The sequence below is a fragment of the Thalia democratica genome, chromosome 1 (genome assembly GCF_965202585.1).
Source record: "Thalia democratica chromosome 1, ktThaDemo2.hap1.1, whole genome shotgun sequence".
Lineage (NCBI taxonomy): Eukaryota > Metazoa > Chordata > Thaliacea > Salpida > Salpidae > Thalia > Thalia democratica.
The window spans coordinates 77,844,030-77,901,596 of NC_139165.1; the positions used below are offsets into that span (position 1 = coordinate 77,844,030).

Below are 57,567 nucleotides of genomic sequence, written 5' to 3' on the forward strand. Positions count from 1 at the left end.
TGAAATTATTTTAATTTTAATTATCTGAGTTTCAACTGTTGTGTACCCGTTATAATTTAACTGTTATAAAGTAAAGTTTCATAAAATGAGTCACGAATATCAAACACTAATAGAAATAAACTCCTAATCGATACCATCATAAAATTTTAACCGGAGTTTTTTAAACACTTTTGTAAATAATTGAAACTTTTAGTTTTAAGTTTATTTATTTATTAAAAAAGAAAAGAAATACAATAGTAAGTTCAGAACTTTTTATATAAAGATTGTGTTTACATAAAGTAGTTTTTTATATATTTTTTATCTTGAATATCAAAAAAAAATGTAAAGAACTGAAAAATATTATAAAGGAAAGCTTTTTAAGAAATACATAACTGTATAAAAGTTAACTATGCTGTAAATTTTTATAAAATTTAATAAATAAAGTTCATAGTTAAGAAAAAAAAAATTGTATGCAACTGTACATAATATATATTTTTTACAAATATGCACTGATATTTTTAGAAATTTTTTAAATTATTTCCAACAATATTTTACTAACTTTCTATAGACCAGTTACAGTTTAAAATTGTTAACTAACATATTGTTTTATTTTATTTTTGATAAATAATACAACTGTCATTTTATACAACCTTGTTTATGAATCTAGTAAAAAAAAAAATTTAGTAACTAATTACGAAAAAAAAGGTGTAAATAACTAAGATTGTGCAATGCGGATAGAATGTTAAAGCAACTTGTGAACAACAATCAAGTAAACAAAAACAGAGTTTGCAGCTAACAGGAGAAGAACACAAGCAATGCCAATACACATTTTTTTACTGACACAACCACTTTTCTTTTCAGGTTCAGAAACACCGGAAGTATCTTGGTCTATTTTCTGAGATACTTTCTTACTTATCACCTCCTCATTTTCCTGAACCGTATTCTGACTTATCGGTTCTTCATTGTTCTGATTCATTTCTTCGTGGTTGGATATTTTGACAACAAAATCTTGATCACGGCCATAGTTCTTCAATGTAAAATGTTGGTAAACACTTTTGAAAGCAAATATTTAGGAATAATAGTTTTTAGTTTTTTGAATTTTCTTTTATTATTTTTTTATTGAAATAATTTTGCAAACTAGTTTAAATAAAAAACAGTTCTTAATTAATTGACATTAAAAATTGACATATAAAAGTTGACATTTTACAAAAATCAAAACATAAGTGTTTTTTTATAGAAACTAAAAATCTTAAACAAAGTTTTTTAAGATCATGGTAGACTATTAAACATAATTTTATTTGTTAGTTTTTCTTAACGCATTTCAATACAAAAAAAGCAAACTAATTACCATGTGAGTATTGTACGAATGGTTCCTGGTTTCCGGGTAGCTCATTTCATTTAAACTGGTGTTATACTGACGATGATCAACAGTATTTAGATCTCTTCCATGAGAAGGAAAACTGTAGCTCTGTTTGGAACAGTAAAGTGATTATTTAAAGAGCAAAAAAGCTTATATGTAATTTTCTATTTGAACTAGTAATATACATAAAAATTAGATCCTAGATTTAGAATAACAAAAACTTTTAGATTGTATGTTTTTTACACATCTGATTTTTAGTTTAAATTTAATTTAGATAACAACAACCTTCGTTCAAATTTTGGTTTACCATATTGTATTTATTTTTTGTTTTCTTATTTACAACCAACTTTTTTTACCAGACTTTTTACAATTTTGAGTAGGTAAAAAAAAATTTGAAAAAATTTACCATCAGCTAAAAAACGAAGTTTAGATGGTATGCTATATTTTTACTTTTTATGATCTACAGTTTTACTTATTTTAAAGAAAAGTTTCGTAACAATAAGTAGTTTATTTATAAGATTATTGTTGTAAATACAATAAATTACACTCATTTAAAGGTAAAACTACAACAACTTAAAAAAAGGCAGATTTTAAATTTCAGAAAAGTTAGAAAAAAGTCGCATAAAAAGACTTAACAAAATTATTAATTGCTTGATAAGTATATGTTTTAAATCTCTGCTTTTTTAACATAAAAAGAAAACTTAGATAATACTTACTAGATCAACATTGCTCGACTTTTGAATTTTCTCATTTTCAATTTTTGATGAACCAATTAAATACTCCTGTTTAAATTTTAAGTTGTTAAGTAATTAAATAAAAATGAAATAAAATTTTGATATCATCTTACCTCCAAGGTAGTCTTCATTCTTGTGCATAATTTTTTGTCATTTTCAATTTTCTGTCCAGCATTAATATAAATTATTGATAACACTTATCATTACTTACAATTTAAGCTCAAAGAATTGATCAGATAAACAAGTTTTTGTACAAAATAAGTTTAGATTTTCTAAAAACTTTACAAAGGATAAAAAGGAAAAAAAATATTTAAAGCAAAGATTAAATAAAACTAGCAGTTCGTTTTGTTCATAAAAAATCTGAGCAATTAACTTATGGATTTATTCATACTAATGAAATTTGTTCATAAACAAAAGCTAGTATGAGTTAAAAAATGCTCATATTTTTCGTATCAAAAATTTAATAGTTTTAAAAATTTATAAAGATAGTAACTTAATACTTTACTAACTGACTGATTCAAGCTAGATGTGTTCTCAAAAGCTTGTTTATTTCCATAGCCACCTTGCGGGTTTCCAAATAAAAAATCCTAAAATGCTTAGCTGTTAACAAAAGTTTGTTCATATTATGAAAAAAAGTGTCTTACATCCAATGAAGTTTTCATTCTTTGCAGCGTATGCGAAGGTTGTTCTTGTCGATTAGAATCTTTCTAAAAACAAATGTTGAGATATTTAACGATGAGTACTACTTAATAATTTTAATACTACAAATAAAATTTTACTTACTGCAAAACAGTCGATATTTTCCGCGTCCGAAAAGTTTTTGCTGAAAATTTTTATAATTAGTTTAATTTTTCGTTAGTTATTGTATTCCGTTTGTATAGAAGTAAATTGAAAAAGTAATGATTACCTCAAGTGTACCTGAATGAGAGCTAGCTATTTGTTTTAAAATTGAAGCATAAAAACTTGTTAAGATACACAAACAAATTAAAAATTATAAAAAGAAATAGAAATAATTACATACTAGTAACAGTTTTCTTTTTGAGAATATTGGTTCGTAAACCGATTTTCATATGAACTAATTTCTGACATCACTTTTTTCATTTCCTTTTCAATAGAGTCTAGTTGCATTGCCTGTTTTATTTTGTTAAGATAAAACAAAGTTATTAATGTTTGAAAAACTGCAATTGCGTTAGTTTTTATTAAAATAGTAATATCTTACCACGGTTAATTAAATATTAAACAATATTTTGTTTACCTATTTTTAAAATACTTGAAAACTTTGTTATAAAAACATTTAAAAAATCTTTTGTAAACATTCTAGCTTAATTATTGTCAACAAAATATTAAATTACATACCACTGATATGCCGTCTTCTTGATTGTTAGAATGTTTAGATTTTTCATAAAGATCCTATAAAAGTAAATATTAAAAATAAGGCAAAATATTTAAGTATTTAAAACATCTAAATAACACTTTTTAAATGATAAAATTATATATTTAGTCTAGCCATTAAAACAGTAAGATTTATAATTGTAGTTTTAACAACATTCTTAATTTAGATTAAACATAAAAAACTAAGTGCTCTTTTTATAAATAAATAATAAAAACACGTTTTTTACTATTTGATATAAAACTAAATAATTTCTAAGCCTAATTTTTTTTTTTGTTTTAACATAAATTTTGTTTAAATAATATCTTTTTATAAAAAACTATCTTGGAAGTTTATCTTTTACTTGTGTTAAACAAAAACTTTAAAGTCTTACTTGAACCATTTTTTGAATCACTTCGAGTCGCTTCAAAGCTTTTTGGTGTTTTTCTGCATCGTCATACTATAATAAGAACATAAAAATAAATAAAATAGATAAATAAAAAATTATTAATAGTTCATCTTAAACAAAATAAAATTTAACCTTATGTTCAAAAAATACTTCTTAGTGTTCTATTGTAGTTCCCAAATTTTTTAGTTTTAAAAACGGGCGACTTGAAAACAAACTTACAAGCTGATCATCAAACTTTTGAGAAATATCATTGTTGAAGGTGAAATCATTACTCATGGAAATTCCCTGATGAGTGTTTCCATCGCAATAAACAAAAACGAACTTCTGACCAGTCGAACAATGCTTGACTTGTTGGCTCACTGAAAGTAAGTATTTTTTTGTTTATAAGGCTTTCATTGGTATACCATACAAAGTTTAAAGATTTACAACAAAATATAATCTTCAGAAAATTAAAATCAAAATCAAGTGATACTGTGTTTACGTTATCATAGTATGTTTCTTACTGAAATTTTAAAGTTTTTCATCATTCCAATAAGTATATATTATTAGTTTTGCATATCAGGTCTTAGTAAATGAATGAAGGTCCAAGTTAAACTAAGATTGTTATTTATACTTTTGAAAATTTTTAAAACTGTTTGTAATTATGAAGCAAAATTCTAAAAGTATATATAGAACTCAGCAAAAGTTATAATTTAAGAAGTTTAAGTAAGTCTTTAAAAATTTCAAACAATAAAACGTTTTAAACTTTGCATTATTAAAACATAATAAGCTTTATTTACATAATGAACTAAAACAGATTGAAAAAATTTCATAAAATGCTTACCTTTGAAATCGTACTCCAAAACACAACCGTCAAAGTTTTTGAGACTAGCAAAAGCCTTGTTGTAATAATCATCCAATCTGTTGAAGCCAAACGGCAGTAGCAACACGTAGTCATCCATTTTGGGCGAGTTCAGTTTGCACTTGATGGTGAAGTCTTCATTGTAAGGCAGCGACTCGCCTATTCCCAGGAAGTACACCTGAACGTGTGGTTTTGTATAAACAATTTTAAAGTTGTTTATTAAAAAGAATTTGTTTTTACTTTTAAAGTTTTCTTTTCTAAAACCATTCTAATAATACTCAATTATTTTAATACTTTTTTTCTCATGAAAAACTGTTACCTGTTCATACCGGCTCCTTCTGTTGTGCGTTCTATCATCTCTACCGTTGACGCGTGTTCTCATACTTTTATTCTATGATACTAAATAGTTTTTAGTGGAAAAAAAATGCTCATGTTATGTGACTTTAAGTTTATCAATATTTATTATAATTTGTTAAATACCTTTTTAGGTAATAGTATGTATAAATAATACATTGTACTGATTGTGCATTCTGAATACCAAAGGAATACTTTAAAATAATTTATTTTTAATTCAAAAACTAAAATTTAACTTAATGTGAAATTCAACTAACTTGTTTCAAAATAAAACAAATTAATAGGTGATCATTTTTTCTGTTCTATTAAATTAAAAATATTAAACAATAACAAAATAAATTGCTCTTTTGATATCATTTACAGATGTAACTTTGTATAATATTATTAATTTAATTTGTTATAAACATGAACAAAAAAATTATAACAAAATACATAAACTTAAAACAGGACTTATCATTTAGGACTGATTTAAGTTATTCAAAACACTTATTTCTTTAAGTTTTCACAAGTTTTGATAATATCTTTTAATAAATAACTAAAAAAAAGTAAGCTATTTCGTATAAGTCTTAAACATTAAGATAAATAACAAAACAACAAAAATTTAAAAAGTTATAAACAAAAGTATTTCGTTTTAGTTTTTTATTAGTACCAATTTAAAGCGTTTTTTAGAAAATTTTTGCTCTGAAGCTTTTTTACCTATAGTTTTTATTACTAGTTAACATAGTTAATACACACTTTTGAAATTTTTTTTTTTTACTTGCTTTAAATTATACTATCTGCTTAAATTCAAGTTAATTTTTTTCATTAAAAATTCAGTGCTTTTAATATCTAAAAGTAAGTCAATAAATACTTTTTCAAGTTAAACTTTCAAAAATTTATCAACATGTATCACATATACATCAAACAAAATAACAAAAATCATTCTTGTAAATCACTAAACTCGATAAACATTTAAGAAGTTTAACAATGTAAAATTAATCAAAACAAAGTAAAAATTAACTAAAAGTAATTGCTTTTAATATGAATTTTGAAACAATGAGCAAAGTTATTTAATTTTGAGATATTACAAATTTTAAGTGTTTAATCCAAATTAACTGATTCTATTTTATAGCTAAACTAAGTAACTACTTAATTAAATATTTTTAATCTATTTCAAATTAGTTTTTAGTGTTTAATCTCCCTATAAGTTTTCTAAGCCTTTTTACTACCTTATAGACTTTGAATTAACAAGCTCATTCTTTTGCAATAAAAATAAAACGTATATTTATACTAATTTAAAAACAAATTTTAAATACATATTTAAACTGCATAATACACAATTGGGCCCGCAACTGGAAAAAGCAAAAAAAAAAAACGATTTATTTTATAAAATTTGTTTGTAAAAAGCCAAGATTCTAGCGCATTTAGTGCTTCAAACTAAACTAAAAAATTCCATTTATAACAAAAAATATGCTAGTTTGAAGACTGCGATTTGAAGGATATTTGATTAGTTCAAACTTTGATGTCTATAAAAATCGAAAACCCACAGTTAAATAAAAAACACTATTAAAAAAATACTTTACCTTCAAAATTTATTAACTTTTTAGAGCTTAGAAAATATATTTAAGTAATTGTCTAATAAAGTAAAAAATGTTAAACTAAAAATTTTGCTTTTTATATTTATTGATATACGACTAAACTTTTTAAGATAACAGATTTCTGGCACGCATGGAATCTATAAATGTATATTCTAAAACTTATTAGATTAATTTAAAACTAACAAAACTTATTCCGAGTACCCAACTTTCAATAAGAAGGAAGCATTTTAGAAAAAAATAGCTGACGTATTTTTCAAAAAAACCATATACAATCTGTTCATAAAACTTTTATCAAGTATTTTTAGTAAAAACAATTCCTTTTACTGTTTAAACTTTATATTTAGTATCTACTTCATATATACAAGCTGTTCGAAACCAAATAAAATAAAATATAAGTTTGAATTGCCTTATTTATATAAATAAAACAAAGATTTTTCAATATAAAACAGCATAGAACAAAGACATTTTATATGGGCTAGTACTTAAAGTACGATAACTTTTGTTTTACTATAAATTTTTCATTTAGTTTGGAAAATTAAATAGATAAAACCTTAGTCTACATTAGAAATAAATACTTTTAAAGATTTAAGAATACTGACTTTATAAGAAAGTTTATTCCCTATTTCAAGTTAAACGCGATTTGGCCCATTGTGTGGTAGTTGAAAAGTAATAATGTTTTATCATTATAATTTTGTCTGAAGTTTTATATCTAAAGCAAAAGTTTAGCTTTATCGGTCAGGGCCTTTAGATTTTATTTCAGAATAGTGCGTATTGCTATAGCTACAACGTACTGAGTCATTTTAGTTCATTATTAATAATACATACTCACCAATTGATTTTAAAGTTAAATTTTTACAAAAGTATGACATCAGACGAAATTGGTTATTCTTGTTGTGCTTAAAAAATAGTTATGTAAAGAAAACACAGCAATGTAAAAATTACAAACACAGTAATGTAGTAAAATGTTAATTAAAATAAATAATAATTAATTAATTAGAATAGATATTTTCCCATTTCTTCGCCTGCTTCGGTTTCTCAAAATGTTGTTTTCTCTCTCGTTCAGTCTTTTGTAAAAAAAACATCGCCATTTGTCGCGGTGATAGAAGAAAAAAAAAACTAGCCGGTTTGAATAAAAGCGTTTACTAAATTTGAAATCATAGTTAAATAAAAATTATCTAGATATAAAAATAGATAAAATCAATGAAAAAGAAAAAAAATTGTAATATATTGTTTTCAAGATCGTATAGTTATCTAATTAATTGTAAAGTCTTGTTTTTTATCAACATCTTAACGACCTTATAGTTAATTTTAATAACTTTGAAATTAGTAAAAACCTTGAATTTAATAGAAATTTCAAAGTTTTGTTAGCTAAAAGATAAGGTCAAACTATTATTTGAAAAGTCTGAATAAGTGGACAACTAGCTTCAAGAATAACAAACTGCTACAAAATTCTAACACATAAAAACCGTATGTGTTGCTTAAACTACATATACTCCTTATTCGAAAACTTTTTAAATAGAAGAAAATTCTTTAATAGTTTTTTGTTCAATTTTTAGTTATTTATTTGTAATTTAGTGATAAAAAGCAAACTTGTACAGTTTTGGTTTTTTAACGAAGATTACTGTATATATTTTATAAAGTCAGTTGCTTAAAAATTTAATTTGTCGGCTAGCTATTCACATAAAAACAAAAGTTTTGCTAGTTATCTAAAAGTTTTAGTTAAACACATAACAACAAATAAGTAATTTAGAGTCAATCTTATACGAAATACATAAGTTTTACTCTATGTAAAGTTAACTATATAAAAAGAATATTTTACGTTTATATATTATTTACAATAGATTAAATGTTGAATTTGTAGCTAAATTTAATTCGTTTTTCGAACATACTCCAACGTATTAATGAAATTAATTAGTAATAGTATATAAAAAAATATCAATGCAATGCAATCTCTTGTGATTTATATAATAAAGTTTAACTTAGTTCATGTTGAACTTACATATAGATCATTTGGGAACGGGTCAAAATTTCACGAGAGCACAAAATTGCACGAAGACCAATTTGCACTAGAGGACAAAATTAGTTGAAGACAATTTTGTACCATGGGTCAGTTTTGCACAAGCTACAATTTTGCACGGAGGGTCATTTTTACACAAAAGTAAAAAAAAGAAAGAAAATATATTTTTGCATATATAAATATTAAAAAAATGATAAAATATTAATTATTAAAAAAACAAAATAAAAAAATAAAGTTACTGACCTAGGGTAAGGGTTAGGAATAACAGTGGTAGTAAAAATAAAAATAATTAACAAAAGTTATTAGATAAAAAAAGTTATCATAAAAACAAACTATTTAAAAATAAAAAAAACCTACTAACCGAGGGTAAGGGTTAGGGGTAACAGTGAAAGTAAAAAAAAATAAAATAAAAATTAGTTACTAACTGAGGAAAAGGGTTAGGGGTAACAATGATAGTAAAAAAAAAAAACTGAATTGATAAAATAAAAACAAAAAGAAAAAATTCAACCCGTGCAAAAATGTCTCCATGAAAATTTTCTTTGCAAAAGTGTTTTCGTGCAAAAGTGCAAATGTCTCTTCGTGCAATTTTATCTTCTTTCAATTTTATCCCCTCGTGCAAAAGTGTCTTGGTGCAGAAGTATCTTCGTGCAATTTTGTGCCCTCGTGCAATTTTGTGCTCTCGTACATTTTTTCCCCTCGTGCAAACTTGATAGCTACCAGATTGTTTAGTTACCGTATGGTAAAAAAATGACTATGTTTTAGTTTTTTTTTTAATTTAATACTGAAGTTGAACAATATAACAAACTAATTAAAAAAGCTTAGAGCATACACATTATAGTATCTTCATTTAAAAGTGTAATGAGTTAGCAACCAATAAAAATAAATTGAGTTTTAATGAATTTTTATAGTTTTAAGTAGTTAAAGTAAACAAATGGTGAATAGCTTGGTGACTGAAACACCAATATATACACCATGTCCTACGACTGTATTTTCAACAAACACTAATACACCCCTTTCATTCTTTATAAGTGCTTTCTACTTTATATGTGACTTTAATATAGTAAGTTTTGATTTTTTTAATTACCTTCTTTATATAGTAAAATGAAAAAATATATATATACGAACTTAGACTTTTATGTTAAATAACCTAATTAAACTTGTAACAAGGTGTTCGAGTTTATTTGTTTCAGAAAATTAACTAAAAATTCTAATTTGTTTAACTGTATTATAGTCTTGTTTAATAAACTTAATTTCGAAACTGGCTTTCCAAAATAAAAACGAAACCTGGTTTGTAGTGTAAACGGTGTATTAAAACCTGAGAAAATTTTTGAAGTCCAAAATTCAGTAAACAGAGTGCTTACTTAATATGAAAAATAAGATGGTTTGGTTGTTATTGTCTTTTTTTGTTTGTTTATGTTTTTCAGTTTGATAAGTTTAAAAAAAAACATTAATAACGAACTTTTTAAACGGTGTCCCTTAAGTTATTTGTTTGTACTTTAAGTAATACCTAACTACATATAACTCTTATTTCGAAGGATTAACAAAACCTTGAAAAAACCGAAATGATATTTAATAAACTATTCAGATTGTTTAAACTGGACTAGTATCCGTAGAAATTTAAGACATTTTGTATAACTAACTTAGACAATTCTATATAAAACTAAACTATACATAAGAGCCCAAAGAAAGCTAAACTTTTAATTTTAAGTAACTAAAATACAATAATTTCTCAATTGTTCTTCATTACTATTTTAAATTTTTACTCTTCTTTATTGTATTTAATTAGTAAAAACACATTTCGATTAAAACACTTAAAATTTCATTTTTTAAAGTTTAATGACTACTTTTTAAACCGCGATGCACTTATTTTAAAACATCAATTAGGTTATAAAAAATTTAATGATTTTTATCAAATGGCGTTAAAACTGCAAAAGTATACTGTTCTGCAATTGAAATGCAGTCAAGTAGTTGTTGAACAAACAAAAAGGTGTCAACTTTAACTACTTCGTATTGTACAACTGAAAAGGTGTTGCATATCATTTCAGTCAATGCAGCTTCTTTTTTAAACTTTTAAAATGGATAAAATCGTAGAATGCGTACCTAACTTTTCTGAAGGAAAAAATCAAAAGGTTAGTAAAACACTTGATCAGACTTATTTTAATTATCATTTTTTTTGATAAGAACTGTAAGAATTTTTGTTAAATTAAAAGATACTTTCCGGTAAACCAGCTAAAAAAGATTTGAAGAAGTAAAACGGACTAATATTTAAGTTTTGTTTTTGAGTAAAACAAATGAATCAGCAATATTGTAAATAAAAACTTGTTTTTGTATTAAATAAGATTTTTTTTTTTAATTTTTGCTTTTAATAATCAAAAATTTATATTTAGCTATGTTGTTAGGTACTTATAAAAGGGTAAGTTAAGAATCAATAAAGGTTTATATAGTTTGTATGTAAGATAATTTGAAAATAGTTTTGTTCAAATTTAAAATATAGAAAAAATTAGGTTAACAAACTTTAAAAACTTTGTTGAAGTTTGCTTAAAAATAAAGCTTTTTATTAAATGGTAGGGTGCTAAACTTTCTTTTTGTGCAACTCTAATAAAACCTTTAAGTTATTTATAAACATATAGTTTGTAAACATGTATCTTGGTTAATTTTCGTTTAATTTATTTTCTTGCATATTGTTGATTTTTGATTTCTTAATGTTTTAAATTGTAAAAACTAACGATTTATTTTTTTAGCTCGTAATAAATTGTATAGGCATGTGGTGTATGAATAAATAACCGAAAGGTTTTTTTATGCACCAGGTCCTCAGACCAAACTTTTTGAGCGATTTTTTATCTTTAAAAAACAATGTATATATCGTTTAACTTTTTGACTCCTTGTTGTAAAACAAAACCTTAAATCTTGATTACTAACTCTAAAATAAACTTTAATTCTAAACTCCTTACTTTAAAATGAAACGTTGACTTTAACTTTAGTTTTGACGACCAAGATGTTATTCTCAATTGCTTATTATAAAAAAAAATGAAAAAAATAGACGATACATGTTAAAAAGATTACCATGAAACGGTGACGATTCAGGTAAAAAAGACAACTAAAAACTAAGTATTTAGAAATAAAACTAAAGGTTACCCTTTTAGTTTATATGATGCTTCACTTTAAGTTTAAGTTGGTCAAATTTTTCTTTAACATGCTTATTTTATTGAAAGTTTTCATTAAATCTGAGTCTTTAACTGAAAAGTTAAACTTTCTTAAAAAATTTAAATTACAGTCACCTTTTACGAATCTACGCTCATTGTAGTGCGTAGCTAAACGAGAGGTATTAAACATACCTTCTATATTTGCTGTTTTTTTATAATGTATGTGGAGTTTTCATTAAAGTTTTTCGTATATGTGTTTTTTTTAAATTAAATTCTTTATACCTATACAATGTATATTTTTCCACTTTGTTCCTTACCCACCTAAGATTAAACTTGTCTTACATGGTATTAGAATTAGATAAATATGTCTCTAATACTATGCAAGACGAGTTTAATCTAAGGTGGAAAAGAACAAGCTAGTTAAATTAAATAATTTATTGAGTTTAAACAAAACTTTATGCCACAAATATTGTAAGGAATCGAACATTGTGCCTTCCACAAGAAAACTATTGAAGTATTTGCCTTTGCTCTACATATCGAAAAAGGTATAATGTTCGATTCCTTACAATATTTGTGGCATAAAGTTTTGTTTAAACTCAATAAATTATTTTATTTAACTAACTTGTTCTTTTCCTAACTAAAAATGCAAAAATCTTTTTTAATTTATACTTTTCAAAATACTCACTAAAATATTTTTTTATGTTCCTTTCATTATTGTTACGAAAAAACTATTTTAAAGTTAAAATTATAAAATTTTTGTTTTTAAGAATTCAAAAAACGAGGGTGCGTAACCAAACTAGTACGTAGATTTGCGAGAGGTGACTGTATAAGTGTTTGAAGTAAGATAGAAAATTTTTTATTAAAAATGTCAACTAGCTAATTGAGTAACAATTCTTTTGGGCTTTATATAAAAATACGGTCAGCAGCTTAATCCGTTCGAAAACGCAGTTCAGTTTATCTATTTGTTTAAGTTTATTTTGATGATTTTTAAAACAAGCTTCTGTTTATAGCAAAAAGCCAAACCAAGTATTTGTCATATAAAAAATTAAACTGATTAAACTAACACTTTAGATTGATAACAATAAAACACTTTTTTAATAATTTGATTTAACTTTTAAAAACTTGTTTTAAACTATGACGAAACATAACAGACTATCTTGGAAATATCCAGGAGCATCTCTTCGACGCCAGGATGCCGACTTTTAGACGTGGACGCGGGAGCTTCAACCAACCGAACCGTCTTCACGTTCGTCGGAAACCCTCAATTGGTCGTACAGGGCGCTTTGAACGCGGCGAAAACGGCTTACCACCTCATCGACATGAGCAGCCACCGAGGTATGTGAAGTTACTGTTTAGTAAAGCCTGGGTTTCCCAAAATTGTCTTAATAATATCCCACCTGGTAAAAAAAATCGGCTCTTTATCAGTTAATTGCCTATTTAACTTTTGTCCCCTTAGTTATTGCCCGACGACATCCGAAATCGCCCACCTTTGGAAATCCTACTTAACTGTTTTCAACAACAAATTGTTATTCAGGCGAGCACCCTCGGTTTGGAGCGATGGACGTTTGTCCGTTTATTCCCATCAGAAATGTGACGATGGAGGAATGCGTGGAAATTGCAAACAAGTTTGCTGAAATGCTGGCAGCTGAGCTAAACGTACCTAGTGAGTTTTACTTCATGTTTTCTTTGTTTGTATAAACGCTTATTTGGTGTTTAAAACAAATTTTGTGATGAATTTATAAAAACTATAAGGAATATAACGTAAAAGCTGTCTAGCTTTTTGACGATTAGATAGAAACTAAAATTTAAATTATTCAAAATTTTTAAATTGTAATTACAAAAAATTGTAGAGTACTGTTAAAAAATAGTTTTTCAATATAATATTTATTTTAGTCTATTTGTATGGGTACGCTGCAAAAGAGGAAAAAAGAAAACTGCTTCCCAACATCAGAAAGGGAGAATACGAAAAACTGCCAGAAAAACTAAAAGTAAACTATTAAAAATCTGTTTAATTTCTTCTAACGTTTTTTTAGTTTTTGGTTCGAAAAAACAACCATATAATAACAGTTATTTCCCGCATAGAATATTTTTTGGTTAAATTTTTAATGCAATAACAATCTGTAACGTATGAATTTCAATATTAAAAATGAAATTTTAGGATGCAGAGTGGAAACCGGATTACGGACCGGATATTTTCATCGCGAGGTGGGGGGCGAGCGCAGTGGGAGCGAGGAAGTTCCTGATGGCGTACAACGTCAACCTGATGTGCACCAAGGAGCAAGCCAATAAGATTGCGTTTAATATAAGGGAAAGAGGGAGGGGGGAGGGGAAGGTTTGTTGTTATAAAGACAACTTAATAAGTTAATGAAAGTAAAAGCTGTTTCCTTAACCCGATGATTTGAACAGTCACTACAATAATTAATTATTATTATTGTTAATATACAAAACTTTAAATAGTTCAAACAAACTAAACTGTGTATTTTCTTACAAGTCTGACTTTTAATAGCTCCTTTTTAGTAAAACATAAGACAAAAGTTTCAACCGAGTGAAGTATTTAAAAACGTCAGCGATTATAAAACTACTTAAATAAAAGTCTACTTTGATAAAAAATGAACTATTTGACAATTGTTGCAGCGCGGAAGACTGAAGTGCGTTCAAGCGATAGGTTGGTATCTCGAGGAATCTGGTATCTGTCAGGTTTCCACGAACATCACTGACTGTGACGTCACAAAACTGCATCAAGTGTTCGAAGAAGTAAAAAAAGACGCTAAGGTAAAAGTCTATTTTCTTTCATTTACATGACTTTAAGTACAATACTTTTAGATAATAAGAATCAACCTAGACCTAAAACAACTAAGCTTATTGTAACTAAAACTTATAAATACAATCCTCACAATAAAAAGTAAGAAAAAAGAACTAATTTTCTTCTTTTAAAGCATATTATTGGTTTATCAAAAAAAAACTGTAATAACTTAGGAGTACAATCTTCCTCTGCTCGGATCCGAAATAATCGGCATGGTTCCGCTCGACTTGCTTTTGGAAGCAGCCGATTATTACGTCACAAGGGACGAGTTGATAGTGCTGAAAGAGGAAGACAGAGTCGAGCTGGCGAGGCACTACCTGGGGCTGAACTACAACAAAAATTTCGTTCCAAACGAAAGAATAATCGAGTTAGCTGTAATAAAATACTCTAAGCAAAAATTTATATTTTAAAAAGTGACAGCTTAATTAGTAAAAAAAAAAATGCTTATTGTAGGTTTTAATTTAAGTTTAAAAATACAAAAGGAAACTTTAAAGCTTGTTATTCAATAAAAAAATAACTAAAAAGATACGCAATCAAAGAAAAGGGTATCATGACGTCAAAATCGCTTGAAGAGTACATTGGGAGCATCGGTGAGAGAAGCGAGACCCCAGGTGGGGGAAGCGTTTCAGCAGCGGTTGCTTCCATGGTTCGTAAGTTTGACATAATTAACAGGTTTTATATAAGTTTTAAACAGTGTTTTACTCTATATTTTTGCAATACAATGCTTAAATTTAAATTACTACTCTAAAAAACTTCCTAATATTGTTTATAAATATATAAGCATTAATTAACATTTTTTTAGTAACAAAGTTTTCTTTCATTGAGAAAATATAAAAGTTTGTTTTAGTACGAACAAAAATAAGTTAGACAACTTATAGTTAGACAACTGTTGTCAAAAGGAGATAATCAAAAGTTTCTCAACCAAAAAAACTTTTTTAGGGGGCAGCACTTGGTTGCATGGTAGGACAGCTCAGCTACGGAAAGAAAAAGTGGGAAGGAATAGAAGAAATAGTGAGGAAAAACCTGAAGTTGCTTCACAAATGTTGCGAGAAATTGATTCCGATGATCGATGAGGACTGCTCCTCGTTCAACGAGTTTTTCCAAGCTTTGAAAATGGCTGAAAAAACGGATGAAGACAAAATAAGGTAAAATGTTCCAATCTTTTTATGTGTTTTATTATGTACTGGATAAGAGTATACTTATTCATAAGTGTATATTAAAGATTTTTTTCAATTAAGATTGTTTGAACTTTAGTATTTTGATTCAAAAATTGTAAATGTTAATAAAAAAAAAGTTTTTGTAAAACTACTGTTTAAAAGTAGAAGTTTTATATGTTTTTTATCTTTATATAACTCATTAACAACTATGACTAAATCTCAAAAAAAAAAAATATTTGTAAAAGTATTTATCTAACTGACTTAAAGATTAAGCTTTGATTATTAAATGAATAGCTAAAATAGTAGATTAAAACTTTTTTTTTACATTATAAAAAGTACAACTATTCTTAAGCGTTAAAAAGTTAAAATACTGTAAATAAGTAATTTTTATTTAAAGCTAATCGGAAGTAAGTTCAGTCTTAAGAATTACAAAACCTTTACTTTATCAACTATGCAAAAAAAAGAAGCTTTTGTCAAAAACTATAATTTTGCAGGAAAGAAAATGCTAAACAGCGTGGAATAATGAAAGCGCTGGAGACTCCTCTCAGTGTTATGGAAGTGGCAAATACAAGCTGGGAACCACTGATGCAGTTGGCTATTCACGGAAACATTAACTGTCTGTCGGATATACAGGTTAGTAAATATGTTTACTTATAAATACAATAAACAAACATTTAGGCTTGTTAAGTTATTTTTATACTTTTGCACGTCCTCAACAAAATTACTTATTTTTTACAGATTTATCTATTCAAAATATAATATTCATAAATGTTTTGTTTTACTAAGTTATTTTGGTAATTAGACAATCTGACAACTTATTTTTAGTAAAAAAACCTTTATACTTATGTATGTATATACAATGTAAGTAAAGTGACTAGTGAATTATTTTTTCATGAAAAAGTGAGTGAAGCAACTGCATCGTCGAAGTTTTTAATTTGAATTATATACTCTAACATTATTTTATGTTATGTTTAACATAATTGAATAAATGTTCTTGTTTCGAAAATAGAAGCACAATTTTTGAACCAACAATACAATACTGTGTTTGTCGTAACTAACTAAAACTTGTTTAGAATAATATTACATTTTATCCTTTTCAAACACAATTTATTCTCACAGGTAGGTGCGAAGTGTCTTCACACAGGAGTCTGGGGCGCGTTTCAAAACGTCCTCATAAACCTTCCTCAGCTCAAAAACGCACAAACAAAATGCAAGGTAACTTTAGAAGAAAGCATTCTGATTTAAATAAAATGTGTTATGCTCCGGATAACAATTTTATAAAAGTATTGTTACTCATTATTATAAATTAGAGGCTATAATAGTTCAAGCATTGCTAACGTTATTTAAGAAGGGTGTGCGACTATTCGAATTCAGACAATTCGAATTCCAACAATTCAAGTTCTTAAAAAAAGTTGAAAGGGCAACAGCTAAAAATGTAATGTATATTTATCAAATATAAAAAATACATATGTAGCTCCTATAAATATCTACAAGCCATTTTTTTTTAAAACATTAAATATTTTTTGAGATATGGCTTAAATAAAGTAAAAAACATAGTTATTTTAAGTAATTTTAAAATAGTTTTAAAATAATTTTAAAAATATTTATGATTTTGCAAAAAAAAAAAAAGTGGCTTCTAGATTTTGATAAGATCTACATTTATTTTTTGAATTGTCATGTAACCATTTAAGGAAGGCAACGAAATTGTTAAAAGCTCTTAGTTTTTAAGGAATAAAGAAAAGTAAAAGTTTTAGAATTCAAATTTTTTTTTGCTAGAAAGAACGCAAAAAAACTTTCAAGAACAAAAATTTTAAAAGCGTAACTTTATTTTTGTAACTAAAAGTTAGATAATTCATAAAATAAGTTTAGCTTGTAAGTAGTCTTTTCTTAAAAGGTGTATTTAAATTATCATCAAAGAAATTGGCAGTCTTACCTTTAACTAGAAAAAACTATTTACTGGATGATTAAAATTATCAAACTGTTCTGATATCTTTTCTAGATAATTTTTTTTGTAGGTAGAAGAAAAAGGAAACAGTTACATGAAAAGGGCTGATCAAAATTTACAGCAGGTGCTGAAAATTTGTGACGAAAGAAAAAAATAAATGTTTTTTATTAACATTTTGTACTACAAACCTTTATTTTATTGCGAAAGTATTTGTGTCGTAAAGTGTAAGCATTCTTAGTTTTGTTACACAACTTTTTGAAAAAAAAAATTAAGCGTCTAATAAACTATGTTACTGAGATATCTTAGTTATTAAAAAAAAAGTTTCCTTTCTACGTTGAAAAATGTTTCATGATAAAACTTTGCTAGAGTAATACCATTTTACAAAAGATAAATGAAAATGAAGCGTTTTAGCAAATATTATACATATAATAATTAACTTTTAAATAATTAAGTTTTAACATTATTTGATCATTAAGTTTGTTATTCAATTAACAAAGTAACTTGGTAAAGAATGTTAAATCTAGAACTTAAACATATATTAGAGTAAAGGGTAGATAACGTGCGGGTTCACATCCGGCCTTACATGCAGTAATTTTGGCTCGCAACGTAAGTTCTAGTTTGAAAGTTACATATGCAAAACAAAAAAAAAAGAGCTGTTTGGTGAAAAATATTTTAAACTATGCTCTTAAGTTTATTTCAAGTAAACAATAACGTTCATTGTTAAGACTAAACTGTTATAAATTAAAATCATGTTTAATTTATTATTTTATTAAAATTTTGCTTCTTAATTTTTTTTAAGTTCTTACTGTATAAATCTTTAAAGTTATATGGCCCAAAAAAAAAAATTGTTTTAATCTGGGTTGCAAACTAGTTTTTCTATAAAATCTAGACTGCAAACATGAAAATTTTCTCACCACTATACTAAAATAGTAAATTTAAAAAATAGCAATTTTTATCATACGAAGCTGAAAGTTAAAATTAACATTGTTTCTTACATATAGCTTGGTAACTATTGCATTGCTACCGCCATGTAAATTGCAGTGTGCCAAAGTTGAAGTGGCTTGTTAGCTAGCACGTGATTAAAAAGTATTTTTGTGGCAAGTTTGAAATTATAAAAACAACTGATTGCCTATTTCGTGCTAGTACCACTTATGTTTGTTGCTAAATAAACTTCGCAAAGTAATCGAAAAGTAACTTGGAGGTTAAACAGGTTTACTTATTAAGTTTAATTGTACAAATTGAAAATCAAAGTCAACTAAAATTAAAAAACGTTATGCCATTTTAAAGGTTTTAAATAAAGTTTTAAACTGTAGTTCTATAAGTTGCTTAAATAAAAAAATACTTTAAACGGTCGTTTTCACCTACCTTTCTAAACAAGAATCACAATTTTATGGCATATTAGACACTTTTATTTTTAGAAAATATTTACTGTAGTAGTTAGTGTAAACGTTACGTTACATATCAAGAAAAACTAAATATTATTTTGTAGTAAATAACTTATAGACTACTTAGTGGTAATAAATTTAAAAAAAGTTTTTTTTTTTAATGAACTAATAAAAAGTTTTAACAATAAACAAACAGTTAAAGTGTGATTTTCCTATGCGGTAAAATTGCCAGATTTTAATCAGCTGACAGCCAAGTTTTTTTTTAAATAATATGTATCTATATGTTATATTCTGCAAACTCTGCTGCGCGGTGACTGGTCTATCTTTTTTTTTTGCCAAAAGTCGTATTAAAAGATTAAAAGATACAATGAGTAACTATTATACGTCCATATGGTTTTGAACAAAAAAAAAAACTGGTTTCAGTTTTGCAATAGATAAACATTTACACTAAAGTTAAATAAAGTACAGATACAATTATCAACGGGTGTGTATTACAAATAAATAGCTAAAGCTGTAATTTGAAAAGTTTTAAGATGCATTAATAGATTAAACACAAATAAAAATAGCTAAAAAATACATAAACCAACTTTAGTAGTTACAACATTAAAAGTAGATATTTAAGTGTAAACTTAATTTTCATTTAACAATCTACTATGCGTAACTTTTAAGAACTTTCAGAACCTTTGCTTTAAAATATCAAATATTCCTTAAACAGTTAAATTATTTTTTATAAAACAAGCTTATTAAGCAAGTTGCAATCGTTGCATAGAAGCTCACTAGTTCTGCGCCTACATGCTTAATACACAACAAGCAATAAACAGGAAATCTTAATGCAAGCTCTACTCTAAATTCAGCAAGCTTCCCACTCAGCTCCAACCCACGAAAGTGTTTAGTGCTTATACACTGGTGCAGTGTTAGCAAATACCAATTTGCAAGCTCTTGGAAACTATTATAATGTTGAGCTTTTTGGTTGTATTGGCGTTTTAGGCTTTTGTGTTATTATTATTCTGTGTAGAAACATAAAATCGTATAATCAAGGTTTTTCGAGATTATATGCTTTTTAATATAATAGCTTTTAAGTTTAAAGTAACAATTAGTATAGACATGGTTTTAAACAAAAAAAAACTGGTTTCAGTTTTGCAATAGATAAACATTTTATATATTTACATAACATTTACACTAGTTATTTTGAATAACATTTACACTAAAGTTAAATAAAGTACAGATACAATTATCAACGAGTGTGTAACACAAAATAGCTAAAGCGGTAATTTAAAAAGTTTTAAGATACATTAGCTTTTAACTAAATTTTGATACTATAAATTGAACAAAAATTAAAGATTGTATTTTAAAGAACCAGAATAAATAATTAAAAACCACAATCAATATTTTAAGAAGTTTATTTTAATACAAACAAGACTATTCCCATATCAGTTTTTTCTATCTAGTCAGTCTAAATTTAAATCAATTTCCAAAAAAAAAAAAAATTAATTAATCGTTTGCATTTAAAAATACTGTTATACAAAACAATCACCTACCAAAAAAACTTCATACAAACCAACTACCATCCAATTAATTTCTTGCTAATTCACATTTAAGTGTAAAAGCTTTAAAAGTTTTACTTTTCTGGTGGTGTTTTGGTTTATTTACAGGGTTGCATGGTTGCCACTGATCAAGTTGAGAAAATTTTCCTGACTTTTTACCAAAATTTACCTGACTTTTCTAAATCAAACTCTTAATTTAAACTTATTCTAAAATACATAATCTAACACTTGAAACTATATAAAGCTTTCAATATAGGTTAAAACAACAGTCTTTTGCTGAATGCAATCATCAAACTTCCATTACATTACTTAAACCATTTGTGTATGAATGGTGTATTTGTAATAAACAGCTCTATCAGCAAAATACTTGTATTTTACCTTATAAACACAGCTTGTCCATTATTATTCCAGCAAGATGTTTTCGAAATGTGGTCCAAGACCAAAATTTATCATGTATGATAATTTTGTTCGGGCCATCTGACATGACTGTGCTATTGCACTGTCAGGAAACATTTTTTTGTTCAGCTCCGCCAGTTTGTTACACGAACTAGCTGAGTAATTGTGCTTGACAGTAATGCCCATAAATTTTCAGCGGTTGTGGTTTGTAACTTACTTACCAAACCTTTTGATGGGCTTACATCACTGCTCTCACAGCTTGTTACTCTGCCGCTGCTCTCACCAATTACCCCACTGGAGCTTGATCCAGCACTATAGAAAAATTATTGGATTCGGTTAACTACTGGCCTTTTATTCCTATGTCCAGCTCTATTTATATGTACAGTGATTGATTTTTTTCCAATATTTTATAGCTACATAGTACATGCACACCACTTGCATTTAAACTTTTGTGTATAAATCTAAGTTTCACTATGAAAGTGTCCTTGCTACAGATCATCATTACTAAAAAGCTTACCAAATCTGCTTGTTCAATTAGGGTACTTGTTCAATATGTTAATAGAAAATTTATCAGTTTTACAAAGGAAATTTTATTAATTTATACCAGATGAAGGCATTGGAAACTAAATAATTTTGTTAATTTCTATGAAAAATTTGGAATTTTTTCTGACATTGAAGGATTTTTAATTAATTCTTACCATTTTAAGGCTTTGGAAAATAAGTAAGTTTGTAAATTTAACGTGACAAATCTGACTTTTGTCATTTATTTTAATTTTTCCTGACTTTTTTTGACCTTATAGCAACCCTTGGATTGCCACTCGTTTTTTCAAATCTTTTTCCAAGTTTTCAAAATTTCTTCCAGATTCATAAAAGTACACACTTTTGGGTATATTTTTAGTTTGAAGAAGTTTAAGGTAAGAAACTGTTTTAAAAAGTTTAAAAACATTGAAAAGATACTGTAAAGCTACTTTAAATATGTGTTTTAATAAAAAGAATTATTGATGATGACAAATATCTTTTATTTAAATGACAGATTTTTAAGTCAAATCGAAATTTTACTACTGAACATGTGAAAATTTTAGATTTTTTTAGTGATTTTTGATCAAAATTCTAGGTTTCTTTTCAAAATTTCTCAAATTCCAGGATTTTTAACCTTAATTGACAAGTTCCAGGTTTCCAGGTAAAGTGGCAACCCTGTATTTATGACTAATAAGATGAACAGTTTTTGTTTTTCAATTTGCAATGTACTTTTTCAATTTAAAACATTCTTTTATTATCATTAAAGCTAGAACTTGAAAAAAGTTTTTAGCTTGTTTTAAACTTCATTTTACGATAAATTTGCATTTGCCATTAGGCGGGGGTTCCAACTTTTATTTTTCACAAAAACAATCGACGACTTAAAATATGGAACTTATGAATATAAACTTCAAACCAGTTTTTTATGGACTTATATACTTTACTAACTTTTAAGTTATAAGAATTTTTGTAAATAACTTATGAAACAAATGTATGGACCGCAAATTTTTTATTGTCAATTTTATTCCGTATTTTAAAATTCACTAAATTTCTAACTTATCCTTCATTTGCTGAGCTGGAGACCTCAAACTTTCAAGATTCATGTACAGTTTAAATACTGTGAATGGTAGAATTTCTAAAAATATGAAAAATAAAGATTTTAAATAAAAAGTGGTTACATTTGATATTTTTTTTATAATCAAACAAAAGATCAGCACTAAAAATACTTAAAAAATAGTAATAGACTTAACGTGATAATTTGAAGAAGATTTGATGAAAAATAAAGAAGATAGATTTTTAGTGAAATAATCTTTTTTCGCATTTTTGGTTTGAATCTTTCATTAGGAATTATGAAAGCTCCGGAAAACTAGTGAGCTCCGACTTGGACGGCTTATATCGCAAAAATTATTTTAAACGTTTTAAGCATTTAATTTCGATAGCTAGAATAAACTTTACAAAATAAGATCAAATTAAAAAAATCAAGGTGGACCCCATATGCCCTTGAGTTGTTTTAGTCATTTTTGATAGTTTTTAATTGTGTGACAAATCATTTTAATAATAAATGGACGACTTTTGCTGAAGATTTGCTTAAACCTTAAAATAACTGGAGTTGAAAATTGGTGATAATATGAGTTTACTATTTTTTATACTAGTTAAATCAACAAATATTGTTACCATAAACTTTTTAAATTGTTAATATAATTATTTTTTAATATATTGTTCGTCCTTGACTAAGATTTTTTAGATACTACTAAAAATTTGTAAGTAATTTTATTAAACTATACAACTAATATTAGTTTTTTGCGTCAGAAACTTTTTTTTGTAAATAGTTAGTAAAATTAAGTTTATAATTTTCCAAAATAACAATATTGTTATGTTTTTATGTTAATTATTGTACATATAATAAACATTGCACTTTTAACTAAAAGTTACTAGCTGATGACAGAACACTTAGTGTACTTAGTGATAACATTATCTTACTTTAGTCTGTACTTAATTTAAATACATACGTTTTAAGCATTATTTACAACAACTGATTAAGTAGTACTTTAGTCAGACAAAATTTTTATTAAACGATACATAAGCATCACAAAAAAAAAATTTCAATAATAATTTTACGAGACAAAAAAACTTCTGTCTGCTTACAAGTTAGTCTAAAGTTAAATGCACTATACGATAATAACACCAAAGCTACATAATATTGAGATGTGTGTTTCTAGGGAGCGAGTCGTTTGGGGTCGCGAGGGAACAGTGACGCGCTTCTGATGTTGGTCAGTCCCAAGTACAACATGGTCACTCTCTCCAATCCTGTTTAAATATCGGAGTTTTGAATAATTTTTCGATGTTTTATAAAAATTGTATCTAGAAATAACTTTAAAAAAAAGTGGTTTAAGAAAAAGTGGTGAAGAGTTTTTATTTATTTTTATAAACCTAAAAAGTTTTTTTTGTTTAATCAGTTTTAGTTTTTTTCCATATAAATCAATTGAAATAATATAGTACCAAAAAGGATGAAATAACTAATTAGTCTTTAAGAAAAATTGTTGATTATGCATTTGTTTTGAAGCAAATGTCGTAATAATACTTAACTATAAAATTTTGTTTCTTAATCTACTTTAACTTAAAGTCCTTTGACTAAAAAGGCAAAATAGAATAGAATACTCAAACTAGCTACTATAGTTTGGCTTAAACATCTGATTCACTTATTTTAAGCTCGGATTTCTACAAGTTTTGAGTAAATACTATACTCGTAAAAATTTTTATTTTTAGTTTATATTGGTCGATTAAAGTTAATATTTTGAATTTCACATAGGTTTCCGTAAAAAAAACTTCGCGTTGTTCTCTAAAGTAGAGAAAATGACATATTAAATACATAGTGTTGCGTAAACTAACTAAAAATTTATTTTTTAAAGTTTCCTATTTTACAGATAAAATAATAGTTTTATAAATCTTTTAAATATTTGTTTATGTTAACAGTAAATTATTTAAAAGTTAAGTTTATATTTAAGTAACTCTTTTTTGTAAATACACAATAACCAACCGATACCACCACCGGCGTGGGGTGGGCAGCCGTACTTGAACGAGTCGATGTACGCCTCTATGGTCTTCAGATCGATACCGTGGTGCTTGGCCCTTTCAGTCAGGAAATCCGGGTCGTGGATTCGCTGAGCTCCCGAGAGTATCTCCTCGCCACGCATGAACATGTCATACGAGTTCGACCATTTCTATAAAAAAATTTTAGAAATTTATTTTTGAATAAATTTGGGTAATTTTTTATTAAATTGTTATTTTTTGTCTTTACTGGTAAAAAAATGTTGCTTCAAAGCTGTTTTATTTTCATTTAGTCTTAGTAGTTAAAAATGAAATCTGTAAAGTGGTATAGTCGGTGTGGAAAATAAATTCTAGTTTATAAAAGTTTTGATTAGTAATTAAATTCATCAATAAAAGATTTTGTGTCATTACTTTTGAGAGACTTATAGAATTTTTCTTAACTAAATATAAAAATAACTTTTTATTGATTATTTGTGCATTTAGTCTGTGAGGTGACATAGCTTAGAAGTACGTACACTCAAAAAGTAAAAACTTAATTAAAATTAGTAAATTAAATTTTAAATCTTAACAAAAAAAGTTTAAATAAGTCGCTTAGTTGCCAATGTAATTTTAATATGAAATGCGTTCAATAAATATTATAACTATAAACGTTCAATAAATATTTTGTTGCAATACGCTTCATGCAAGCACTTGAAACAGGTGCTTGAACAACAAGTGGTCAATTATTAAAACTTTTTCAATGAAATATAAAATTATAACAATTTACACATTTAACTAAAATTATTGAAAAAAATTTTAATTAATTGAATATAATAAACTTTATAACTTTTAACAGTTATTTTAGCTTTAGGTGAGAGTTTTTACTTTTATACTTGTTGTACATGGCATATATCATAACACAACAATTTAATAAGTTAAGATTAGTTATCAAATCAATAATTAAACTCAATGATTAAATTTTTCAACACGAAACTACAAAATAAGGTAACAGCAGCTAGAATTATTTAAACAACTGATAGTAATTTCTAATTAATTTAAAGTAGTATCTGCAGAACAGTTTTCAATGAGATTTTTAACTTTACAAATCAATAGCATTAATGTAGGATGTTAAAGACAAAGCTAGTAGGTTAAGTAAACTAGTTTAAATATTTTTATAATAATAATTTGTTATCTCTTTTAAAAAAATAGCTCTTCATTATTTACGAAATAACTAAAATTGTAAGGCTTTAAACATGGGTTAAATGAAGAACTGCGTATTTTTTTATTTGATTAAGATCAAAAACTCAATACATAAATAATAAAATCTTGAAATATTTAAGAAATTAACCTCGTTGTTACGATCAGGCATCATTAAAACATTTATGACAATAAACAACAAGTGTTTATCTTATTAAAATACAATATTCAGTAAAACTTTCTAGTATAACAACAAACCTCGTTGTTGGGATCGGGCATGGTGTAGAAAGGCCTCACAGCGAGCGGGTACTTGTCAAGTATGTAGAAGTCCGTTCCGTACTTCTTCTTCACCAGTTTTCCCAACAACTTCTCGTTTGGTGTGCTGTTTAATAGATTTGTTGTATAAACAGGTTAGAAACTAACAAAGGTTGGTATAGCTTTATACAGTTTAATGATCAAGTTTTTACTTTGTTAGCTATTTTTATAAAAACTTAACAAATAAAGCAGAAGTTTTAACGATGTGATGTAAAACAGTCTAAATACGACAATCAAATCAGCAGTTTATATATTCTCAACTAATAGAAATGCTTCAAAAAAGTAGCTAACCAGATTTCATATCTAATAAAAACATTAACTAAATAAAGGGTTGTCTAAGGATTTTTGAATTTTCAGTATAGTTGGTCATAAATGAAGTATAAGGTATCACTGTCGGAAGTAGTATAAAAAGTATTTAAAATACTGTTATGCATTTTTAAATGTGTTTTATAGTAAATAAAAAAAATTAAATGACACAAAAAAAAATTAAGGACTTTTCGTGTCTTACCAAAACTTCATTATTTTACATGTAAAAGTCGTTCAAAATGTTAGGTTTGCTTGCAACCCCGTATACTGTTGTTTTTTAAACTTTCAACAAACCTGAGATCGTCCTCGTCTCCCATTTCAACGCCGACGTCCCTCAGCATCTTGACGGCTTCGGGGAACTGGAGTATGAGCGAGGGCTCGAGAAACTTGAACTCGTCGGCCGGGTACTGCTGGGCCACCGTGTCAATCTCAGGCTGGAACCTGGGGAAGTACCAATTATGATAAAAGCGTTGATGAGGTATTGAAGTATATTTAGAGTTTGTTTATGGTCGTGAATATTTGAGTGCCCATGTTGGTTATTAACTTTTCTGGTATTAAACAAAAAGCAATTTGCTACAGATAGGTTGTTATGTAAAGATCAGGTGTGCAACACAAAATTTACAGTTGATGATTTGTTGTGTAAGCAAAAACTTAGTTACTTATTGTTACATCTAAAATGAAAAAAATACTTATATATTAATTCAAATGCACTTTTAAATTATACACTACATTTTATTTTTTATAAATTTTAAAACTTACTTCTATTCATTAATTCAGTTTACAAAACTTAATTACTTAAAAACAGTCAATAAAAAACATTAACAAAATTTTGCTAAGTAGAAACTACTTTATTACAAATTTTATTTTTCACGTATTTATTTTATGCTACAACAACAAAAAAAACCGTATTTTTTCAAACAAAACCAACTCCTTTTGTAGCCCCTTGAAAATGTGAATGAAGAGGTTTCCGATGACTTCGAGCGCCTCGTGGTAGTGGTATTCTATTTGCATTTCCAAGTCGAGGCCGACGAACTCGCACAGGTGACGGTGGGTGTTCGAGTCCTCCGCTCTGAACACTGAAAAAAAATTAGTAGGATACAAAACTTGTATATAGTTTTTCAAACAACTTTTTAACCAGAGGACCAAGGCGAACAAAGTATAAACGTAAATTTCATAAAATGTTAACTAAAAAATGGTTTTAAAACGCTTGAGAATGTTTTGCAATTGTAAAAAAAGTCAAAACTTGTATTTTTTTAAAGTTTTATCTCGTAAGAGTGTAAAACAAACTATACGAGTTTATTACAGACTAATTGAACAGAAAAAATTGTTTGAAAGATATATGAATATTCAATCTGGTCTTTATTTTCTTAACTATCAATCATCTAATTCCGACAAACGTAGAACTAATAGAAAATTATTGATCAGCTCAAGCAATGGCCTTTTGAATAACTCAGTCAGTTGAGTTAAAAATTCTCTAGAGAATTAGATGGACAAGCTTAATTGGGAAATTGTTAAAACAGATATATGTATAGTAAACAATGTTTATTTGCCATATACATTATGTATAAAGTGTCATTAAGACATTGATTTTTTTTTTGTAAAAAGGAATCATTATTACATTTTAATATTAATTCCAATTTACTTACTAAAAACATTAGTTTAAAAATAATAAATGTTGGATATTTTATACTAATTAACATATTTTTACAAAAAAAAAACATAACAAAGCGAAGTTTTCTGTGAGCTACAGTTTTTTGCATACAGAATAGCTTGTAGAAAACATTTCCACGCCATACTTTACTAGAGTTTTTGATAGTAACTTTAAAAAAACCATATCGATTAATAACTCAAAATAAATTTACCTGAGTTAGAAAACTTTCATTTTGTTTAACAAATAAACTGTGCAGAACTTTCAAACTTAGTGAGGAGTTTTTTTTTTCAAGCAAACATTCTATAACGAATTACTATGAAGTAATGTAAAAATAAAATAACATACTGCTTATGCGGTTAAGAATAGTATAACTATAACCTATTTAATAAAAAAAAGTCTATTGATTTTTTATCCCAGCTATTTTTCATTAATTTAAGTTTATTGGTTTAACTTTTAAAAACGCTATGAACCTTTAATGTGCTAAAAAAATTAGAATCATTCGATTCTTTGTTCATCTTATGACACGAAAAATAATCTGAAAATAACCTGGACAGATTTAAGTATTGTATTTTATATACAAGGCTCGTTAATTTTTTTTGGTAATTTTATGTATTTAGGTTTTAAAGCCTGAAAATTTTGTTGCTACTTTGAGAATGTAACAAACATTAAAGCTTTGAATTCCACAACTTATGCTGTGGAAAACCAAAACTACACCCCTGTACTCTTTGGGTTTGAGTAACTACAATTAACAGAACAGGACAAATGTTTATATGACGCTCAAACTATCTTCAAAATGTAAAAAATGAACGATATTTGATAAGCGAAAATATGTTTTATTCTTTTCTATGTATTTTATAAAAATACCAACTTGCAAATGATAAATTAACTATGTTAAAATGAACTAGAAAAGTTTATTGTAAACTAAAACTTTTTTTTATCAAAATAATTACTACAAATTCAAAAAAATCTAAAACCATACCAAGTTACAAATTATTAAAAGAACGTCTTGTTAATTAATTAAACAAACACAATCAAAACAGCAACTAACCGGGTCCGGTGTGAAATACTCTTTTGAAGTCGGCGGCGATGGCCATCTGCTTGTACAGCTGAGGTGACTGAGCCAGGAACGCGTCTTTTCCAAAGTATCCCAGCTGGTATTATTTTTTTTTGGTGTTATTATAAAATAACTTTAACAACCACAATATCTACCATACTCAGATGTGTAAGTGAGTTTAAATAAAAGATGTAAAGATAAAATACCATTTCGCAGTACTGTGAAATAACAATTTAGGTAAATTTTTCTCCTGAGTTAAATGGTAAAAAATTAATAAACTAGCTATGCGCCGAAGTAGCAATTGAATAACAGTTCTAAATATACATAAAATTTACCAAAACGAAAACTACTTTTATTTAAATTTTAATTATCATTTTTGCACTTGTATGTGAAACTAATGAAAGTTTTAAGTTAAATTTTCAAACATGAAAAAACTAATAAAAAACAACATTACACAAAAAAAACCTTGAAAACGTTCGCTCCTCCCTCGCTGGCGGCGCTGATGAGCTTGGGCGCTTGAATTTCCCTGAAACCCTGCTGCCTGAAGTACTGCCTGAACAGGTAGCACACTCCGCCCTGCAGCTCGAATATGGCCTGCTTGGTTGGCGTCTGTTGAAAAAGCATTGATGACTCAGATGTTTTTTTTTGTAGTGAGTGAAAATTTAGCTAAAAGTAAGATGTAAAGGTATAAATGAACGTAAATTTAATTTTCAAGTTATTGATGTATTGTGAATTAGACATGGTACTATTTTGGATAATATTTTTAAGGTTGATTTTTTTTATTCTTACTATAAGGCAACTCATAAATTTTAGTTAATTGCTCTAAAATTTATTTTTATTATGTTTTTATGACTTTCATTTAGAATAAAATATTTTAAATTAAATAATCATGCTTGTTTTTCATCATAACAAAATAAGCAATAATAAATTTAATACCATTTTGGATTGTACAATTTTTAAAAGAGTTAGAGCCTAAACAACTTCCACAAAAAAATCTATACGTTGAATTTGATCAAACACTTGGTTTGACAACATCATAAAATACTTTCTCAAACAAATACCGACCCTCAAATCGATGACGCGGTTGTTGAGCCTGGTGTCCTGGGTCACCCTCGGCCCGGTCTGCCCCTCCTCGCCGTCCTCGATTTCCGGCCTGGACGCGTCCTCGATCGAGAACGGCAGCTTGGGCGCCGCCATCGACACGACGAACAACTGGAAAAAAAAACAGTTTTGTTGATAATCATTCTAAAAGAAGTAATTTTTGCTACTCACCTAAATATTTTAAGAGACCAGTTTAATCATAGTTTTAAAATGATGAATCGTTTAACTTAATTTTAAAAAGCTGAAGAAGCATGCTTAAAGATTTAGCTGCCTTGATTTAATCAAAATATTAAAATAAGTTTATTTTATGATTACAGCTTTTACAGAAATTTTTGTATAGATATAAGCTATTTGGTATAATAATAATATACTTAAAAAAGTTAATAAACTCTTATTAGATAAAAAAGTTATCAATCTTATGTAAGTTGCTAAAAACCTAAGTATTGTACAAAAAACAATGTAATTTGTATACTAACAGTTTTAACTTGAAGTTCAACGTCTTTTTGTGAACAACCTTTCACTTTTTCTGCAGTTTTCGTAACAACACCAGTGACATCGACAATTGACTCCTTTGTTACAGATCTACAAACAAATTTATATATGAATAAAAAATACCAACAAAATAAGTTTTAAAATAGTAAAACTTTTTACAAAAGTAACTTTTATTGAAGTATTTACAATAACACCAAAATCTTTATTTTTATACTAACATAGCTATCTGAAATTATAGTTTACATACACACGTATTGAATTTAAATATAACAATTATAATCATAAAAGTTAAAGCTTTACAGATTTTTAAAAAACAAATCAAACTTTAAATGAAATTAAACAGAAAAATTTAAAGTGAAAAATCACAAAACTAACTAATTAGACTATATGTGAGAAAAATCATTGTCACTGACAAGCTCTGATAAGACTTGTTTAGTGAAACAGCGTAACCTAGTGACAAATTGTTGAAAAGACTTATATTAGTTTACCTCTCTAATTAAAAACAAATGAGTTGAGATCTTTAACCCATACGATTTTAAAACTTGTGTATGAGAAAAATTAACACAATCACACCACGAACGAAACCTACCAAGTTATTTACGCCAAAATCTTTATTTTTAAACTAACATTTTAGGGTATCTGTAAATAATAGTCACATAAAAACTTCTTGAGAAAGAAATATAATAACCATATGATCATATTGAATTATAAAGAAAAATTATAAAAATATCCTAAAAGAAGTTTTACAGAATAAAGTTAAACATCAGTATACAGTTAAACATATACAGTTAAACCACCAAAATTAGAAAAAGCTAACAAATTTAACATTGTATGAGATTTAAATATGAGAAAACTGACTTGTTGCAGAACTTGACCATCTGCTTGGAGACGGTCTCGCTCACGCTCAGCACGCACTGCACCGTGTACTGCTGGTCCCTCACCACCATGAACGACTGCTTGCTGCCGACGGCGCGCACCTGGTGGAACCTGCCCCTCACTCTTACCTCGTCCCCTTCCATGGAGGCGGTCAGCTGGCGCACCGGCGTCGCTACCATCGCTGTTGAAATTTTTTTAGTATAATTAAACATATACGAAAGTTGATATTCTTTGATAGTTATATTAACATAGACGCTATAATATTATCTAATAGTTCAAGCAATATAATATTATCTACCTTTTGCAAGAACCAAAAACAAGGTTCAAGTTATTAATCTAGAAAAACTAGTAAAAATTATTTTACAAAGTAGCAAATTTGTAATAAAATTAGTTTTGGACTTTACAGTTAACATAATTTAATCAAATCTAAACACTATATAAAACTGGAACAAACTTCAAAATACAAATCAATTTAAAAACAAATAAAGAAAATTCAAGAAACCTGCTTTCTCAGTCGACTGAACCATCTTCATCACCCCGTACTTGCCCTGGCTGACGTCGGGTCCCTCGTCTTGCTGCTGCTGCTCGGCTTGCACGTCCTGCTGCTTCTTCTGCTTGTCCGCCTTCTTCGCGGCCTTCTTCTCCGCCGCCTTCAGCTTCTTCAGCGCGTTCTTCGACATCTTGCCGTCTCTGAGTAAAAAGGAGTAAAAAATACTTAAAAAATTAGAAAGATTTAAAATTAATAACTAATATGAAAAGAGACCTGACACAACTTTCAAATTGTCAGTTTCAAAGTTTGTTCATAAAAAGTTATAATGTTAATGTAAGACAATTTCATTTTAGCTTTAGCTTTTTGTACAAATTAATGTTACTGAAAATATGAGTCGTTTATCAAAGATTTAAATAAATTTATCTTTGATTATTTGTAGCAAGTTGAAAAAATCATTTATAATAGAAATTAGTATAAACAGGAATTTTAAGCACTTACATCATCTTGAAGTTATTTTTTGAACATATCAGAAACTATTTTACTTTACTTAAAAATTTTGTTATATAACTATGTAGTTCAATGATATGAATTTACATTAATAACTCTTACTGTATGTTAAGAGTAAAGTTTTTTTTCTAATTAAGAATAATGATAAATTTTGAAAATTAGTTCTGGAAAAGGCAGATATAAAAACATTTATTCTTCTAAATGGTTTTTAAGGAAGTACAAATCCATAAAAAAAGATTGTTTGAATGCAGCTTTCTTATTTACTAATGTTGAAAACTTGAAACAGGTTTTTTACATAAATACATTCGGTAAAATGTTGAATGAATATGTAATTAAGTTAAATATTACTACTATATTTGTGTATATATCTTTTTGAATAGTTTAAAAATATTTCAAATAGAAAGCACCAAGTATTCAAGTATTGATTTAATAAAACATATTTTCTCTACAGTTCTTGTTTAGTAAGAAATTCCTAAATTTATACTTAAATTTTAATTATTATAAGGAAAAGTAAACTAATAAATTATAAAAGGTTAATTTTTACTTGACCAAGACTTTAAAAACTTTAGTTTACTTTTTATTTATCAACTATTGCAAAAAATTTAAATATAGGCAAGAGTTTTAGAAGTTACAAACCAAAAAAATTAAAACATAATAAACAAACCCAGCAACTTCAGTTTCGTTTTGGTTTGCCATTTTTATATTTATCACCTGAAACAATGTAAACTAATTAACACATACTTTTTGATATAGTCTAATTTTAAACTAAAAATTATGTGAATTATCATTAGATTTTTTTTATAAATAAATAACACTAACTAAATAAGTGATGCATTTTTAAGACATCTAAAATATAAAAGTTTAAAAAATCACAGTACTTTAACCATATGAAATAACTAATAAAATATATCTAAAATTACAATATGAGTACTTTTTAAGATAATAAGATTTGTAAAATGTATACAAGTAATATAGTTGTTTTATATTTTGTTAAAAAGATGTGAGTAAAATAAATTTATATATTGAGTTACCAAAGATTTTTTGAAAAACTTTTCTAGCTTTTCTGAACTTATTTCACGTTTTTAAAAGTACAACTTTTATTGTACATTTTTGGTATAAAACTAAATTTAAGGTAAAAACTATCTTAAATAATTTAAAATTTATGAGAATTGTTGTAGTAATACTACTTTAAATGAGTTTTATAATAAATAAAAACTTAAAAAACCAAAAAAAAAATTTTGATGATAATTTTTTAGTATTTAGTCAAAATTTCATTGGTTTACATGTAAAAATTGTTTAATATTCAAGGTTTTTTAGTAGATTTTTATTTCAAAAATTTCTCAAAATCCAGGTTTTTCTTTTTGCTAAATTGCTAAACTCCATGTTATTCCAGGATTCCAGGTTTTATAACTATCCTGTATAAAAAAAATAGCAAATTTACTTAACAGTTATTGGTGAACTAAAAACAAAACAATGAAAGTTTTGGTTAATGGATATAAATTTCATTTAACAAATATAATCATGCATTTACTGGATTCATATTAAGATGTAGTAAAAAATATATCAGGACTGATAGGTGAATTAACAACAAATACATCTCAGAATGAAAATGAGAAAAGTTTTAAACAGAGTTGCCACACAGCTAAGAAAATTCATTCTCAAAGTTAACATTTTAGTTTTTAATCGTAGAAAAGTTACACCAATTAAAGCACAAGATTATCACTATTTTTGTTCTACTTATATTAACCTGCTTATACACCTGTATTGATTTTCGAAGTCATGTTTGAAAATTAAAAAATTATTTGTTAGACGGTGAGTTTAGTTTTTATAAATGAGTAAATAGACAACTAAATTTGTGAAGTATGTGTATTTTAGCAAAAAAATGCTTTATTTTCTTATTTTGCTTACCATTTATTATTAGCCTTTTATTAGCTTATATTATTGCCTTAACTTTATAAGAGGTTTTGTGTACTTTCCTCTCTTAGAAAATTATTTTCTAATTATTGTTCATGAACATTTTGTATATTTTATAGTATAGTACAGGGTTTCCCAAACTTTTTTTCAAATGGCCCCCTTTATAGAAATTAAAAAAGCTATAGCTCCCTTACACATGTCAGTTTTATTATATGTAGTTAGTTAACAGAAATAAAAATATACTATTACTGAATTTTGTATGGACAGTGTTAATACTATATGCAGTTGCAGTATCTTAGTAAATCAGTATATTTTGTAAAGATATCCATTGTCTTTTGAACAGTCACATTATAAAAAAGTAGTAATAAGTACTTGACACTTTTTCATAGTTCTTTTACATGTTTTAACATAAAACTTAAAACTCATAAAAAATTTAAAGTTTGTGGGCTACCGATGTTGGTGACCCAACATCTAAAGCCTCAGTTTGGTCAGGGTGACTTACTGTGGGCAGATAGTCAACCTGACCTTTATTTTCAGACTTTTCCTGCAAGCGGGGTGACCTTCTAACAGGCTTATTTTCAGGACCCGCTGCAGGCAACTTATCATTAATATTCTCTAAGTGGGACATAGTACTATAACTTATTTATAAGTGCTAGTTTGTAATTATCAGTGGAAAATATATAATAAACACTTAAAGCTACTCTAGGTTACTTTATATAAATCAGACAGACAGTTTTAAGTGATGAATCTTTTATATAAAACAAAACAAGAAATAATAGCATATACAAAACTATAAATTACTATGACAAACTTTTTAGAACTACAATCTATTTAAATCTCTTTAAAAGACTTTAAACAATAAACTAAAAACTAAATAAAACTTTTAGTAAAGAAGAAACTGTAAAAGAATAAACTATTAACTATAAACCTGGCTTAAATATTAAAACAATTAAATACCAGTTAAAATATTCACTTTTAACACAAAACAATACTTACAATACATAATCACAAATCAAAACAAGGTAGTTCCAGCTGCACACCAACTAACCAACTGCTTACAAATACACTGACTGTCATTTTCTGATATTTAGTTGCATCAGAATTAGTTTGAAACACGTCAGATGATTCTCATTGGCTAGTGCAATGAAGCGTGTCAAATTCAAAATATTCTCTGAGCTCAACTTTGAATAATGAATAATGCACGTATTCATTACAAGTTGAATAAAAGTTTTTATGAAAAATATCAAAAACATAGGACTATTTAATAACAATTGTATATCATATTACAAAATTGTTCACTTTTAGGCAAAATAAAGTACAGTCTTGTATTTTGATTACTTTTTAAAATCTAATCCTGTGTTTTTTGAGTTTTTATAGTACAATCAGAATCATGTTAACAAAAATATTATTTATCAAAACTTTATGATTTGACAGTAACTATTTTCTAAAGAAAAAAAAAAGCCTAGAAAATACAGCTAGATTTTTACTTGATGTTTAAAGTTATCTTAAATGTACTTACAAGAGCTAGTAGCAGACTGTTTTCATTAACTTATTTTTTTAATAAAAGTTGCTACTATTAGGTGGCTTTATAGTACCTTTAGAACTCAAGTGATAAGTATGTAAATTTGTACAACATTAATTTTAAATATCTTTAATAATGCCATGTTTGGATAATACATTTTAGGCTATAAAAATTGCTATAACTTACTATTTACAAAGTTGAAACTAATTTATTCTTATATATTTCATCAACAATTAATAATTTAGTCAATAATTTTCTATTACAGTTTTACATTAGTGAACATTTAAACGTTTCACTGCAAAAATTCTTTATCAATTATAGTTCATAAAAATTATAGACTTATATAACACTTTATTAATAAAAGTATTCATTTATTAACAGTTTATAGTCAAAATAAAACCTTTTAAACTTTGATAAAATGTCTACAAATTCACATGTTGGCTTTTAAAGAAAAATATCATTAATTTATCATTATATATCAAGTTAAAAGATAATTGATTTAATATTTTGATGTTTGAAGATAATAATTAAAAGTTTTCAAAGATATTCTTGATCCCTTTTTAAGATACAAAAAACTAACTTGATTAAAATATCAAATAAGTAAGTTACTGTATTGTAAATAAAAAAATTCTTGTTAGATTTTTCAAACTACAGCAGTTTTATATTTTAGTAAAAAGGCCATAGAGGAGTACAATATTTTTTAAGAAAATAAACATTGGTTCCTAAATGAAAACTTAAACGTTTATACTATTCACTAAATTGAAAAAATACATACAGTTCGAGATGTAGTCACTTGTGTAAGAAGTTTTCAAAACAAATGTTGGAGAAGAAATTTTTCCTTGCGAACTTTCTCAGTATTTTAAAAATATTACTAAAACTCTACCATCTCCCTCATGTTTTAACTAACTAATATAAACTTTTTAGGAAATGTTCCTTCCTTGCATTAAATTTATAAGTTCTAGTTTAACAATTAAAATACATATAGTATGACAACTTTATGACCAGAATAAGAATTATATCTTAATCATAATTTATAAAATTGATACCATAAGATAGTTTATTTTTAAGTTAAGATTAAACTTAAAAAGTTTAACAGCAATTGCTTAAAAATTGTAGGAGAGGATAATTTTTATGAAATAGTCTTTTTTTTTTTTTGTATTTTTACTTTGGTTATACCATAAGGGAATCTACTTAGCTTTCTGATTTTGTACCCTTTCACTTCAAAAAGTAATTAATAATAAATGTGTCTTGAACTAAAACAACAATATCTAAATAGTTTTTTTTTTTGGATTGATATGTATTTAAAACTTTTAAACACTTTATTTTAATAATTATTTTTTAATGATTTGTATTTGATGCAATAGTAAGTTAATTAAAGGCCATAGGGAGTAATGTACTTATATTACATGTTTATATTATTAAGAATCTCTAACTAGCAGTTGCTTCTTACCAGTTTGTAAAATTTTAAATTTTAAATATAAATGAACTTAAAAAATTATTTAAATATTGATTTTAAAAGGTTTTTGGTTTAAGACATATTTTTATATTTATAAAATTATTTTATCATAAAGCTTTGAAAATACCTGTTTATACATCAGACTAAAAGCTTTTGGTAGACTGAGACAAAAATATATTAATAGTTTAGTCCACTTTTTATTATTTATTTTAAAATATTTTTTACTAAAACTATCTTTAAGAGGGTGGCCACAAGTTTTTCATATTTTAACTTATCAAGACTTATAAGATCTTAAATTTGTTTTATAATTTCTAGTATCAAATTATACTTGATGCAAAACAAAGATTTAATTAATTCAAATGATTTTTAAAAAAATACCATAATGCTACTATAAAAGTGTTTTATTATAAATTAAATTCTAAATATTACAAAAAATTATATTGTTAAAAAACATATTTTATATCTAATCTAAATTTTATCATCTTGCATGAACAACATGAGGCCATAACTTGAAACTTACACTAGATACTTTTGAGTTGCAGATGAAGAGCAAAAAAAAAAGGTTTTATGTGTATTTTATGGTAGTTTAGAAACTTACACTAGATATTCTTGAGTTGCAAATGAAGAGCAAAAAAAAAGGTCTTTGGTGTTTTTTATCGTAGTTAATGAGTAATCTTGTTGAAGGGGGCCATTGCTTTTTCAATTTTTTTAAAGGGGGCCATTTGCAAAAAAGTTTGGGAAACCCTGCTATATATGTAAATAATTAAAAGAAAGTTTCACATAGGAACTTTTTGATTTTCTCAAAAAAAAAAGTTAAGCTAATGAAAAATGATAAAAAACTACTAAAACCAGAAAATGCCTCCATGAATCTTACTTTAAATGACAAAGATATATCTAAAATTGACTTCTAGAAAGCTAGCTTACTCAAACTTGAAGTTTTGAAAAACTTTTTGAAATTTAAAAATTTCTAGCAACCTTATAACTTCAAAATAAGATACTCAATATAAAAAAAAAAGGATTTTAGAAAAACACCATGTAAAAAACTAATAGCTTTTGTTCTAATAGGATTTTTTATTGAGTTAATGAATTAAATTCTCAAATATATTATAGAACAAAGTTTCCCAAAGTGGGAACTCTACCCTTGGGAGCCATAAGTAAAAATAAATAGTTTATACATTATATATCTATATAGCAAAGGGGCCACAGGGGGCAATGAGGTCATAAATTGAAAATCACACTAGATATTCTGGAGCTGATGATGAAGAGCAAAAATAAGGTCTTAGGCATATTTAATGGTACTTATGAAACTTATACTAGGTATAATGGAAAAGTTTCAGGAAATTTAGGGGGCCATAAGCTGTTAAAGGGGAAGCCACAAGGCCATAATTTAAAACTTACACTAGATATTCTGGAGTTAATAATAAAGGGCAAAAATAAGGTCTTAGACGTTTATTATGGTAGTTATTTGATAAATCTTTTTGAAAGGAGCCATAGCTTTTTTAACTTCTTTAAAAGGGGCCTTTTGAAAAAAGTTTGGAACACCCTATTATAGAACACCAAAAAATTTAAGCATTTGTACTGACAAATCTTGATATACTGATGAAAAAAAGTTACTTTAATTAATTTTTAATAAAAAATATTTTTTAATTTCAAAACAAGCTCACAATTTATTAATCTATTCAAAAAATATGAGATTCAAATTTATTTTATATATTAAAACTTTCCAGCATTTGAACTAATTGAAATAAGAAATAGGTTGTTTTATTTCATGATTTTTTTTCTTTGATTATTTTTACAGAGAATACTGATTTATTATTTTAGTATTTTTTGTGCTTGTTTATTATTTTGGTTTGGTTCAACTCTTACATATAGATATAATTCAAATTTGAAAAAATTATAGGTTAAATTAAAGGGTTATATTTATTTTATTCATTTTATTAAGTTTAAGCATAGTTTTTTAAGGTACAGCTTTATTTCACTATATTTTTTAAAATATTGCAACTTTATTATTAATTTTTTGGTAATTTCCTAGCATGATGTCACACCAACATCAAACTGAAATTTTATTCAAGGTCCATTTTAACAATAACTTTAGGCTAAAAATGACATGTTATAAATACATAAATAATAATATAATACTCATTTATCATAAAAATAAAACTTGAATACTTAATTGCTTTCATTTTACAACATAAATCAATTACATCAATACAATATTTGGTTGCGATTATAAAAACTGTTTTTTTTTTGGTTTTTTTTATAATTTATAATTATTTAAAAATTCTTTCCGAAAGAATTTTTTGAACATATCAAGGAACATTTCCTGAAAGTTTGAGGTAGTTATCTAAAAAACGTAGGAGAAGATAGATTTTTAGTGAAATAGTTTATTTTTGCCGTTTTAGTTTGTGCCTCCCATAAGAAACCTATTGTTGCCTCTGACTTTGACCAGCTATATCTCAAAAATTATTTTGAATGTTTTAAATCTGTAATAAGCATTTTGTATTTCAGTAAAAACTATATAAGAAGATTAAATTTCAAAAAAAGGTGTACAAAAAACTTTACTTTTTAACGTAGAGTTTGGTATGTATTTTAATGTTAAATACTATTATATATAAAAAAAATTTGGATCATTTTGTTTAGGAAAACATTGAATGTTGTAAAATTTAATAGTCTCATTTTTCATAGAGTTTTTAATTTTTAAGTCTAAATTTTGACAGTTAAGTTTTTTTTCATGTTTTAGCTCATAATAACTTTGATCAAAGTTGGGTATGCAATTCGATTACAACTCGAGGGTTTTATGTGTACCCAGGTCCGTGTATCATAAAAATTTTAAGCAGCTTTTCGTTTTTTGTTTTTATTCAATAAACTATAAATTTATTCTAAATTTACAAAATGATTGCATCAGATTTTTCTAGAGATTAAGAAGAAAAGTTGCATGCTGACACAAATACAAAAATTTAATTAAGAAATTTTCCCTAATTCTAACCTCGATTTAAAATATAAACCAGCGACATTTTCTACTAGTTGATGTATTTTGTACCTAACCTACCTACTTTTTGATCAAACTGTTATAAAATTTTTAAGCTCTAAAGTAAAACAACTGCTTAATCTAATTGTTTAAAAATATTTTTTACATTATTGTCCTGGAAATGACGTCAAACTGTATCCGTGGTGTACGACTCGATAACCGAAAGGTTTTTTCGTGCACCAGGTCCTAGGACCAAATATTTTGAGCGCTCTTTATGTGTCGTTCAATAAACAATATAACATACATAAAAAATTTAATCTCCGAAAATTTAATAACCTTATATGCAACAAAAAAAAACAACAACTAGTTTTCCTAAAAATTTTTGGTTAAAGTTTATGCAAAAGCTAATTGAGCTGTATAGTAAATAACATTGTTTACATTTTTAGTAGTTATAACAAAGTAAGAGCTATAAAGTTTTCTGTAAATCGAGCAGGTACTTTTCAGATAATTTATATTTAAATTGTTTTTTTTTTACTTTAATACTGACAATGTAAATTCTGTAAATTAAAATAAAGGCGTTTTTTTTTTTTTGTTTGAAACCATAGATAAAAAGCAAATTAACATACTCTATTACACACTACGACTACACACTTATTTTACCTAAATGAAAGTAAAAAATGTTCTAATTGTAGTTTTTTTACCCACTTACTAGTTTTTATTTACACTATTAAAGAAAAGAGCTTAACCGCGTTTGAAATTCAGTTTATAAAGCTATTTAATTAACTTATCCATTTTAAAGTTAGTATATTATTTATTGAACGAGAAAAATAGAATCACTCAATATATTTGGTCTTAGGACCTGGTGCACGAAAAAACATTTCGGTAATCGAGTCGCACACCACTTGGATACCTTTTAACGTCTTGTCCAGGACATAGTAAAAAAATTAATGAAACCAATTGAAATGTGTTATAAAATTACAGTGCAAAAAATAAAATCACTTGGTATCTTTCAATTCCTAAGGTAATCGTAATATCAATCTTTTTTTTTAATGTGCTGCTTTAAAAACACATATATAATAGTAAATAGGTAAAAGCTACTTCAATGTTATGAGACAGTTTTATCTCGAAATTTATGTTACAAAATTTTTCTTTAAACAAAAGAACTTTAACACAAGACTCGATAACCAAAAGGTTCTTCATGCACCAACTCTTTGTACTAAATATTTTGAGCGTTCAAAAAACTGTTAATAAATAAATACATTATTAAAAACAAAAAAAAAACTAAGAAATTAGGTAGATTAGAAATAAAAGTTGTTTTTTATTCATATATTTAAAAAATATATATTTTAATACTAACTAGTTGCTCTTAATTTCATTATTAGTGTACAACAGTGGCGTCGAGTGGCCTTTTTGTTAGGGGGTGCTGCAGATTGACATTGTCAAATTTAAAAATCCATAGTTTGAAACATTTAGATAAGAATCGTAAAGGTAAAAATATAAAAAAATAAATATTTTTTCAGAAAAAAAAGTTTAACATACTTGTTTAAATAAATCTTTTTAAAAATTTAAAAGAACATTTATAGATAAATAAAAACATATACCTTTACCCTATAGCTACTTTTTTTTTCTAATTTATATCCATATATACTTCTGTATTTGCATAACCATAAATAAAGTTAAGACTTGACTAACAAGTATTATATAACAAAAAAATGCAAGAAATTAAAAAAAAAACGAGGTTGTTAAAATCTAATTTGAAAAAAATATTTATCTAAAACAGCTGAAACTTTTTATACGTATCACAAAACAAAAGATAAAGCTCATTAAGATTTTGTATAAAACTTTTTATACTTTCTAGAAGTAATAATATCTAATAATGAAAATAGTTATATAAAAAATAGAAGTTTTATATAAAAGATGCAGATATTTTTAAAAACTTATAAAAAAGTAAAGTTTAGTCAGACTTAGCTTTCAATTCTCATATTTAAGAAATAAAGTAAAACTTGTATAAAAATTACTTACTTGCTAACTAAAAAAATAAAAGTTCTAAAATAGTCTATAACTATTAAAGTCGTTTTTCAAGAAATATTAATCTTAAACTATTAACTTAATCTTCAAATAAAAAACTAAGTAAAATGAAAATAAGTATTTAAATACAAAATTAACAAAAACAGCAAAATCTATGAATTGTACAATATTTGCAAACTAACAAAACTAAAAATGGTTTTAAAACCTATAACTGTTAATATCTAATCACTAATAAAGAGCATTCAGGAGACAAAGGTATTTCTATTTTAATAACATTTTTTTTTAATGAATATTTATGATGCCCTAAGAGAGACGAGAGAGTGAAAACTTGTTATGAAAACATTACAAAACAGATGGTAGCTTGTTTTTAAAAACATAAAACTAAGTTTCTAAAAAAAAATGAAGCAACATACTAGAAAACAACAAAAAAACAGTTTAACAACCTTGCTACAAACTTCATATCAAATAACTTTTTACTTAAAATAAATGCATAAAACTTGTGATTTAAAATAAAAGTGATGAAAGTTTATATATGTCGAAGTATAAGATTTATCTATCATTCATCTTATTAATTTTCAAAACATTTTTTAACTTTTTATATATGCTTTTATTTTGTTGTGTAAGTACGTTTTTAATTAAAATTGAATGTATTTGCTTGAAAAAATAATTTGGAGTTAATAATAAACAATTTTTTGCTGAGAAACTTGTTTTTTTCTCACATAAAGAAAACTTTAAGCTCTTCATCTTAAACCAGCTATATGTCAAAACTTAATTCAAGAGCGTAGTTAAAAGAACTTATCGTTTATATGAAATATTACAATACAGAGTAAGATTAAGCTTTAAAAACATATTTAATTAATGCTTTGATATCAGATTAAATTTCAAATCAACCCACACATTATTCATGAAGAGTGTCTAAGTTCTTTAAAAAAAAAGTATTTTGATAAGAAGATAAAAACTTTTTAGTTAAAACTAAGGCAAAGCAGGTTCCTTATGTAAGGTATTTAACAGTAAAATACTAATATTTCACTAAAATCCTGTATTTTCATTCTTAGTAATAGTTTACATTTTTTTGTAAAATACATACGATTTTAAAAAATATTTAAAAGTACATGTTTAAATTTTAGAGTGTTTTTAGTAAAAAAAAATTTATTTTCATAACTTCTGCCATACTTTTTCTTAATATTTCAAACTACTTCAATAAAATTTATTTTCAATTTCTAAAGTTTTCAGGTTACGATCTTAAATAGTAAAAGAAAAAATAGGCTATACAATTTTTTGAATTTATCGTTTTGTTTTCTCCCAATAAGAGATTCTTACTTTGCCGACTTGCCTTATCTAAAAGGTTAGTTTGAATTTTTTTTTAATCAGTAATGGAGCTTGTAAGCTAGCTAAAATTTTATAAGACAACTTCGAAAAAAAAAATTCAACACCCAACCCCGTCATGACCTTAATTGATAAAAGGATGTGGATCTAACCTTATCCTAGTTTTTTAGAAAAAAATATCCTACTAATGAATTGCCAAGCTTATTTATAATGAGTATTTTAAATTTTTGATTTTTTTTTGTACACAATTTGTATTATCAATATCAGGCAAACACATTTAAAACTTGCATGTAACTTGTTAGCTACATTTGCTTATCTAAATAGTAGAAACCATCGAAAAACTAAATTAACTATTTTTTTTAAAGTTTAATATGTAAATAAGATAGGTTTTTTTTTTTTCTTTAGATATTTTTAGGTATTCTGATATAAAAAAATAATGATATGAATAAAATGGTTAACATTTTATGAAAAATTACTCAAACAATTATCAATAAAACACACACAAAACTGTAAAGTTTTGTAATTTTCATACAATAATGCTTTTTAAGAACTTTTTACAAATTTTGGCTGTGATATTGTTTATTAAACCACAAAAAATACGCTCAGAAGGTTTGGTCAAAGGACCTGGTGTAAAAAAACCTTTCAGTAATCGAGTCATACACCAGAACAGTTTAACGTCATGCCCAGGACATAGTAGTTTTATTTTTGTTGTATATGTCTTGACCACTGGGTCTTGATCTTAGCCAACTCAACGTGTAAACTACACATTCAGTATATTCAGCTTGTTAGCTATCAGTACATTTCTCAATACATATTGTTCAAAACAATTTTTTCAATTCACTTGTCGCTGCAGTTCATTGCAGCACTAAATTTGAGCTTTTCAACTACTTTTTGTATGGAAAGTTTGTATATGTTTAAAATGCAGCTGATACAGATTGAACATGCAGCTCTAATTTTACTAGTATTTGAAGATTAAATATAAAAAGTATAAAAATAATCAAACGTGTCATTAAATTCAATTAAAAAAGGTGAAGAATCTGAAATTAGTGGTTAATTTTTTTTTTCTTTTTTTTTTGATTAAATTTTACAACAGCTGCGGTGTGCCACCCACGCGACGCCCCTGGTATTCAGTAGTAATTTCTAAATTATCGCTTTGATACAATTTCGCTTTTAAAGATTTTTTAACCTAAATATTGATAATATAACCTTGGCCGCTAATAATTGTTATTTTGATGTATAAACCCGCACTTTTTTTTATCTTAAATCTGGCACGTCTACTAAATTTTTTTTGTAAATAATTTACTCCTAATGTAAAAAGCTTTATCATTTTTATTTATTATTTCTTAAAGTTTAGTTATTTAAAGTTTCTCACATTCTCTTTTAAATAAATTAAAAATAAGTATTTATTTAAGTTTAAATAATTGTCTAATTCTAATCTAATTCCCTGGCCAACTTTAATTTTTTGTCTAAAGCTTGTATGATTATGTCCTATATAAAAGATTTTTTCAATGTCATTCTACCAAAAGTGTGCATTATGCAACTTTGCAAAATATTTTTAAGGAAATTTCTATCTCTGCAACACTGCTGTTTCGTATAGTTTGACAGAACTTTACAAAACTTTAACAAGTGATGTATCCTCACCGTTATTTCTCACCGTTATTTATTTCGAAACAGGTGATGTTTTCATGCATTTTAGTTTGACTTAAAAATATAGCCTTAAAGTTTAGTATCAAAATATACTTGATTTTATTAACGGTTCAAGTAAGAATAAAAAATAAAGTTTGAATAAATAATGAAAAAAAAGTTTTATTTTAATTTTGACACTTACTTTTCATCAAATTTTTCAACTTCAATTCTTTGGCAAACGATTAAAAAATAATTAAGACTCTACCACTGCCCAAAGTTTCAAAATTGTTCCCCCCTCTTTTTCGTTTTCTTACAAGTTATTGCCCCCGTCCGACTTAATAAGTTTGCCAAAAAGGAACAAATAGTACTATTTTGAAAATCTGCTTTAGATTATAATATTTTCAGAAGTTCCACATACCATACTTTAGTTTGCATTAATAAAGTAAAAAACTTAGAAAAATATTTGTCTACGCTTGCTTGCTTATCAAAATTATTTTTGTCTTTGACCAACTGTGCTACAATTTTAAGCATCTTAATAAAACGCTGCTAATTTATATAGTAAATAACATAACAATAAAACAAGCGAAAGCCACCGATTCGAGGACCTCAAAACACTGGGAAAGAAAGAAAGCAAGAGGAAATAAACGCTCGAGCTTAAAAGAAACTTCCTTCTGGCTACAAAAATTCTTTAATAGAAATTCAACTTTCCCACGCGGTCAACAAGCTTAAGAAGAAGTACAATGTATAAACGTCGATATTTCCTAAACAGCCAGAGCTTGGGTGCGTCATCCACAAGTTTTACCAACTTTAAAAGCGAAGTGAGGTTAGCAAAAAAAAATGCGAAAACGTTATGTCGTTGTCCCACGGACCGTGCTATCGCGAAACAGATAATAAAGGAAGGTTTTCAATCCGTCTGTGATCTCACGTATCGGTAGTCTACATGACGGAAGACGCAGAGACGGCTTTGACCTTTTCTTTAGGCAAGACCCTTGATTTTGATGAGTCGCATTTTACGTTTATGACGTAGACGGCATCGGAAAAGGATTATAAGTTGTCTGGCAAACGAATGGGAAAAAACTAATTTTCATGTTTGCGATGAAGGTTTGGTTGTCACGAGTTATTTGATATTAATTTATTACAAGATAAGTGTCTAAAGCAAGAACTAGTTTGCTTAAAAATAATTTTGTTTTTTTTTTAATTTTTTTCTATATAACTTTTTTTTAATGTTTCCATAATGGTGAGTTAAGTTGAATTCTTCATTATCGGTAAATATAAACTTTTTTTTTAGCAAGGGTGTTCATTGAAATACGTGCTAAAATTTTAATAAGTAAAAACTGTTTGAACTAGTCTGAATTATTGTTGTTTCCAAATATAATATAACTTTTGTTTTATGAATACATTTTGTATGCAGTGCTTTTACATGAAAACATTTTTTTTCCAGTAATTTTAGCTAAATTTTTATTTGTCATAAAGCATTTATTTTTTCCTACAAGTGTTTACTTATTATCTTATTAATATTAATTAAAAGTTTTGAGGTTTTTGATCGCCGTTGCAAAGTTAATATTCGTTTATGTTTAGTGTAAATTTAAAGTACGCTATTTGTTTTAGTCTACGAATAACCTTTTTAAAATACTTTCTTGAAATACTTAATAAAAAAATGATGACTTTTTCTTGTTAGCTTCTAAGAGATCTTATCCATTAACTAATATTTTTTGTCTAGCTTGAAAAAAAATACTTATCTGCTTCTTACCTAATTTTTGATAATAATTTATGTACATCTTTCTGTTTTTTTGTTTTTAACGAATATTTTACGACAGTTTAAAGATTAAAACATGTCAACACTGAAAAAAAAAGTTTGAACTAAAAAGTATAATCTATAACTTTTAAAATTTAATTAATGATCAAATTCGATTTAAAGTTTTAGTTAATACCAAAGTTTAAACTTATAGCGTGAAATTAACTATTTTAAACTCTATAACTTTCTACTTTTATTAACAAAATGTTTTATCTACTAGTCAAACTAATAACTGAACTTTGGTATATTTTTTTGTTAGCGAGCTTAGCTTAACTCAGGGGTCGGCAGCCTTTTGTAAGTTTCAATTTCGCTAGAAAAAGTTGTTCGCGGGCGGCACTGTATAAAAGTCTTCGACAGGCTGCAGTTTTTTAAAAGTATCTGTAGTATTCAACATAAAATTACTACTTGAAACCCCAAGAAAAAAATATACGTAAAAGTAAAGCACTAGTATTGAGTAATTATTAAGTTAATAGCCTAATTGTAAATTTTTAGAAACTTTTTGTTACTGGTTTTAGCTGATTAGTACCTCGCGGGCTACGGATTCCGGCTTTGAGGGCCGTATTTGGCCCGCAGGCCGCAGTTTGCCGACCCCTAGCTTAACTAAACCTTTAACTGTTTAAGTTTTAAGTAATAAAGTTTTCGTAGTAATAAATAGCAGCTATCAACAAGATAAGGTACCCAGATTTGTTGTAACTTGTTAAGTACAGAGAAATAGTACTATGTAGTATGGAACTCTTATGATTAAACTATTAAGTATTTAACATAAATCATAATACTCTAGGTCTTCAGAGTTTTAGCATGCCAGTTAACGCATGCCAAAATACAAACTATGATTGTTTTTTTGACCTAATTTTCTTTGTTCACAAGTTGAGAGTTTGGCACAAGTGTTAAGTAATTTTAGCAAAGTGTTAAATTGATAAAACAATTCAAATTTCTATTAAGTTGGATAAAACTCTGTTAAAACAATTGTAGCCGATCACTAGTTGAGACAGTGCTGTATTGAAGAAACTTTTCATTAACTTAATAAAATACACAGTTAGTTCTTCGTTACTTTGGTTTAAAAAGTAAAAAACTGATTGAAATGTTATTTCAAAAACTATACTATAACAGTTTATTTAAATTATTTTTTGTTTAAATAAAAAACAGGACAAAATAAGTTGAAAACTTTTTATTAAAATCATTGTTTTCAATTATGTATACAATAAATAAAAAAACAGATGAAATTTAGATAAAAAAAAAAAAATTCAATCAAATACATCTAGTGAAACAAACACTACAGATTTTAGCTAAATTTAAAAGAAAACAATTTTGAAATGTTTCACTGCAAAACTCTCTTCTGCAGCTGACTCGGTTTTCTTTCTGTTTGTACCTCAACATTTCAGCTCCATCTTAGTCCTCTTCAGCAGATTTCCTACAATTTTCTTCTCCTGCAAGGACTCCGGAATCTTCCTCAGATTGCGTCTTCACTTTTATCTTCGCCTGCATCCTTGTTTATTTTATTGAACAATTTATAAACTTAAAGTTAATATTTAAAAACTTTCGGTTTAAACGTAAAAATTTAACTATAAATATAAACACGAAGGTTTGGTCCAATATTGAAAACTATACAACTGTTGTTGACCGCTAATTCAAAAACTAATAGTTGTTCATATTTATTTAACCTTGTTCAATTCGATTTTATTGATACTGTTAGTTATTTTTTTATATTTTTACTCTCTTTTTTTTTACTTTTTTTTACTAATTTTTTTTAAACCAAATCTGTGTTTACAGTATACTAATCATTCTTTATGTAATAGATTAAAACTTTAAAAATAAATTTCTTGTATTTAATTTTATAACTAAAACTTTTAGCTTACTTACGTTCAAAAATACTTGTCTAAAACTTATTATGGAATGTTTAAAGCTTTCCTTTAAATAAAAATATATATAAAATTTCTAAACATTGTACATAAACTTAATAAGCTTTATACTCGTTAAAACGTTTCTCTACTATTTGTCTTACGCACCTCTTTTTTGTCTGTTTTAAGTTAAAAGTCAGCACTTTTCATAGCTAACCCAAAAAAACTTTAAACTTGATTTATCTTGAAATACTGAAAGGTAAACAAAATGTAGTCTAAAACGCTTTAAATTGTAATTGTTCATTATTAACAAAATTATCATTTTTGAAGCATAAATTGACTTCATTAACTTTTTCAATAAAAGTCGTGAATAAAATATATTTTACAAATTTAATAACTTTTGATTGATGCCGATGATAAAGCTGAATTTATTTCGCTGTAAACTGTTTGTAAGTAAAACAAATACTTAAAAAAACTTAATAAACTGTTATTTCATTATATGGAGCTACTAACTTTTGTATCTTTTAAAACCGTCTTAATTCAGTAGATTTATCAATCGTAAATTTAGTTTTATAGTTAATAACAAAATTTCATAAAGCAATCTAATTTGTCATTAAGTTTCAAATTCTCGACAGTATAAACGGTAAGATAAAATAAAACATATATTTAAAATTTTAAAGCAACTTTATCTAAAGTAAGAACTTTCCGCATGTTTGTCGTAGTAAATAGAATTTTATTAAGATGAAGCTAATAAGTAAAACAAATAAATTCTCGCAATTCTAAAATATTAAAGTGTTTTAACTAGGATACTTCACTTTTTTCACTAGTTAAACTACAAGCAAACATTGAATAAATGAGTTTAAATAAGTTAAAGGTATAAGATTATTCATGTATAAACACTTTACATTAAACCTCAATGAAACAATAAAAAAATATTTTGATAGTAGCGCCAATAAAGTTTTACACTGAAATAAAATATGTACTTAGTTATGATGTACTACAAATTTAGTTTTTTTTTTATTTATGTATATACTTTATTAGTTTAAGGTTATATACAATAAAAATTGGGTTTTGTCATTTAGATAATTGTATTCCTTAAAGTCAAGTTCTATTAAAGCTAGTAAAGATTTTAATTTTTTTTTCTTAACTTTAATCAAAAACATTATTAAAAGCTTTTGTGGTCGTTTCAAGAATTAAATTTATAATAAACTACATTTGAACACGGGTCTTACTTATATTCAAACAAATCTTTATAATACAAAAGAAATAGTCGTAACTTGAAATTACAAAACGTTAATCTAAAATCTTTACCAAAAGCTACAAAACATAAACTTATGGAAATATCAATTATCATTTAATATTAGTATTTTTACTTAAAAGTTTATAGCAGTTTAACTTTGTTTTTATATATACTTAAATACAGTTTTATTAGATTTTTAAAGCTCATAATTAGAAGTAATTTTTAATCTTTTAGAAACTTTTTGTTAAAAACTTATTAAACTTTTTTTAAACTACGACATTATCTTAGTGAAAAACAACAACAGCAAGTTAAATACTATAAAAGGTTTCATTTAGTTTGTCTTAAATCTTTTAAAGATTGTCAAACAGTTAGCAACTAGTACCTTTTCTAAAATAAAAATGCGATTTTTGAGTTATGTAATATACAGCTTTTGTTTTTTACATTTGTAAAAAGTTTTAAAATTTTTATAGAAAAACCAAGCTTGACAGGGTAAAAAATATTTTTAAAATATCTTTATTCATATTAGGATTAAAAAAAATAATTGTAAGTTAGGAGCAGAGTTTAGTTTCTTCCGAAAATTTTAAGTCAAAAATATGCAAAATACGGCTAACAAGTCAAATTAGACCAAAAGCTTCAGGACCACGGTAAATTTTTAGCTAATAGTACCAAACAGAATAGTTGTATATTTTCACAATAATCAACAAAAAACTTGCTTTAAGTTTAACTTGAGTCAGAGATTATTTTTATAAGAGTAATTATAATGTTTACAACTTTGCTTTTGAATTATAACATTTTAAATATTTTCTTGTTACAATTTACAGTTACCTGCAAAAGAACTTATCTTATAAAATCTACCCCGCAAACACAGTTTTCTTGTAAATCAGGCCAATTTCTATGTAAAAGACTGCTGACCCTGATATAATAACTTATTTAGTTACTACATTTTATATGCATACTTTAAATTTTTGAAATAAGCATGCATAGCAGTTTGTGAAAAATATATTAATAAGTAAACCTTACAATAAATTTAATACCTTTTTACTAAAACTATTAAGCTTAAAGTTTCCCCGGATTATTGGTGTCTTTCCTATATTCTGTTCTCATCTTCTTAAAAGTAACCTTAAATTTTTTACATTAATCAAAACTCTGAATTAAAATTTCACTGCTTTGACTCGCAAGATCAATCTTTAAACAAGGCTAGTAACAGTTTTTCTCATGTTTGTTCTTAAGTAATATAAGCTTGTAACATATCTTGTTAAGCTACTATCATTATTCATTACACTTTGTTAAACCAGGACTTTAATTCATTTACCAAAAAGGTTGTTGTTTGTTCTATTGTCAAAGTATACATATTTACTTAAAAAGTACTTGTATCTTATTAAGTCTACAAATTTTGTTACCCTCAGTTCTAAGTTTAAAACTATAGTTAAGACATATGTAAATACGCAGGATAAAAGACCTTATTTATACAAGTTTAATAAAAAAATAAAAAATATTATTTTAGGCTTTTAAATCACAATGTTTAAATTTCGTTGTACGTTTCATTCTAGGTGTATAGTCTTATAAATAGTTTATGTAGTTATACATTTTAAACATGTCCTTTTATGGTTTCGTGTAAGTTTGTATTATTTAATCTTCTTCTTTTTTTGTGATAAACTTTTTGTTTTTTGTATTTTTTTTTTTCAAATCTCGTACGAAAAAATTGTTTACATAAACACAGTTTAATACAAAATATTAATTAGAAAACAGTTGTATCAACTGTAATTTTAAAAATTTTAAAGGAAGTAAAATAGATGAAAAGGAAGTAAACACGTACCCAAAATATATATAAATCAAACCATCAAACATATAAAAACTTTTTTTTTATAGCCTAAAGTTTAGTTGATTTTAAATATGTTTTAAAAATTTATAGAAATGGTTTTGAAATTAACTAACTGTTACAAAGCTACTTATATTAGTGCATGTTAATAAATAAAAGGTTGAATGTTAAAGCTCAATATGTATTAATTAAAGACGTAGTAATTTAATTTAACAATGGTCTATAAATTTCTTTTTTATTAGCCAGTCTTTTGTTTGACAGTTTTATTTTTTATAAAAAAAAATTAGAAACTATATATTTCAAACATGGCAGGATAATTATGTGAGTTATACACTTTTTAAGGTTGAGCTGAAAATTAGTGGCAATTGTAATTTTTCACAGAGTCAGCAAGTTATCGTATGTGACAAGGAGAAAATTGCTGTAGTTGACATGCGAGAGCAATTCAGTTTAGTAATTGCAATTAGTATAATTAGTTTTAATTAAATTATTTTTTCATCGAATTTTTTCTCTAGTTTTCAAATCATGGGTGTATAAACTTATTTTATTATATACAACTGAACAGTTGTACCTCGAATAAAACTAAACTTAAAATTTTGTTATAGCTAAGGTTTTGTTCACTTACATTTACTTTACTAAATAGTCTTGATTTAACACAGTCAAATAAAAAATTATACCAACTTTCTTTTTTTATTGTATTTTACTTTGTGAGAAATATACAAAACAACCTGTATGTGAATTTTAAAATACAGAGTTTTCACTTTGTAAATCCGTTTAAATAGGGAAGGCTGCAATATATACATTTATTTATTAAGATATATGTACTAAACATGTTAATTCATTTCGTTATGTTTTAAACTAAAAATAATTTTGTAAAAAATTGTTAAAAGCTATGGTTAAGAATAAAAAAGAAGTTTTTTATTAGTTCAGCTCGAAGTTTAATTAAAATGTAAATATGCCGATAAAAATTAGATTAAAATCAATATAGTCAGTTTTGATTTAACCCTTTTTTTCTGTTGTATTTTTCTGCCTACTTATTTTTATTTCACCTTATCACCTTAAGACTGACTTTTTTGAAACTTTTTTTTGTTTGTAAATAGCTAAAATTCAAGTTACATGGTGTAACTTGATAACTTAAAAAACTAAGAAAAAATAAAATTGAGGAGCGAGAAATTATACAAATTTAGATTTAGTTTTTTATACAGCATAACATTTTCAGCAGTCAATGCAAACTCATTTTTGTTAGCAGCCAAACAAAAATAAGCTAAGATCAGCCCAGTTTGTTGCCTACTTCCTTAAACAAAAGTTTCGTAATAGCAATGTAATTTAATTTATGCATGTGTATTTTTTTATATATAACATTAAAACTTACCATTCTTTTCACATAATTTTGCTATTATTTTATTCTAGCTAAAAAGATAAATAGCTTAAAATGAAGGTCGATATTAAACTTAAATAGCTTAGAGTTAAGTTATTATTATTTTCTAACACCTTTTAGACTATTTATTTAAAATTTTAGTTTTAAAAATCTTTTTTTTTTTAACTAGTAATAGTTTTATAAAGTTTTCATTTTTAATCATTGGCGCAAGTTAACTAACTTTAAATGTAACAACATTTTTTCTGAAAATTTTATGTTTTAATCTTCAGGTAATTTTGTAAATTTTTGTTAAAGGCAACAAGGATTATGCAAAACCTAGATGCAGATTCAGGTCTAAATCATCCAATAAGCTCTGCACTAGGAGAAGGTTTTTTTTTATTTTATGTTTATATATTTTTCTAAAACTTTAAAATAGTACATAATTGTACTAAAGCTAAAAGGCAATTAGAATAATTCTAGAACCAAAGTTTTACTTAAACAGTAATCAAAATGTCTAAACTGTTAAAAACAAAAGCTTTACCACTAAAGTATAAACTATGTAATAACGAGTAAGTTAAAAAAAAATATGACATCAATTTTTTCAATGACAATGTAGAAACTGTAATGTGTTTTATAAAATAATTTAAAGTAAGATTAATTTATAAAGCAATTAGCAAAATTAAGGTTATTCCTATACTTAATATTTAGAGTTATAACTATAATTTTAGAACTAAATATATAAACAACCTAAATCTGGTTAATATAAAAAAAACACATACTTAATTTCGATTTTAAGTTTAGTCCCTACAAAAACTGACAACTATTCGTAGGTTGGCTTTAAAAACATTCAGCATTACCTAACATAATATTGTAATGTGCTTATTATATTTTGAATGAATGATATCAAAAAATTGTATTTTAATTTTCTAAATAAAATGTTTTAAAACAACAGGTATTATTATGGAACAACAAATTGTATGAATTTTTTATGTTACCTACTTCTAAAGTGTTATTGATAAGTCTAACGTACCTCATTTAGGCTTAAAGTTTGAAGTAAAGTTGTAAATTTATATAACTGAACAATTTCTACATATTTATTTTTTTTGTGAACTGTAGCAATTTATACTTGTGTTTATAAATATGTTAAATATATATTATAAGCTAGATAAAAGTTTTAAAACCATACTTTTTCTCTTATTTAAAGCTAGTTTTTAAATATATGCAAATAATACTTCTATGAATTCTCAAATTTTTTTTAATATATCTAACAATTATTTTTAGCTGAAGTTATTTTAAGCTAATATTAATTGTTTATAAAACTGTCTAAACTAAAAATAATATTATTTCAAATTTGATTAAATTATATTTTCGTATAATTTACACTTAAAAATATCAAGCAACTGTAACAAAATAAAATTAAAAACCTAATTTATTTTTTTCTAACAGCTTTTGCAATCGAAGATGGAGAGACGCATGTTGAGGAAAATTTTGTCATGGAACAGCAGCAACCCCAACTACCGCAAGCTGTCCATCAACAACCACCTTCTTACCCGGACGTCCAAGACCTACCACCCACGTACCTTGATGTCCAATACCAACCTCCCATGTTCCCGGATGTGCAACACCAACCACCCATGTTCCCGGATGTGCAAAACCAACCACCCTTGTTCCCGGATGTGCAACATCAACCACCCATGTACCCGGCTATCAATCAACCCACATACCCTACTGTCGAATACCAACCACCCCAACAGCCCCAAGCGATTCCTATGCAAGTTTTACCAGGCCAACAACAAAGTCATCAGCCTCAACCACTTACACCATACTACCAAAGCCATGTGCCACCATCCCACCACCATCCCTACCAATATAATTATCAACAGTGGCAACATCAAAACTACTACCATCACAACAGCTATCCCAACCAAACACCAGCACCTAGTAACTGTTGGCATCAAAATCAGTCGCATGCAGCTTATAACAGTCAAGCTCAGTATAGCTATCCCAACTCGATATCAGGACCAAGTAATTTTTGTTTAAATGCTTTTAGTAATGAGTATTAACTCAAAAATATATAAAATAAAAGTGTTAAATAAGTAAAACAGCAAAATACTATAAGAATTATCATATCACAGTTATATCAGCTTTTAACGTAAAACAGTAAGTGTACTTTTAAAATGAAAATTAATTTTAAGTATAATTAAAATTAGTTTATACTAAAAACACAAGCACACGTACTAAAAAAATATTTGGTATTAGTTATATAAACTACTAACTTGCTATTTACACAAAACTAAAAAAAACAGCGTTAAAAAGCTTTTAGTTTTTTGAAGCTTAACTTTTATTTATCATTTTTGGCTTATTAACATTTAAAAAACTTTCTTTACAGATGCTCTGCAAATGCACAGAAATGATATACCAACTGCTGACATGAGAGGTATTTGTATTTCAAATTTTTAAATACTAAAAACATCCTTACAAGTATTATATTTGAAAAGTAAACATTCTGCTTTCATTTTTACAACTAAAAATATGTTTTAGCATATCCGACATCGCAACAACCTATGCCAATCAGAAATGGGAGAGTCTTCAGGCCAAGCATGTACCAGATGCCCTACAGCAGGAACATTTACCCCCAGGTTCCAGCATCAATTCAGAACCCACCCATGCGTTAGTCGAGTTTATATATATATTTTTTTAGATTAAATGTTATAAAAAGCATCACACGCGCTGCGTTCTAAAAACAGAGTCCATACTAAACCTCATTTCTTCAAACTAAACCTTATTTCTCAATAATCAATTTAATGTTATTAATTTCAAAATTAAAAACTTTTTTCAGCAGCAAGAAAAGATAAAAGGCAGCGAACGAAGATAACTGACCGGCAAAAAGCCATCATGAACAAATACTTTGATGAGGTGGAAGACCAACCAGATTACCTGCAGAGAGAAGATCTTGAGAGTTTGACTGGACTCTATGATCACCAAATCCAAGTTAGTAGAACTGTGAAGATTGTGATTTCATTGTTGCAAAAGTTTTTTACTCAAGAAGTAAAAGTTTTTCTACGTAACAAACTAATTATACAGGTCTAAATTTGTTTCGACAAAAGCGTTATACTTTTGTTTTTTTCTGATTACAAACTAATTTTTTGCTTGTAACCAAGGTTCTTTTGTTAATAAAAGTTTAAACTTTTTTTTGCTATTCTGTTGTCTTTTAGATTAAACTATCATAAATATTGAAACAAAAATTTCAAAATTAAAACCTAATTCAAAACATCCACAACTAAACAACGGAATACTTTCTCACAGAACTACTTCGGCAGCAGAAGGCGTCAGAAGCGGTTGAGACGTGAAGCGCTCGAAAGGCAGCTGCAAGAAGAAGAGGAAGATGAAGCAGTGAAGAGTGAAGCAGCTGTCAAAGAGGAGGTCAAGGTGAAGAAGGAGGCGATCAAGTCGGAACCAAGTTGGAGTTCTTTTGAAGTGAAGCAAGAACCGAAGCAGGAAGTGAAAGCTGAAAAAAAAGAAGAGCCTTTGTAAGACAAAAATGATTTTCTAAATACTCCTTTTATGTTTGAAATAGTTTTGTTTAAAGTATATGTTTATCTGAATGTTTCTTTCTTGTCTGACTGTTTATATTTTTTATGTTTTTTGTCTTTTCTAAGCTAAGCACTTTGGTTCTAAACTTTGGCTCAGAGAAGCAAGAAGCGAAACATGAGTTGAAAGTAGAAATAAAGAAGAACCTTTTCAAGACAATAAAGTCTTTTTTTGCTAAATACTAATTTCATAAATCTTCCTTTTATGTTTGGAACAATTTTGTTTAAAGTTTATATTTGTCTGACTGTTTCTTTCTTGTCTGGCTCTTTTCTGTTTTTCGATATTTTTTTCTTCAAAGCTAAGCATTTTGATTCTAAACTTCTGATTCAGGTAGTTATTTTCTATCATAAATGACCATTGTTAAAGTGTTGAATAAAATATTTTAGTCTAAATTAGTTTGTTGTATAACCAATTAAAAAAAATCTAGGTTTTAATCTAAGTTGACATGCTAACTAGAATGAAATAATTCTAATTTGAAAGTTGAAGAAAATAGCTTAATCAAAGGTAAAAATATAAAACTTTCAACAGTGTAGCTTCAACTTAAT

The 57,567-nt window shown here is 26.3% G+C and overlaps 2 protein-coding genes across 2 annotated transcripts; one reads left to right on the top strand and one right to left on the bottom strand.

The window, feature by feature from the left end:
* Positions 1–10,658: 10,658 nt before the first annotated feature.
* On the top strand, positions 10,659–17,984 carry LOC145834513 (formimidoyltransferase-cyclodeaminase-like). Its single transcript, XM_082941996.1, has 12 exons — positions 10,659–10,769; positions 12,935–13,118; positions 13,318–13,446; positions 13,677–13,771; positions 13,942–14,115; positions 14,418–14,555; positions 14,760–14,953; positions 15,112–15,232; positions 15,526–15,731; positions 16,238–16,376; positions 16,863–16,958; positions 17,759–17,984. Exons 1-12 carry the CDS (start codon positions 10,716–10,718, stop codon positions 17,843–17,845), a joined length of 1,617 nt encoding a protein of 538 aa, XP_082798122.1. The 5' UTR covers positions 10,659–10,715; the 3' UTR covers positions 17,846–17,984.
* Positions 17,985–23,573: 5,589 nt separating this feature from the next.
* LOC145842833 (aspartate--tRNA ligase, cytoplasmic-like) lies at positions 23,574–33,252 on the bottom strand. Its single transcript, XM_082950316.1, has 12 exons — positions 33,210–33,252; positions 32,051–32,238; positions 31,531–31,729; positions 30,657–30,762; positions 30,145–30,291; positions 29,545–29,688; positions 29,074–29,176; positions 27,303–27,450; positions 26,669–26,815; positions 26,012–26,135; positions 24,567–24,750; positions 23,574–23,836 (listed from the first exon to the last, which is right to left on the bottom strand). Exons 1-12 carry the CDS (start codon positions 33,239–33,241, stop codon positions 23,745–23,747), a joined length of 1,614 nt encoding a protein of 537 aa, XP_082806442.1. The 5' UTR covers positions 33,242–33,252; the 3' UTR covers positions 23,574–23,744.
* Positions 33,253–57,567: the final 24,315 nt, after the last annotated feature.

What these genes read in the sequence shown, in the direction of transcription:
- LOC145842833 (XM_082950316.1), bottom strand. Translation starts at nt 33,241, where the DNA reads ATGGCAAACCAAAACGAAACTGAAGTTGCTGG. An exon ending in TTGAACTTCAAGTTAAAACT is followed by an intron (nt 30,292 to 30,656) that starts GTTAGTATACAA and finishes TTTTTTTTCCAG; the next exon opens with TTGTTCGTCGTGTCGATGGC. An exon ending in AGTATTTCACACCGGACCCG is followed by an intron (nt 27,451 to 29,073) that starts GTTAGTTGCTGT and finishes ATTTTTTTTCAG; the next exon opens with TGTTCAGAGCGGAGGACTCG.
- LOC145834513 (XM_082941996.1), top strand. Translation starts at nt 10,716, where the DNA reads ATGGATAAAATCGTAGAATGCGTACCTAACTTTTCTGAAGGAAAAAAT. An exon ending in CGACATGAGCAGCCACCGAG is followed by an intron (nt 13,119 to 13,317) that starts GTATGTGAAGTT and finishes ATTGTTATTCAG; the next exon opens with GCGAGCACCCTCGGTTTGGA. An exon ending in CCAAACGAAAGAATAATCGA is followed by an intron (nt 14,954 to 15,111) that starts GTTAGCTGTAAT and finishes ATAACTAAAAAG; the next exon opens with ATACGCAATCAAAGAAAAGG.